We start from the raw sequence: 72089 nt of genomic DNA, 5'->3' as shown, positions 1-72089 counted from the left end.
TAATATTATATTGTATTATACGAGTTATTCATGAGACGGAATAATAAAATAATAATAATTATTATTATTATTATAAGATAATAATAATAATAATAATAATAATAATAATAAGTTAGTATTTGAATGATAATAATAATAAGTTGTAGCGATAATAATACGATACGCGTATACGTATACATATACTCCACCTCACCTTATATACTCCACCTTTATCCATCCATCACCTTATCCACCATCTTAACCTCTAAAAATGTCATAAAATCCACAACAAAGTAAAGGGAGAAGAGAGAAAGAAGAGATTTGAAGCGAGTTTCGTCCCTCCGCCTCGAGATCGTAAGGTAAGACCGTCTCACACTAGTTATATATTATTTTAATTGACCGCCTGACATTGAATCACCCTAGACCTGTTGTTGGCCACCCATTGACGGCCGTTGACCACCCATTATCGGGTCTGACCGAGTATATACAATTGGTTATAGATATTTTGTGCGACCGTCTTAAGACGGATTTTTTACCCATCTTTCGTGGTTGTTTTGGGCTGACCTTGGGTGGGATGTGTCAAGGTGAGTGAGGAGGTCATAGTGGTGGTATTGAGTTATGGTTAGGGTGGCTGTAGGTGGCGGAAATAGGTGGTAAACATGGGGTGTACAAGCTGTTTTGTTGCATGATGTGTCGTGTGTTTGATGTTGCTGTTTGTTGCGGTTGTCGTCCTTGATAATGGTTGCTGGTGGCGGCCAAGAGTGTGGGTCAAGCCATTACCACCGTGGTAATGGTGGCCCATGGTGGTGGCTGTTGTGGTGCCACTTTGGTGTTTTTTAAAAAGGGCGTGTAGGTGGTGCGTGTGTCTTGTGGTTGTTGTCGTTAGTCGTGGGTGTTACTGCTGGCCGTGGCCACCATAGCTGGTGGTGGTGGTCCACAATTGCAGCGGCAGGTGGTGGTCGGAGAATAGGGGTAGTCGGGGGTTGTGAGTTGAGTTTGAAATATGTTTGGTGGGATAATTGATTAGGGTTTTAAATAGCTTAAGACGAGTTTTATTTAATTATTTAATTACGTATTTAATTTAATTAGATTAATTAGTAATTAGATTAGTTAGTAATTATATTTAGTTATCGTAATTAAGTGCCGACTTTATGAAGGAGCATATTTGTATCCGGTTGCTTTATCGTTTGGCGGGATTTGCAAAAAGGTAGGTTTATCCTACTCAGCTTCAATATTATGTCTAATTATTAAATGAGTCATTTGTCATTTATTTCCATTGAATGAGTCGGTAATTGGCATATTGTGTGGTATCTTGCATTTATTGTATTTGTGTATCGTAGGATGTGACGGTTATGTTGGTTACTTGTTGTTATGGAGATGTAAGGCGGTTGGGAGACCGTCTTACGCTTGAGTCGCCTCTTGGAGCTTCCCACTAAAAGAGGGATGTGCACATTAATGGCTTGAGTTACGGAGGGACTCGTGTGGTTGAGACACGACGTCTAGCAGGGGATCCGGTTGGCTTTCGTACCCGGTACGTCTGAGCGTGTCCGGGTACCTGTTGGGTACTCTATCGAGTAAGGCTTAATCTGTCGAGTAAGTGAGTTTTGGTTTCGAAATAGTGTACTGTCTGATGGTACTTGATCGAGTAGGCGTCACTCGATCGAGTAGGGGGCACTCGATCGAGTAAGTGACTTACTCGATCGAGTAAGTCGGTTTTACGGGTTATTTCGCCGGGGTTTGATAGCAGCGTGAGGATGTTATATAAAGTTATTTTATCAATTCCTTTTTTATTTTTCACTGTTTTCTAAACTATTTACACAAGAGAAAAACTACGTAACTTCCCTTCCTCCCATTGCTATCAAATCTTAAGGGCTAGAGTCGTCGTATTGTTGTGTTCTTTACGCCGTTCAGACCGTCGCATCGTGGGTAAGATTCTAGTATGATTTTTATGTCATTTTATTGTTTTTGGTTGAAACCCTAATTGGGTGTTTTGGGGGATTTTGGGAGTATGGTGATTGTTAGATAGTAATTATATGATTGTGTGATTATAGGAGGTGGTTTCGTAGAGGAGCAGTTTTGAATAGCTGATTGTGACGATCTTTGTGATTTGCCTTTCCAGGTAGGGTGATGGTTGTGATATTGTTGATATTTATCATGTTGGTATTGTAATTAGTAATAGTTGTTGTACAGTTGGTAGGATGTGTTTATCTGTGGTTCGCGAGGCGCGTCCTCGGCTGAGTGGAGTCACTTGCGGGATTGGCTTCACGCCGTTGATTCGCCCCTTGTGGTACCCGTCACAAGGGGCATGTGCACATTAAGGAACTTGGGTTTTCGCTCGGAGTTGATGAGCGGGGATTGTTGTTAACGGCTGCGGTCCCCCCACTGGCGGTGTGGAATATCTGTTGCGATGGATATTCTGGCAGGGCTACACATTTTAGTGTGTAGTTAGGTGTGTGGAGATGTGATGGATTTGGATTATCGTATGTATTGTTATCTTGCTTATCTTGTGTTGTGTAATCAGTAACTGACCCGTTAATTGTTTTAAAAACTGTGCTGATCCATTCGGGGATGGTGAGCAGTTATTAAGCAGGTATGAGATGGTTTGAGCGAGGGATAGCTGGGACGGAGTCACCACGTATCATTAGAGTCTTCCGCTGTGTCTTGAACTTATATTTCTTTTTAGTTGGTTTGATATATTGGAACAGATGTATTTCACTTTACAGTTTTGGGATTTTGGTTATGTAATCACTTAAACTCATTTATTTAAGTATGTTCTTTTATGAACAATTTGATATACATTGCCTCGGGTAATCGAGATGGTAGCGCTTCCATGCATTAGGTGGTCTGGGTAAGGCACCTTTGTCTATGGGGGTGTTACACACACACACACTTTGAGTTTCGTCACACTTTATTTATTGAAACTGACGTTTGTGTGTCTGTGTAATTGTCACCTATTTCCGGGGTGGCATGTGTCGATCCATATGATATTTCCGATCATATGGGGAGCAGGTTGAGTACAAGTTTTCTTGTTGATGTGATCAGGATTTGGGCTGCGCCTTGGACTCGGAGTCGAGTAGTGTAGCATGGATGACATAGTCATAGACGAGTTGTATTTCATTTATTCATTAGTTTACATTTGTAATAACTAAACTTGTTATTTATTTAATAAAATTTCTAAATTGTAAATTCGATTTCACTACCTCGGGAAACCGAGATGGTAACAAAATGAATCCTGATTTTGGAACCTAAACTAATGTACCAAAATGAATCTATGAGTACCTAATAAAATGAGCCCGACATGAGTACAATATGAGGTCGGTTTTGGGTGAGAAGGATCCCTCATTTCAAAACTAGATCCTATTGTTTCGGTTGGTCACTACCTGGGTGGTTATGAGTCGGGAAACGTAAATTGAAATGTTATATGATATAGAGGTTGTGTGGTAAATGATAACATATGAAATGCATTTATTTGTAGGAGTGTTATGTGTTTGTATATGATGAGTTTTAAAGCCGTAATTTGCATAGTTGATAGGAATTGTGCATGATATAATTGTTCATTTGGTATATGTTAATATGTGAAAAATTGGACGAAAAAGAGTAATGTGTATGACATGTTTTGGGAATGATTGTTACGTGTTAGTGTATGAGGGGCACTAGCCCCGTCCTTTGGCATGTTAATACCGCATATATGTTTGAATTTCGCTAATACTGTAGTTAGAGTGTGATTAGTAATATTCGATAGTAAAGTAGTCGCTAGTATAAGAAGTTATTCTTAGTCGGAAATTACAAACCATAGAGAGGCACCCAATCGAGTATGAGCTAGCACTCGACCGAGTACCAGTTACTCGACCGAGTGAACCCTACCACTCGACCGAGTGGACCAATTTCCAGAAACTTAAAAAATTATGGAACTGACTCACTCGACCAAGTGGAGATGGCACATGACCGAGTGGATTGGCACTCAACCGAGTGGACTCAGCACTCGACCGAGTGCCATTTTCTGGGTTGTGAAATTCGCGAGATTTGCATTATTACCTTATTTCTTGCATTTGTTCATCATTTCTCATAACAAAAATACCAAAATATTTTTAATTTTTTTTCTAAAACTCCATTGTTAATGATTGTTGCTTGGACTTAAACTTTCTACTCCATTTTATTCACTTAATTCATGCTATTTAAACAATGTGAGTGGCTTTCTCATTGCTATTAATTTGTTCCAATTTGATTCCGTTTAAATCCACGCGATTCCTCCAAATTTTGTCAATTAATTGCATGCTTTGTTTTATTCATGATATTAATTACCTTTTTATACCATTTATGATGTTAAGTGTAAAATCTTATACTGAATTTTGTCCGAAAATTTTGTGAATTTGAAAATATGTATTCTCGAATCAATACTTTAATTTGTGTTTGTTGCTTGGTTAATCGTTTAGCAAGAACTAAAGTTGAACGTTATTGCTAATTCTTGTCATATGTTTGAAATGTTGTCTTAAAAATTTTGTTCCGAAAATTTTGAAACCTTAATGTTCATGCGTAAGTTTTGATTTTCATGTTTAAAGAGTTAGTTTAGTTGACTAATGAAGATTAAGAATCTTCTCGTGCTTAAGTTTTGATTTTTCCTTTGTTAGTAACGACATATATCATCTTGAATCAAAATTTCATTCTAAATGTTGCCCAAAACCTTTTTAAATTTCATCTCAAAATGACTTATTTTGATTTTGGCACTCAAACATGATCCAATTGTTTCTTAGTACTTAGTCCTTGTTGATGTAGTATTTTGTTGATCCAAATGTTGTTTAAACGATGTTAGGTATGGTGTTAAAATTTGAAAATTTCGTTTTAAAGCCTTCTTGATTTAATTGAGTAATAAGACTTCAATTTTGTTAATAATGCTATGCATTGCCTTAATCTGAGAATCTTACCTCAAAATTTTGCCATTTTTTTATATATATATACCATAGTGTATATGCTTAAATTTTTAAATTTTCGTACTTAAAACATGGTTTCCTTGTTTCGTAGTATTGCAATCTTTGTTAATAATGTGTTGTTTTGCTTATATATGGATCAATGCTTTATTTACCTTTTGGGTCGTATAGTTTCGATGAGTGAAGACGTATAGATAATTTGTTGAGTGGTAGTTTTGATTAGGGTAGTTGGGCAAATGCTAATAATGTGTGATGTGTGAGTGTTACACCTTGAGGGTTATGAATGGGAAACACGTGTTTTATTGGGATTGAGGTAAATTTGATTAATTGATGTAGATTAGAGCCGAGTAGAGAGGTACATGTATATCGTGAGTAGTAAGTCATGAGATGAATGGGGATACTATTGGTCGAAACCTTGAATAATGTGCTAGAGATTAAATTGGGTTTGGTTGGATAGTAGTGTAAATATTGTGAGTAAGGGAATAGTGAATGGAAATGAGTTGTTTATGAGTATATGTCAACAATGTAGAGTATAAAACTGAGATATGAGAACGTAACGTGGTTGTTGGCTTTTGAGGAAGGAACCTTTCATGCTAAGGAATGATATTATACAATTAAAGTAGTATTAGTTCGGTGATCTAAGGTTATTGGTGCGTTTAGTGGCTTGAAAAGAAAAGTTGGGGTGTGACTTGTGTATAATTCATGTTTGGAACTTGGGAGAACAAGAAAGTGACTTTGGCTTGCGTAAGGTGTCTTGAATTGAGTAAGAGGATTGTGTGAGGTAATTGTGGATAATGAGTGACGTGTGATCTAGGTCGAACGTTTGTTGAGTGATTGAACTTATGGATAATGAATGAGGTTTGGGTTACATATTGAGGGATATTGTTGTTGAACATGACTTGGAAATTTTGGTTGATAAATAAATGAGTTTTGAACTGTGGAATAATGAATCTAGGGGTAGAATGAGGTGATTAATGAGATTGGACGGTGAGAGATGTCTAGTAAAAGTCGTAGTAAGAAATGAATGGTAAATTACTAATAAGTTATTGTACATGTGTGATATGGTAATTGATGGTTATATTATTATACCGACGGTTTTTCGTGGAGTATTATTTTGTGAAATAAAAGACAAGGGTGTCTATTGAGAGTAGGTTATTAGGGGATGTTATCTTATGAGATAGAGTGATAGATGTAGCACTACCAAATTGGTCTACATGGTTATGAATTTTAGAGTGCGGATGCATGTGAGCCAATAGTATGACCGTTTAATTTGAGTAGGTGTGTATAAGTGTGAAAAGGGTTATGTGGGACTTTGGCCCTATAAGTGGTAGTATAGATGTTGTTGTAAAGTTTCCTCCCAATGGTCAGGTAAAGCGTCCGTGGTATACATCGTGATCTTGTTGTAGTGTCAATTTGGGTGGTGATGTTGTTAATATTCCTTGAGAATAACGAGTGGTTAGGCCATGTCAATGAAATAGAATGTCGAATCGGTAAATAGTCTCAAATATTTCATCTTAATTGTGTAATAATGATAGCTATAAAGCCGTGAATTTGTTTTAATTTGGTTATTTGATGGTGTATTAGTCACCATCGGAGTCTATTAGCATTTGTCTATTGAGATAGGGAAGTTTGGAACCGAGTTGAGAATGAAAACATTCTGCCCAGGTGACACTCGACCGAGTGGTCGCCTACTCGACTGAGTGGCCTCTTACACTCGACCGAGTGGCCAGCTTTGACCCTTTTTTTGTTGATATTTGACCGATTATTGAGCGTGTACCCTTATTTTGCGGTTATATTAGTTGACTTATGTTTGGACGAACATGTTGACCTTACATGGGTGATATTTTGTGAATTGTTTAAGTTTTATTATATGGTGTGGCAAATTGCAAGTGAATGGAAATTGTTGATTCGACATGAGTGTATCGATAACATAAATGATGTGATAATCTTGTCGATGTGTGTGAATCAACGCGAGTTTATTTTAGTGGGAACGGATATGGAAACACATGTGTGATCATGTGGTGGATATGACGCGGTATATGCGTGGCATGATTTCCAGAAATGGAAATGTTGATCATGGTTGAGTCACGTTACGAGTAATTTTGCATTGTTTAACTATTTCATGGAGTCCGTATATTCGCGATTGATGTGCATACATGTGAATGTATGAGTTTTGATGTGATATGGATATGTAATAATAATTGAGTTATACCCCGAGACAGACACGTATACATATAACCAACATGAATTGGGAGTTGTTGATAAGATTATAGATTGGAACCGTGGGTTTGACCTGACACTTGACCTTTGGGAGGCTTGTAGGTGGGGGATTATATCAATGGAATTAGAACTACATGAGGTTTGATTATGGATTTGCAATAGGTAAGAGAGAGTTTTGAACCTAGAACATAGCCATTTGTGGAATTTAGTAATGAACGTATGAGAGCAAATTATGAGGTTTGATAGTTGAACTTCGGGACGAAGTTCTCTATTAGGAGGAGTGAATGTACCAATTCGTAAATTAAGGAAAGAGAAAGTACGGAATGTGAGAAAGCGATGAGAGTGGAACAAAGAACTTTGATGTGAAAGTGATAATTAGAAAGAGCGTATACGGTTGATAAGCATGTGAGGCGAAAGAGAGTGCAAGAGAGAATGTGATGAGACTTGAGAAAAGAAGAGAGTGGGGCGAACTTCGGGGATGAAGTTCATTTTAGGGGGGGGGGGACTGTAATACCCCATATTTCTATAATTATATAAATAATATTATATTGTATTATACGAGTTATGCATGAGACGGAATAATAAAATAATAATAATTATTATTACAAGATGGTAATAATAATAATAATAATAATAATAATAGTAATAATAATAATAATAATAATAATAATAATAATAATAATAAGTTAGTATGTTAATGATAATAATAATAAGTTGTAGCGATAATAATACGATACGCGTATACGTATACATATACACCACCTCACCTTATATACTCCACCTTTATCCATCCATCACCTTATCCACCATCTTATCCTCTAAAAATCTCATAAAATCCACAACAAAGTAAAGGGAGAAGAGAGAAAGAAGAGATTTGAAGCGAGTTTCGTCCCTCCGCCTCGAGATCGTAAGGTAAGACCATCTCACACTAGTTATATATTATTTTAATTGACCGCCTTGACCTTGACTCACCCTAGACCAGCCGTTGACCACCCATTGACGGCCATTGACCACCCATAATCGGGTTTGACCAAGTTTATATAATAGGTTATAGCTGTTTTGTGCAACCGTCTTAAGACGGATTTTTGACCCACCTTTCGTGGTTGTTTTGGGCTGACCTTAGGTGGGTTGTGTTAAGGGGAGTGAGGAGGTCATAGTGGTGGTCTTGGATTGTGGTTAGGGTGGCTGTAGGTGGCGGAAATGGGTGGTAAACATGGGGTGTAAGGGCTATTTTGTTGCATGTTGTGTCGTGTGTTTATTGTTGCTGTTTGTTACGGTTGTCATCGTTGGTGATGGCTTCTGGTGGCGGCCAAGAGTGTGGGGTCAATCCATGATCAACGTGGTAATGGTGGCCCACGGTGGTGGCTGTTGTGGTGGCTACTTTGGTGTTGTTTAAAAAGGGTGTGTAGGTGGTGCGTGTGTGTTGTGGTTGTTGTCGTTAGTCATGGGTGTTGCTGCTGGCCGTTGCCACCATGGCTGGTGGTGGTGGTCCATGGTGGCAGCAGCAGGTGGTGGTCGAAGTATAACGGGTAGTCGGGAGTTGTGAGTCGGGTTTGAAATATGTTTGGCGGGATAAATGATTCGGGTTTTAAATAGCTTAAGACGAGTTTTATTTAATTAACTAATTACGTATTTAATTTATTTAGATTAATTAGTAATTAGATTAGTTAGTAATTATATTTAATTATCGTAATTAGGTGCCGACTTTATGAAGGAGCATATTTGTATCCGGTTGCTTTATCGTTTAGCGGGATTTGCAAAAAGGTAGGTTTATCCTACTCAGTTTCAATATAATGTCTAATGGTTAAATGAGTCATTTGTCATTCATTTACATTGAATGAGTCGGTAATTGGCATATTGTGTGGTATCTTGCATTTATTGTATTCGTCATGTATATCGGAGGATGTGACGGTTATGTTGGTTACTTGTTGTTATGGAGACGTAAGGCGGTTGGGAGACCGTCTTACGCTTGAGTCGCCTCTTGGAGCTTCCGACTCCAAGAGGGATGTGCACATTAATGGCTTGAGTTATGGAGGGACTCGTGTGGTTGAGACACAACGTCTGGCAGAGGATCCGGTTGGCTTCTGGACCCGGTACGTCTGGGCGTGTCTCGGTACCTATTCTTGGTAGTTCGTATGTCTGGGCGTGTCCCGGTACCAGTGTGGTTGTCAGTATGTCTAGGCGTGTCCCGGTACCGTGGTGGTGGTTGTTTGATAGCGTCTCATTAATATTATAGTCATATTGCATACTCACACACTTTGAGTTCTGTCACACTTTATTTATTGAAACTGACGTTTGTGTGTCTGTGTAATTGTCACATATTTCCGGGGTGGCCTGTGTCGATCCATATGATATTTCCGATCATATGGGGAGCGGATTGAGTACATTTTTGCTTGTTGACGTGATTGGGATTTGGGCTGCTTCTAGTAGTAGGTACATGGATTTCCGCTGGGTCAGTGCTTCACAGACATAGACCAGGGAGTATGGGGTCTGGCCTGTGGATATCTTAGGTGTAGTTCTGTCAGCCCAGAGGACTAAAGGGAGGTCTTCAGCCCATCTGCCTTTTCTTCTCTTTAGTTTTTTCTTCAGGCAGCTGATCACCACTTTGTTACTAGATTCAGCCTGGCCGTTGGCTTTTGGATAGCCTGGTGTGGAGGTTACCAGGTTAATATTCCATTGTGCACAGAAATCCATTGTTCTTTTTCCCACAAACTGAGTACCATTGTCACAAACTATTTCTGAGGGGATTCCATATCTACATATGATATTGCGTTTGATGAATGATATGACATCCTTCTCCTTGACTTGCCTGTATGGGTCAGCCTCTATCCATTTTGAGAAGTAATCAGTCATGGCTAACATGTAGACTTTTTGTCCAGGAGCTTGGGGTAATTTGCCTACAATGTCCATTCCCCACTTCATGAATGGCCAGGATTGGGGGGGGGGGGGGAAGTGAAATGGAATGTAGTAACTCTGATGGTTGATGCATGAATGGAGGATGAAGTTGGCAGGCTTCACATTTTGAGCTGTAAGCTAGGCAGTCCGCCCTTAGTGTTGGCCAAAAGTAGCCTGTCCTTAGAACCTTGCTTGTCAGGCTTCTGCCGCCTTTGTGATTTCCACAGTATCCATCATGTATGTCCTTAATTACTTGTTTGGCTTCATGAGGTTCCAGGCATCGCAGGTAAGGTCCAGCCCGAGACTTTTTAAACAAGGTCTTATTTATAATAATGTAGGTGGAAGCTTTAATTCTAAGGGCCCTTGCTTCATGCTTGTCTTTGGGTAAAATCCCCTCTAAGAACCAGTCATAGTATGATTTGGTCCAGGAGTTCGTGTCCTCATTGATGGGACAGATTTGGTCAGGCTTTGTAATGGTTGGTTCCAGCAGGCGAACAATAGGTATCTTATCAAATACAGCAGGGCTGAAATTTGATCCCAGGCTGGCTAGGGCATCAGCCTGTATGTTTAAGTCTCTTGGTATGTGATCAATGCCAAATGAACTAAACTTTTTGCAAAGGTTTTTGACATAGTCTAAATAAAGAACCATTTTGGAATCCTTTGCAGCGTTGGTTCCTTTGACTTGATTGGAAATTAGAAGTGAGTCAGTTTTTACCTTGAGATTTTGCACGCCAAGATCTATACATACCTTGAGTCCAGCTATCAGGGCTTCATATTCAGCTTCATTGTTTGTTGCTTTAAACTCACAGCTGATAGCCTGAGCTATTAAGTCTCCCTGTGGTGATTTTAGTACTAATCCTAGGTCAGTTCCTCTCATATTTGTTGCTTCATCTACATGTAAGGTCCATTCCTGGCCTAGTTTTTGGGTGTCTAGATGGTTGACCTCTTTTATGAGGTCAGGTTCTAGGCTGGGACTAAATTCAGCCACAAAGTCTGCTAAAGCCTGGGATTTAATTGTTGTCATGGGTTCAAAGGTTATGTCATAAGCACTTAGTTGTACTGACCATTTTGCCATTCTGCCTGAAAGTTCAGGTTTTCTTAGGACAGATCTGATAGGCAGAATGGTCCTGACAATTATTGGGTGACTCTCAAAGTAAGGTCTGAGTTTTGTGCAGGATACAATTAAAGCAAGTACATATTTTTCAAGTAGTCCATACCTTGTTTCTGCATCCAGGAGACCTTTACTTACATAATAGACAGGGTGCTGTTGGCCATCAACTTCCTTCGTCAGGACTCCACTTACTGCAGTCTCAGTGAATGATAAGTAAACTGTCAGGGGTTCCCCTTTGTTAGGTTTGGCCAGTAGTGGATGAGTAGCCAAGTAAGTTTTTAATTCTTGGAAGGCTGTTTCATGTTGAGGCATCCACTTGAATTATTTGTTCTTTCTGAGGAGGTTATAGAAGGATCTGCATCTTTCAGATGATCTGGATATGAATCTGTTCAGGGCTGCCACTCTTCCTGTTAGTCTCTAGATATCTTTGACTGATTTGGGAGATTCCAATTACAGGATGGCTTTTATCTGTTCTGGCCTGGCTTCAATCCCTCTTTTTGTCACCATGTATCCTAGGAATTTGCCTGAAGACACTCCAAAGTGGCATTTGGAGGGGTTGAGTTTCATGTTGAATTCTTCCAGGATTTTGAAGGCTACTTCCAGGTCCTTTACATGATCTTCTGCCTTCTTTGATTTGACTCCCATGTCATCAATATAGACCTCCATTATGTCACCAATTCGGTGAAGGAAAAGTAGATATATATACTAACATATTCATATATGTTTTTGTTAATTTACTCATAAAATTAAATGGTGATCTTATTCATGCAAACAAGGAACAAAATAAAGAAGAAATATTCATCCTTACATTTGTTTTTTTTTCGGATCAAAAGGGCACAAGAGAGTTCTCCTACTATCTTGTTCTTGAGCTTTCCTTAATGGATGAATAAGGACTCAAGAAGAGAATACCTCCCAAGGATTTATACCCAAGACAAACTTTTAATAAAACTAATATTATTAATACTAGAATAATACTAATTTTGTATAAAAATTGACCCAAAAATATTTGGTTTCTCTATCAAAACCGGTTGGGAGAGAGAGGAAGAATAGAGGAAGTTTTTATCTTTCTAAAAACTTGTTTTTGGATGAATGAAAATGAATAATTATCACAAGTGAGAATATTAGTGAACATTAGGCAAAAATAAGAAGAAAAACCACAAGGGTTTTCATCCCAAAACCGGGTGGGAGAGGAGGAACAAAAGGAGCCAATGCATGCTCATGGTTGCCTTCACAAAAATATGTAGGCACATGCAAGTCTAGTATTAGGTAAACATGATTATGTTTTCCACTAATACAATTAACCTAATATTTTCCTAATCCTCTCCAATATTTCGGACAAGAGGATAAAATGGACTCCATTTTATCTTTGTCAAAATGTCAATTTGTCATATGTCACATATCACATGTCACATAAATTTGTTATGTATTTTTAACATATTAAAAATCAACGTATTAATAAAAATACGTCATATACAAAAATCGACCTAGTAATTCATAATTACTTGTACCAAAATATTTTACCAATCATAGATCACAATAACTTGTATTTATAATAATTCATTCAATTTCAATTGTTTTTTTTAAACAATATTTTCATCCAAGTAATAAAACAATTCGATCACTTAGACCGTATCTTATTTAATCAGATTATAATGAGATACGTAAATTTTACTTCCAAAATCGTCCGTTAATTTTCAAGTAATTTAATTAACTCGTAACGTTATACGATTAATTAAATGATCAATTAAGAGTAATATCCTTTAGGTATGACCTAGGGGATCAACTGATCACCACCGTCGCACGACAGTAATGTCAAACTCTAGTCAGCCAATCATTACCGATATGTGTGGACCAGTTGACAGTACAAATACTTCCCAAATGTATTCTATAAAATGAGACTTAAACATGTGATCATCATGATCAACAGTTGTGATCGCATTATTGTCGGAGGACACATATTCCAACAATGAGCAGATGAATATTTCTTCTTTATTTTGTTCCTTGTTTGCATGCATAAGATCACCATTTAATTTTATGAGTAAATTAACAAAAACATATATGAACATGTTAGTATATAGATCTACTTTTCCTTCAATCGGTATCAAGAGCCTTGGTTGTTTGCATGCAAATCGGTTAAAAGTTTTTCCGAGTTATATGATTAACATACAAAACTTGTTAAATTTGTGTTATTATGATATATCACGAAAATCATTATGCATGTTAAAATTTCTGGTCCTAAAATGTTTTTAGGATATTTTGGTTAATTTATGGATTTTTATTGTTCATATTATATAATAATGGCATTAAAAATATGATTTTATGAATAAAATGTCATTTTCGGACTAAAATTATCTTAACTTCGAATATTCCAGTGATTTTTGGATATGTTATCACATATATTATTTTTAGATGACCTGTAAAATATCATAATTTTTGGACTTCTTATGCTCGAAAAATGGATTTTTCATTATTAAAATCGATTTTAGGTGAAAAATAGGTTAATATGAGATAAATTTCGAATCTGGTCATAGAAATTTAGTATGTTGTCACATGCAATTTTACAAGATGTGTGTAAAATAATAGGCTATATTGAAGTCTTTTGCATGATTTATGGATTTTTGAAGAAAAATAGCATAAATAGTGACTTAATTAGTGAAATATTAATAAAACATACTCCATGACTAAGGAAAAACGTCACATGTTGCATTTTATTATCTTTTTCAGATCTAAAATTGAAAAGTTGATGAATATAATTTTTCTGATGTTTTTATGATTATTTTGTTAAAACCGATAAACCGCAACATTGTTTTTCCGGATAAATTTCGAAATTTTTAACCTAAGTTTTTGAACATTATGAGTGTCATGGTATTTTTTCTAGAATTTTCATGAGTTTAAATTTCAAATTTCAAATTTATTTAAAATTTTGTGATTTATTTGAAGTTTATAACTTTTTATTGTAATTTTAAGTCCATTAATGAACAAATTTAAGAAATATGAGTTAATTATGGTCAAATAATTAGTGAAAACTAAATTTTGAGTCCTAAGAGGTTAGGGTAATTAACTTATGCATAAATATGAATTTATGTAATTTTTGTGATTATAAAATGTTGAAATCACGCAAATCCGTAAAAACCGAGTAATATACGATATTGGCTATTTAAAGGCGATTTAGCATAAAATTGGGCATGTTCATACATATTATAATGCTGCATTTTCTTTATGATTGTCATAAATTTTATTTTATGTAATTTTATTTTATGTAATTTTACTTAGTATGGCCTTAGTTTTTAATTGGTATTACCCGAAATGTATGGGAATATCGATTCGGTTGTAATTTATTGTGATCTCGTATCACCGTTTTGTAATTTAAGAGATTTATTTTATTTTAGTTACAAATGTATAATAGGAAATTATGTAATTTTAATTATTTCGGAGTTCCCAAAGACGGATTTCTTCAAGATGGCGATACATAAAGACCGTGTTACCTCGAGATGCGTGCTACAACCGAAGTTCAAGGGACCAATGGAGTTGGTTTCCGAATATGTAATAGTTAAATAGTTTTTCTTAGGAAGGCCATACTAGGATTTATTTTTAAGCTTTGCATTTTATTTATATGTCACATGCATCGCTAAATCGCCATAACTAAAACATGCATCATCTTTCATCGAGTTTATCGACCGTGTCAATTACAATTATCGTAGTTCACCGCCTTAGTTCACTTAAAACGTGATAGATAATAAATTGACATGACCTCTTGCTAAAACAATCAATTGAGACATAGCCTTACCAAAGAGTAGAAACCATGAAAACCTATTTCATGAGGGAGTGCACTCGGCCACACCGGGGTACAAACCTTGTTACGTAGGGGAAGTGGGTGATAAATGTCTATCCACCGAATTCATGTTGATAAGGAATGAATCGGCCACACCGTGCCCAAGTTAATGTGGGTTTGGATCATGGACACATTTTTTCGAAATTTGGATTGAACTCAACAAAAGTTTTTCGATAAGGGTTTTATCGGCCACACCGTCCCCTTGTTGAATGTGTTTTGGGCTAAAGATAAATGTTAATGTAATATTATCAACCAAGAGTTCTAAAAGTAGAATCGATTAAACGTTAATCCACCGAGTTATATTGATAAAGGATGAATCGGCCCCACCATGCCTAAGTCGATATGAATTTGGGTCTTGGAATCATTTATAATAGTTGGGTAGAGGTCACTATATAAATGCTCATATCTTGTTAATTATTTACAAGTATGATATTAAAAGACAAATGTTAATATTTGCTTTTCCTCCATATTTGTAGTTCATTACAATGAATCCATCAAATGCTACCGCACCAATAACTAAGGAGTCTTACCACAATGTTTTTGACGACGTTGGCTCCAACATTGATTTCGACACTACTAGAGAACTTCATTTTGGGATAGGTTCGGATGGAAACCTTAACTTCATCACTTATTATAAACCACCTACTACTACTAGATCTCGTGTGAGCCCGTCTCAGGAAGACTACCTCATACAATCTATAAGGTCTTTGTCTTTGGAAGATAAAGATGCCAAAACTAGTGGGAGCTCAAGCAATCAAGTTCTTGCTTCAAAGGGCAAAAAGTTCAAGAAGAAGGGAAAGAAAATCAAAAACTTCAAGCAAGTTAATGATGAGTGCCATTATTGCTATGGCATGGGACATTGGCTTAGGAATTGTCCCGTATATTTGCGAAATATAAGGGAAGGAATCATCGTTCCAAAAGGTAAAATTCCTAAAGAAATTTATGTTATTGATATAAATTATACTTCCACTACGACATGGGTACTAGATACCGGTTGTGGTTCTCACCTTTGTAATCATTTACAGGGTTTAAGAGATGTGGAGAGGCTTAGCAAGGGAGATGTGGATCTACGCCTTGGAAATGGAGCTCGAGTAGCGGCCGAATCCAAAGGAACTTATGTTCTAGCTTTGCCTAATGGATTTGAGTTGTATTTACATAATTGTTTTTATGTGCCTACACTCTCTAAAAACATTATTTCAATCGCCATGCTAGACATGGACGATTTTTGTTTTGTCATTAAGAACGATCGTTGTACTATTTCAAGGAATGATTTGGTTATAGGCCAAGCTTCTTCCATCAATGGCATTTAGATTTTAGAGACCTCGAATCCGACTAATGATATTTATAACATTCAATCAAAGAAACTCAAATCAAGTGACCCAAGTGAAGCGTTCATTTGGCATTGTCGATTAGGTCACATAAACGAGAATCGCATCAAAAGATTAATTTCGACTAATGTGATTACATCATTTGATTATCAATCATATGGTACATGCGAATATTGCCTACTTGGCAAAATGACTCATAATCCTTTTAGTGGTAAAGGGACACGAGCTAGTGAACTATTGGGACTCATACACCAATGAGTATCACCGCTCGTGGTAATTATGACTACTTTATAACCTTCACCGATGACTTGAGTAGATATGGGTATATCTATTTAATGAAGCATAAGAGTGAAGCGTTTGAGAAATTCAAGGAATTTCAAAACGAAGTAGAGAACCAATTGAACAAAAGGATTAAGGCACTACGATCCGATCGTGGTGGAGAATACCTTAGGCTTGAATTTGATTCACACTTGAAAGGTCATGGTATTATATCACAACTTACTCCACCCGGAACACCACAACTTAATGGTGTTGCCGAATGGAGAAATCGAACCCTACTTGATATGGTTTGATCCATGATGAGTCAAACCGAGTTACCAAACTCGTTTTGGGGATTTGCGATTCAAACCGCAATTAGATCTTTAAACAATAGTCCCACAAAGTCCACTGAAAAGACTCCATGTGAGATGTGGACGGGAAGGGTTCCCAATATATCCTATATGAAGATTTGGGGATGTGATGCTTACGTCAAGTCTAAGAGCGATAACAAGCTTGCACTAAGATCCGAAAAGTGCATCTTTGTAGGTTACCCCTTAACCTCACGAGGTTACTACTTCTACAAACCTCAAGAAAACAAAGTGTTTGTGTCTTGCGAGGCTTCTTCTTAGAAAGAGAATTTATTTCTAAGAGACAGAGTAGGAGAAATTTTGAACTTGATGAAGTTCAAGAGCCACAAATCGAGGTAGAGACGCAAGAAGATGTTCCTTCGTCGTCTAATGCGGTTGTCCCTCCTACACTTAGAAGAACGGGCCGAGTTATATGCCATTCTGATCGATATGTGGGACTTATCGAAGAAGATGGAACACTCGATGTATTGCTTATAGAAAGTGACGAGCCCGCCACCTACAAGACTGCAATCTCTAGCCCAAATTCCTCCTTATGGCTTGAAGCCATGAAGTCCGAAATGGATTCTATGCATGAAAACCAAGTTTGGGACTTGGTAGATTTGCCTAAAGGGGCAAGACCCCTTCAATGCAAATGGATATTCAAAGTCAAGAATGGCATAGAAGGACATGATGATGTCTACAAAGTTAGGCTAGTGGCAAAAGGATTTACCCAAGTCCAAGGTCTCCATTAAGATGAGACCTTCGCACCCGTAGCCATGCTAAGATCCATACGGATTTTGTTAGCGATTGCCGCATTTCATGATTATGAAATATGGCAAATGGATGTCAAGACCGCTTTTCTAAATGGGCATTTAGAAGAAGAGGTGTACATGATACAACCCGAAGGTTTTGTTGATTCTAAGAATCCTAACAAAGTGTGCAAGCTTAAGAGATCCATTTATGGTCTTAAGCAAGCATCTACAAGTTGGAATCATCGATTCAATCATGTGATAAAAGAGAATGGTTTCACTCGAAGTGTTGAGGAACCATGTTTATACATGAAATTTAGTGGGAGCAATGTTGTGTTCCTAATCTTGTATGTCGATGACATACTACTCATTGGAAATGATATTCCGATTTTGTCTTCTGTTGAGAAGTGGTTAGGTAACTACTTCCAAATGAAGGATTTAGGAGAAGCATAATGCATATTAGGTATCCGGATCCATAGAGATAGATCCACGAGGATATTGGCACTAAGTCAAGAGTCTTATGTTGATAAGGTTCTTCGACGGTTCAGCATGGACAAATCCAAACGGGGATTGGTACCTATGGTAACCGGGACGATATTGAGCAAAACTCAATCTCCCTCCGAACCTCATGATGTTGAACGCATGAAGACGATCCTTTATGCTTCCGCTATTGGATCAATCATGTACGCCATGATATGCACACGTCCTGATGTTTCGTATGCTTTAAGCATGACGAGTAGATATCAAGGAAATCCAGGTGAGAGCCACTGGATTGCCGTCAAGAATATCCTCAAGTACTTGAGAAGAACTAAGGACTCTATCTTAGTGTTTGGAGGAGACACCGAACTTCGTGTTAATGGTTACACGGACTGAAGCTTCCAAACAGATAGAGATGACATGAAATCACAAGCTGGTTTTGTTTTCATGCTCAATGGTGGAGCCGTTAGCTGGAGAAGCTTCAAGGAAGCTGTAACCGCGGATTCAACAACGGATGCTGAGTACATTGCAGCATCAGAAGCTGCCAAGAAAGCTGTGTGGATCAGGCATTTCACGGAAGGTCTAAAATTAGTACCTACCGCCAATGATCCCATCACTCTCTATTGTGATAATAGTGGGACGCTCTTCCAAGCTAAGGAGCCGAAGTCTAGTAATAGATCTAGACATGTACTTAGAAAATATCATGTAATAAGAGATTTCATTGAAAGAAAGGAAATTGCGATTTGTAAGGTTGGGACGGATGACAACATAGCCGATCCGCTCACCAAGCCTTTATCGCGGCCTAAACATGATGGACATATGGCATCCATGGGACTTAAACGTGTACCAAGTCTATGTTAGATTTTGAAATGAAATAAAAGTGTTGTTTTTGTTCATGTTCATAATCACATTTGTCTTTTATTTTTAATTTATACATTGTTACATCCAAAAGGGTTGTAATGACAATTGAACCCCGTTAAAGTGAACACGGATTAACATAGTATTTTCCCATAGTCACTTGTATGAGGTGACGTCTTGAAGTGACTAGAGTGTGATGCGATTGATGGCAAGTTCAAGTGCCATAGAGTCATGTGAGATGACTATTCGATCACATAGGCGGACTGCTAGGAACATTTTGTCGGGCCTTTTGACCGCTTATAGAGTTATAGCAAATTTATATAGCCTGGTCGTGGCGAGAGCTGCTATAGTATTCAAATGTGTCGATTCTTTTGACTAAAGACTATTCGCCTAATATGGCACAGTTTCAGATTAACTTTGATTTGTGTTACTACAACCTTCGTAAATGGGGTCAAATGGGCATATTTTGGGTTATGATGGTTGTGGCTAGTTGAAGGGAATGAGTGCGATAGGAATTGTCCACCCCTAGTCAGGGTTATAACAATATCTCATGGCCACTCGAGGAGTAATGAACTGGAAATGCGTGGCCACGCTCGGAATGTATCCATGGTGGATAAATCCGGTCAATCAGTTATTCTCCAGATCGAGGAAACCACTCTCCATATGATCACTTGCAAGTACGACCTGAAATACACCTTGCATTGAGTGGGAGATAGTAATAGGACAAGAGAATTGGTGACGCACACTTGTCGAGGACAAGTGGGAGATTGTTGGAATATGTGTCCTCCGACAATAATGCGATCACAACTGTTGATCATGATGATCACATGTTTAAGTCTCATTTTAAAGAATACAATTGGGAAGTATTTGTAATGTCAACTGGTCCACACATATCGGTAATGATTGGCTGACTAGAGTTTGGCATTACTGTCGTGCGACGGTGGTGATCAGTTGATCCCCTAGATCATACCTAAAGGATATTACTCTTAATTGATCATTTAATTAATCGTATAACGTTACGAGTTAATTCAATTACTTGAAAATTGACGGACGATTTTGGAAGTAAAATTTACGTATCTCATTATAATCTGATTAAATAAGATACGGTCTAAGTGATCGAATTGTTTTATTACTTGGATGAAATTATTGTTTAAAAAAAATAATTGAAATTGAATGAATTATTATAAATACAAGTTATTGTGATCTATGATTGGTAAAATATTTTGGTACAAGTAATTATAAATTACTAGGTTGATTTTTGTATATGACGTATTTTTATTAATACATTGATTTTTAATATGTTAAAAATACATAACAAATTTATGTGACATGTGATATGTGACATATGACAAATTGGCATTTTGACAAAGATAAAATGAAGTCCATTTTATCCTCTTGACCGAAATATTGGAGAGGGTTAGGAAAATATTAGGTTAATTGTATTAGTGGAACACATAATCATGTTTACCTAATACTAGACTTGCATGCCTACATATTCTTGTGAAGGCAACCATGAGCATGCATTGGCTCCTTTTGTTCCTCCTCTCCCACCCGGTTTTGGGATGAAAACCCTTGTGGGTTTTCTTCTTATTTTTGCCTACTGTTCACTAATATTCTCACTTGTGATAATTATTCATTTTCATTCATCCAAAAACAAGTTTTTAGAAAGATAAAAACTTCCTCTATTCTTCCTCTCTCTCAACCGGTTTTGATAGAGAAACCAAATATTTTTGGGTCAATTTTTATACAAAATTAGTATTATTCTAGTATTAATAATATTAGTTTTATTAAGAGTTTGTCTTGGGTATACATCCTTGGGAGGGATTCTCTTCTTGAGTTCTTGTTCATCCATTAAGGAAAGCTCAAGAATAAGAGAGTAGGAGAACTCTCTTGTGCCCTTTTGATCCGAAAAAAAAAACAAATGTAAGGATGAATATTTCTTCTTTATTTTGTTCCTTGTTTGCATGCATAAGATCACCATTTAATTTTATGAGTAAATTAACAAAACATATATGAATATGTTAGTATATAGATCTACTTTTCCTTCATTCGGTCTTTGAACATCATGTTGACCAAGCATTGGTAGGTTGCCCCTGCATTTTTCAGGCCAAAGGGCATGGCTGTGTAGCAATATATGCCCCTTTCCGTGATGAATGTAGTGTTTTTCTGGTCAGCTGGGTGCATCTTGATCTGGTTGAATCCACTTGAGGCATCCATAAATGTTAGTAGTTCATGCCCAGCTGTAGCATCTACCATTGCATCAATGTGAGGGAGTGGAAATGGATCTTTTGGGCAGGCTTTGTTAAGATATGTGTAGTCTACACAAACTCTCCACTTGCCATTCTTCTTTTGTACCACGATCACGTTGGCCGGCCATTCAGGGTAAATCACTTCCTTGATCATCCCCATGTCTAGGAGCTTGTCCACTTCTTCGTTAATAATAGTGTTGCGCTCAGGGGCAAATTTTATCCTTTTCTGCTGTACAGGCTTAAAACAAGTGTCAATATTGAGTTTATGGGTAATAATATTAGCATCTATGCAGTCATATCAAAATGGGACCAGGCAAAACATGAAGATTTATTCTTAAGAAAACTTACTAGTTCTGGTCTGATATTGTCAGGGACATCAGATCCTACCAGTACGTGCCTGTCAGGATACTCAAGGTCTAATATTACCTGATCTGTTTCCAATTGGGTTTCTACCACATAAGTGCTCCTGACAGGGTACTATAATTGTTAGGCGAGAGACTTACCTGCCTTGGAAGGTTTTAAGGATTCAGTATAACATTCCTGGTCAGACTTTTGTTCACCTTTGAAGATTGCTATTCCCCATTCTGTTGGTATTTTGACGCATTGGTGATAGGTTGAAGGAATAGCTCTAACATTATGGATCCAAGGCCTGCCTAGGACTGCATTGTAGGATAAAAGGCAATCCAGGACTCCAAATTTTTCAGATGATGAGACTCCTTCAACGTAGGTTGACAGGTAGATTTCTCCCAGAGTGTTCATGGTTTCACCACTGAATCCTACCAGGACATTTGATTTCTTTATGATCTGGTTCTCATCAATCTTCATGGCTTTCAAGACGTCAAGCATAATTAGGTTGACTTAGCTGCCACTATCTACTAGGATTCTCAGGACATGTGCAGTCCCAATTTGCATAGTAATGACCAGGCCATCATGATGGACGTCCGGAATTCCCTGCATATCAGTGTCATCAAAAGTAATTTGAGGTAAATTTCTAGGTTTGGAAGGAGATTTTATTTTTGACTCCCTGGCTATTTTCTTTGCAGCTGAGCTAGTGAGGCCGCAAATCTCATATCCTCCATTAATGAACTTGACTTCATAGATGGGTGGTGCTGGGGGTAAGTCACGTGGTCTTTCTTGATCATTTTCTGATCTGCTATCTTCCCTGTTCTTTGATGGCATCAAGTCTTTCAGGTAGCCTTTCTTTAGTAGGTAGGCCACCTGTCTATGTAGACGCAGGCATTCTTCTATGGTATGTCCTATGTCCATGTGAAATTCACACCATCTTGTTGTGTCGTTCCTTGAGTTAGGATTATCCGTCTTTTTTGGCAACTTGACAATGTCTCCCATGTTGTCAAGCCTTTTGATCAATCCTGCAGTATCAACAGAGAAGTTATATTCTTGAATAGCTGGGTTAGTATAAGAGTTACCTCTTTGCTCATGAGCGTAGTTGACTTCTGATCTGTCAGGCCTAGTGTAAGGGGATGGCCTGGAATTATTTCCTTTGTGATTAGAACTTTTTCTGTTGGATCTTTCGTATCCTGAAACACTGTCAGTGGTTTCAGCCTTGAAGCTTTTGTCTTCTTCTAGTCTGATGTAGGCAATAGCTTTTGCCTGAACGTCTTCAAAAGTCAGGCAAGGTTTCATGGTGAGCTCGTCATAGAAATTGCTATCTAATGGTAGTCCATGCCTAAAGGCTTCCACGGCTGTTCCAACATCACATCTGGGGATTGATACTTTCTCTTTGTTGAATCTGGCCAGGAATGCTCTGATTGTCTCGCTTAGCTTTTACTTGATCCTGTATAGGTCACTGGACCTCTTTTCGAGTTCCCTGCTGGTGGCGACTTGATGGTTGAACGAGTTTATCAGATCTGCAAAGGACTTGATGCTTCCATTTGGCAGGTTTATGTACCATTAAAGGGCAGGTCCCGTTAGGGTTGTTCCAAAACCCTTGCACATACATACTTGTCGCAGCTCACTGGGTATGGAGGCTGCTAACATTCTTTGTTTGTAGTAGGCTACATGGTTCTGAGGATCTGTAGTTCCATCATAGATTCTTATTGATGGTACCAGAAACTTTTTAGGCAAATTTATCTTGGCTATCTCATCCACGAAGGGAGAGTCAGCATAACTTTCAGGGTTGGCTTCCTCAATAGTTGAAGGCACCCCAGGAATCTTCTCAAATTTCTCATGGAGTTTCTGGATCTCCTGGAGCATGGCCATCATTATGGCTGTGTTAGTTTGAACTGGGATAGGCTCTTCATTTGGAATAACTTTGGCCATCATTATGTCTGCGTCAGAGTCCCCTGCTTTGGATTTTGCTGAAGTTGGAGTACCAAAGTTAGAGAAATCAATGTTTCTGATAATTGAAGAGAATGGTGTTCTAGGCTGAATCTTCAATTTTGAGCTTGAAGCTTTATCTCTTAGCTTTTGCTTCAGAATGGACTCTGATTCTTTTAGTTTCTGGACTTCAGCCTCAGCCTGGGCCATTTTCTGCTTTAGTTGCTCCATTTCTAGTAGTTGTTGCTTGGCGGCAGCCACTTTTTGTTCTATGCTTTCTTCAGTCATTTTTTGGAAAGATTTTTGTGTTGTTTGAGATTAGGTTTTGATTATTTTTGAGCTAGATGCCCCACTGGAGGCGCCAATTGTTTTACCAGGGTTTCTCACGAAAATAAAGTCCTGCCAGGGATGTAACTGCAGGGCAATCTAACTCAAAATAACTAAGCCTGACTAGTACGATTGATTAAGTAAAGAACGAATAATAAAGCGAGACACAAAGATTTATACGTGGAAAAACCCTGGGAATAAGGGAAAAAACCACGCGCACCAAGCCAGGAGGGATTGTTACTATGATTTTGAGTATCCTGACAGGGGATGTATAAGTCAGGCTAGGAATATAGTATGATTGTTTAATGATAATGCTATGGCAGTTTATGATTACAAAGATGAGAGTAAATGCAAGAGATTAAGTGATTCTTTCTTCTTTCTTCTCCTAGCTATTTATAGTGGCCTCCTTCTCCTTGCAACGGTCCTCCCAAAGTTGTTTTAGACCTCCCTAGTAAATAGGCCTCGTGCCCTATTTACCCGGGAGTGGTTGGTTGACTCCTAAGACTAGCCGCCTTTATTTCTGCTAGGTTGTCTGCTTCATACTTGTTGTAGGTTTTGTTGAATAAGTCTCCCGTGTAAATAGGAACTATATTTATGAACATTAGTTGTTTCCTAACGCGTTCTGGTAGTGCTTAACATGTGACTTGGTGAGATATCTTTTCAGGCCTGACCTAATAAATGTATGACCTGTCTTTTTCTCCTGGCCGGCGCCTGTCTGGATGCCTTGTATTAGATTGCTTTTGCTTAGGCTTGGCTTGGTCGTTGCCTGATTGTTTGTCTGGTCAAAGTTTTTTATGAGTCCCTCATATATTCTGAGTCCCTTATATAGCAAAGTTTTTATGAGTCCCTCATATATTTTGAGTCCCTAAGTCCTTACCACATCTATTAGATCAAGCATTGTGGATGGTTGAGATTAAAAACAAGAAACACACTTAACACTAATTTGTTTCCTATACACTAATTAATTCCACTTTCTCTCTCTAGCCTTAATTATACATTCACTAATTCATTATCATACATACTTAACACTACCTTTTGTCTTCTTATGCTTCCAAGTTTATACAAATTTTATGACACTGTTACTGTTTTACAAGTGTAACTTAGGACTTTTACGAGTGTAACTTTAAACTAAAAAACTGTTTTGACGTATATTATTTTGTTTTTTGTAATTTTGAGACAAGTTTACGATATTTTAGGATTTTTAAAGTGTAACTTCAGTCTTTTACGAGTGTAACTTTAATCATTAATAGTATAATTTTATACTACAAAGTCGTTTTGACGGATATTATTTTGAAATTTGAAATTTTAAAGCAAGTTTACGACAATTTTGCGTTTTACGAGTGTAACTTTAGTCTTTTTCGAGTGATTTTGACGAAACATATTTTGAATTTTTTTAATTTTAACACAACTTATTGTAAATTGAATGACTTAAGTGTAATTTTAGTCTTTTAGAAGTGTAACGTTGATCATTAATAGTGTAACTTTAGTCCATTGAGAGTGTAACCTATTCCATTGAGAGTGTGTCTTTAGTCCATATTAAAAGTGTAACTTTAGTCCATTGAGAGTGTAATTTTAGTCCATTGAGAGTGTACCTTTAGTCCATATTAAAAAAGTAACTTTAGTATATTGAGAGTATAACTTTAGTGATCCAGAGGGTAACTTTTATCCATTAAAGTATATATGTAACTTTAATAAAAATAAGTGTAACTTTAATAGGAAAAAAAATAAAAAAATAAATGTAACTTTAATAGGGATAAGTGTAACTTTAATAGAAAAATAAATATAACTTTAATAGAGATAAGTGTAACTTTAACAGAAATAAGTGTAATTTTAACTTTACTAGAAGTTTAAAATCAACAAAATACAAAATTTTAAATATAAAAATTGAAAAAATAAAATAATTGTTATATATTTTAGTAAGGCGAGATTTGTAAAAATACAAATTTGAAATCTGAAAGAATATATAACTCAAATAAAGTAATTGGTTTTTTTTAAAAAAAAAAAATCACCTTCAACTCATTTTTTTTTTTAAAAAAAACCAGATTTGGTATTGTTTTTCTAAAAAAAAACTCATATCTCCACCATCACAACACCACCAACACAACTTTACTAAAAAAAGAAAATAAAAAAAAACTTAAATGTTAGATCTGATTGGCTAGAAAAAAAAAAGAAAAAACAAACTGCAAAAATAAAACGAGAAAGAGAAATGGAGAAAGAAGTAAATGTGTCAATTTTTTTGCCACCACCACCATACAACAACCACCACGGTAACACACAACTGCCGACCACACGTTGACAACCACCCCACAAAACTACCTCTAAATCTGAAAAAATAAATTAAATGAGAAGAAGAAGATGTGGCAGTCGCGGCCAGAGAGGAGGGAGGATGTGGAGTGATGGTTATGGTAGAAGGCGGCAGATCTGGTTGGCTGTGGTCATGCAGGTTTGGTAGTCTTGGGTCTGGTCGTGTTTGTTGTTGTTAGTTGGAGGAGGCGCTGTTTGTTGTGGTGGTTGAAGGATGGTGCGTTGTAGTGCAGAGGGAGGAGGGAGTGGTGTTGTCGGGTGGTGGGTATGCAGATATAGTGGTCATGGTCGTCGGGTGGAGGGTGGTGGTGTTAGGTGGGGTGGTGGTTGTGGGAGTGGGTGGTGGAGGATTTAGGTTTTTTTATATTTGGCTTTTGATTTTATTGGGTTTTTGAGAGATGAGATGAGTAAATTGTGTGACATGAGAGAGAAGTGAGTGGAAAGATTAATTATATATAGTGAAATAATGTTTAATTAGGTTGGATTAGTGAGGGTGGAGAGATAGAGTGTCAGATTAGCTAATTAATCCCTTTTTTGTTCTAATCTCAGCCATCCATTTTCCTCATCCAATGGCTTGGATGAGGACTTATGGACTCACACTTTAGGGAGGACTCACTTGATCCTAATATATATATATATATATATATATATATATATATATATATATATATATATATATATATATTTGAGTCCCTAAGTCCCTACTAGAGCCATTGGATTTACTAAATGGGTGGTGGAGATCATGGGAGAAAGTAGGGGTTTTAGCGCGCAAAAAAAAAAAGGAAATTGGTTAAGCATGAGAGAGAGAGAGAGTGTGTGATTATCTTCCCAAAACACTGTGTCAGCGTACAAACCTATTACCCACTGTATACACACCAACATGCATGTCCTTCCTCAACAACCTTCTTCAACACAATTTGCAGACACCTCAAAGTTGTCTACTAGCCTTACGGGTACCTGATGATAAGATCAAAATTTAATGATTTAATGAAAATTTACAATGTTATAATTAACGACTCTCTACGCTTATTTTTCCGAGAAACCGGTAAAACAACATAAAACCACTCATAAACCGTCTATGCCTATTCAACCCTCAAATTACTTAAAATGGCATAAAACCATTTATGCCCTATGTTTCATTTTTTTCCCAACTTTAACATCTCACTCTAGAACCCAGTCTTAAAATTAGTTACCAGTTTTTTATTAATTAGGCCAGGAAATAAGGCAACCCACCTTAAACATACACCTTAATCACGTATGAAATAGTCCAAGTTATGATTAGACGCCCAAATTACGCGCGGACAAAATAAATGTAATATGGTGTACCAGGTTGGACTTTGATCATATTAAAAGAGGAGTAGGATTTGATAGGAAGAGGACAAACATGATTAAACAATGCTTTGTTGCTGTTGCTCCTAATCAAGAGACGCTTAGACCATCCCCAAGGAAAAGATCGACTTAATCGGGTCAATTATAATTTTACTCTTAATCACCCCTTATTAACTTGACCTATTTTTACCCTCCCAAGCAGAAGGTCACGACCTGAGTCAATTAATCCAATCATTTTCCACTTTTCAACATTTCTAATCATTTCCAATCATTTCCTACATTCTCTACCCCACTAAAACCTCTCTCTTACTTTTTCAATTATTATTTACTAACTAATTATTTACAAGTTTTTATTGTAATTTTAAAAAAATAAAAGTGATGGGGCATATTCTGCACCCGCTGACCAAGTCAACATATTGAGCAAGGTCAAAGATATCCACAACAAGTCAACGACTTAGACAGCCTAACCGACGCAGCCTATCGGCCTGTCTCTTGTGCCTCGGCTAGGACAACTAGCCAGCCGGGGCACATATCCGCGTACTCATATCCAAGACCCCTCGGCGGCGAGTCAACTACGCCCGCCGGCCTGCCATGGGTCCCTCGGCCGAGGGTAGATCAGTCTTTCCACCTGCTAGCCACTTGGCCACTACGTGACAAAAGGTGAAAGTCTATAAATACTCCTCAACCCTTATTGAGGAAAGGATACACAATTTAACCTAAACACCTCATAATCTGGTAATATCTTCCTTATTTCTCTACAACATACACTTCGCCAAGTAACACATAACTTATCTCTTTAAGTTCACTGACTTGAGCGTCGGAGTGAGTACGCTCGGCCAAAGCCGAGCCCTCAGTTTGTTCATTATTTCAGGAGAGGCCGAAAGAAGGATTCAACCAAAAACGTCATTCTACAAGCCACGAGTGGTAACAAATAACTGCTTCGGAATTACACCCGGAACAATTGGCGCCGTCTGTGGGGAAACAGATACTAGAAGCTAGTCAAATCCCTTACAAAAAAAAAAACACAAAAACAAAACCCGCCGAACAAGCTAAGAAGATGTCAAAAAAAGGAAGCAATTGTGACGATTTAAACCGACTCGCCAAGATGGTACCGTCCACATTTCGGGGTTGTGCGACCCTCCACCGGCCGAGTAATTCAACCGGCGTACGGGATGCCAATAATACCAGATACACCGCTGCCCGCCGACCAAGTCACCATCATGGGACATGTGGTTGATGCAGCTAAACTGAGGCTACTCCTGGACCTAATGGGTGGCACGCCGACTCACACTGTCACAACGACAAGAGCGGCGGCACCCGCACAGGAGACCAGGACCCAAAATGTGACTCCGAGAAACTTGAACGAAGCATTGGAGGAAGCTGACCCTGTCAAGACGCCGGGGGAGCCCAGAATGCTAGTGGTAGACCTGAGTCCTTCCCGCACTCGCGGGAGGACAGCGTCGCCGCATCACCGACGAGGCCTGCCCCTGAGGAGTGAAAGAAGTCCGACTCGCCAGAGTCGGAGAAGAAGGCCGACTCACCAGAGTCGGAGAAGAAGCCCGACTCACCAGAGTCGGAGAAGAAGCCCTTCCCGCCACGGGGAGAGGAGCCGGACTAAGGATGCGAGGAGCCGATCGCCGCGTATCGTTCGACACGTGGTCAGACAGCCCCTCAGTGACTATGTCCTAGAAGTCCCGGTGCCGACTAAGCTAAAGTTGCCGCCCATATCATATAAGGGAGAGAGCGACCCAACCGACCATGCCGAGGCTTTCGAGTCTTACATGTCGGTGTGGGAGCAACCTGATGAGGTTTGGTGCAGAGTCTTCCCAACGACCCTGCATGGGATGGCACAAAGTTGGTACAAGGGGCTACCCGATGGGTCGATATACTGTTATTCCGACCTAAGGGACACATTTTTGGCGCAGTATTCCTGCAATAAGAGGAGGGCCGTCGAGACATCGGATCTCCTGACTATCAGACAGGAGGGGGGCGAGTCTCTCCGAAGTTATGTAAAGATGTTCGACACCAAGGTTCAGCAGATTCGTGAGTGAGCAATGAGTGGCGGCCTTCGATCGATGAAAGGCCTTCCAAGAGAAGACTTAAAAACGAGCTCATCAAGTGCGGAGGCTCGAACCTAGACTCCGCTTGGGAAGATGGCCGACCAAGCCATAAAGGTGGAGGACTACCACAAAACCTGGGTAGGCCCCAGCGAGGCCGGGCACTCGAGAGAGAAAGAGCGCCGGAGGACAACCCGGATGAAGGACGCCGTGACAATAATAGGTCACGGTCTGACAAATCTGCCAGGAAACAGAACTCGGCGGGCGCCGGGGGGAGTTCAGGACCGTACTACCAAAAGCGGTTCAATGGCCACACCCCCTTGGTCGTATCTGCTGCCGAGGTTTTCGCCCTGAGCAAGAACGAGGGTCAGAAGTGAGAAAGGCCTCCCAAGGCGAGGGGGACGGTGACACGAGGCAGTACTGTGAGTACCACGGCCACACCGGTCACTTAATCGACAAATCAGGCATCGAAGAATGCCATTCAAGAGCTGATCTCGGAAGGGGAGCCTCAAGAAGTATGTTGCCGGAGGCCAAAAGAAGGATATCTTGGCGGCTCAAATAAAAAGTCCGTCTTTGAACGGATAGGAGTAATCCATGTTGTCATCGGGGGCAACGAGAACGGTGGGTCTGCTCATGGGCACAAACGGCACCTGAACGAACTATATCAGGCCATCAATTTTGTGCCCAAAACAGCGATCCCCGCTTCCAACATCCCCGACATAACTATTGGGAAGAAGGACTACGAAGGAGTCATCGCTCCGCACAGCGACCCACTAGTAGTCCACTTGGACATATCTAACCACCTGGTCAAGAGGTGCACGATTGACACAGCGCCTACACGAACATTATGTTTGGAGTGCTCTCTCAACCTCGGTCGAAGGTTGAGGACTTGAGCCCCCGCACCAATCCGTTGTCGCTTTTTCCGGGGCCGGCCTGGTACCCTGGGTCGGCCAGCCGCCCGGTGATGTTCGGCGAGGGGAATGCGGCTAAGAACGCCCCCCTCGAGTTCGTGGTCATTGACGGCTCGTCCGCCTACAACGTTCTCATAGGCCGAGTCACTCTGAGCGAGGCCGATGCAATAATGTCCATCCGGGCCCCGACCGATGTATGTCTCGGACGGGGAAGTGCATAAACTCGTCTCAAAGGATGAGAAAGACGAAGTGGTCAACGCCCGGATATCCGCCGCAGGGTGCAACATGCAATCCCTCAAAGTGGCGAAGAAGTCAGAGAAGGGGAAGAGCCCATCCTTACAACAGAAGGGCGACCTCATGGATGCCACTATCGGCATGGTCGAAGGAGCGGAGACCGAAGAAGTGGAGATTGACCCACGGCGGACCGTAATTGTCGGTGTCAACCTGGAGCCAAAATTCAGGGCCGCTCTCCTAGACCTGCTGAGGAAGAACAAAGACGTCTTCGCTTACTCAGCAGCCGAGATGCCAGGGGTGAGCCGGGAGGTAATTGTTCACAAGTGAACGTGCTCTCCACCGCTCGCCCTGTCAAGCAGAAGATGAGGAACTCCTCAGCCGAGAAAGATGAGGCCATCAAAGCCGAGGTAGATAAATTACTAGCGGCGGGCTTTATCATGCCTTGTACTTATCCTGAGTGGTTAGCTAATGTTGTAATGGTAAAGAAATCATCGGGGGCGTGGAGGATGTGTGTAGATTTTACCAATCTTAATAAAGCGTGCCCCAAAGATTGCTATCCCTTGCCTCGAATAGATAGTTTAATCGACGCCACGGTAGGCTACACTATGCTAAGCCTGCTGGACGCCTTCTCAGGGTATCATCAGGTATTCATGGCCGAAGAAGACATGCCTAAATGTGCATTCATCACCGGTAACGGCACATACATGTATAAAATGATGCCGTTCGGTTTGAAGAACGCCGGCGCAACTTAGACAAGACTGGTGGACAAAGTGTTCCAAAATCAAAAAGGGCGAAACATTGAGGCTTACGTCGATGATGCTATTGTAAAAAGCAAGTCTGACAGCGAGCACCTAGCCGATTTACACGAGACATTTTGTTCACTGAGGAAATACAAGATGAAACTTAACCCAATGAAATGCAACTTCGGTGTCCGGTCAGGTAAGTTCCTCGGCGTGCTTGTCAGCGCCAGGGGAATTGATGCCAATCCAGAGAAAGTCCAAGCAATCCTGGACTGCCGGACCGAGGAATCGAAAAGAGGTTATGATGTTGGCCGGGAGGATGGCGGCTCTAGCCCGTTTTATCTCTCGGTCAGCCGACAAGAGCACCCCATTCTTCAAAGTGTTGAAGGGAAATAAGGACTTGGTGGGGGAAGAACAGAGCACGGCCTTTCAAGCAAATCGAAAGCTCATCTTCAAACTCACCCAACCCCTGTTCAGGCCGATCTTTGAGGGAGACGCTATATCTATACATAGCGATTACCTCGGCCACGGTCGATCGTGATCATCGAGAAGAAGACAAACAAAGAACACCCAATCTACTTTGTCGCCCATACATTGTTGCCCGCCGAAAGGAATTACCCACTGATTGAAAAAGCAGCCTTTGTTGTCGTCATAGCCGCAAGGAAACTGAAGCCTTACTTCGACGCACATCCCGTGACGGTCTTAACCGACCAACCGTTGGAGAAAGAATTGGAAAAATTTGAGCAATCCGGCAGGCTCATCAAATGGGCAAGAGAGCTATCCGCCGGCATTCAATACAAGCCGAGGCCCTCGATAAAGGGACATGCACTTGCAGATTTCCTGGCGAGTGCACATATCAAGAAGAGCAAAACCCCGGAGTATGGGAAGTATACACCGACGGGTCCTCCACGGCAAACAGCTCGGGAGCCGCAGATACTTATCATCGGTCCAAACGGGGACGAGTTTGAGTACGCCTTGAAATTTACCTTCCCGGCCTCAAACAACGAGTCCGAGTACGAGGCGGTGATAACTGGAGTCGAGTTAGCTAGAGCTGCCGGCGCAGAACACATCATTTTGAAAACAGATTCACTTTTAGTGGCTAATCAAATCAGAGGAGAGTACGAGACTCGAGACAACGGAATGGTAAGATACCGGGAAAGGGTAAAAGCTGACACGTCAAAATTGAAATCTTTTCAGATACAATGCATTCCCAGGTTTGGGAACAACCGAGCCGACGCTCTCTCAAAGCTTGCCAGTTTAACCATCAAGAATGTCAGTCGAACCGTGCTGGTGGACATCAGGAATACCAAAAGCATTATTGAGACCGTTGGCATGGTAGGCGACATAGAGGCTGAGACGACGTGGATGACTCCGATAAAGAAATACAAACTGATGAATGAGTTCTGGGAGGACCCAGTCTCTCACGGAAGATAAAGAGGATCGCAGCAAGGTACTTGGTGTTTGAAGGAGAATTGTACAGGAGGTCCGTGATAAGGCCACTCTTGAAATGCGTCGGCCCGACCAGACGCGAGCTAATCTCGTGAGAAATTCACGAGGGCATCTGTGGTCATCACATGGGGACAAGAACACTAGCCCACAAAGCTCTCTGAGCCGGCCACTTCTGGCCCACCATGCTTGAGGATTCCAGAGCCAAAACCAAAAAGTGCAATAACTGTCAAATGCATGCTCCGGTGATACATGCACCTTCCAGAGACCTGCAGCCGGTACTTAGTCCCCTTCCTTTTGCACAGTGGGGGATGGATCTACTAGGGCCGTTTCCAACGGCATCTGGAGGAAGAAAGTACTTGATTGTTGCCGTTGACTACTTCACCAAATGGGTGGAAGCTGTAGCGGTACCTGCCAAAACCACGGCGGCCGTAAGAAAGGTAATCTGGGAAAATGTCATAACTCGTTTTGGGTTACCCCAAGTCATGGTATTTGACCACGGCCGAGAGTTTTGGCGTGACACAATAATGAACTGGTTGGAGGAACTTGGTATCAAATTTGCATACTCCTCCGTCTGCCACCCACAGAGCAACGGACAGGCGGAGGCAGCCAATAAAACAATCCTCAACGGTCTAAAGAAGACAGTCGAAGACCTAAAGGGAAGATGGGCCGATGAACTACCCGGCGTCCTGTGGTCCCTCCGGACCACGGAAAAGAAGCAACGGGTCGATCCATTCCACTTAGTCTACGGGTCCGGCGATCCGCCAATTGAAGCAACGGTGCCCACATTCAGAACGGCCACCTTTAACCCGGTTGAAAGTGAGGAAAGTCTGAGAGCCTCCCTAGACCTGGTCGAAGAAAGCCGAGATACAGCACGCCTCAACTTGGCAGTGTACCAAAACCGCATGAGAAGAGCCTACAACCGAAGAGTCCACAAAAGGGACTTAAAAGTAGGGGATCTAGTCCTAAGAAAGTCGGCCGCCACCAACAAAGGAAATATTCATGGTAAATTGACGGCTAACTGGGAGGGTCCCTACAAAGTGGTTGAAGAAATGAGGCCGGGTACATACCGGCTGACACACATGGAGGGTGTGCCTTTGATGAGCCATTGGAACACTGACAATCTCAGGAAATACTTTGTATAGCGGCGGAGGTGTCCAAAACAATTGTTGGCACCCCGACGCGTGTTTATATCTAATGAAGAATCATCCAAGTTTTCCATCAAAGTGTTTATCCCCTCCGTAGTCATATCGAGGTAGAAGCCACGGCCCAAGCCGGGCAGTCACCCCAAGAAGTAGACGCCACGACAGTCACTACCAGTGCAGTTGATACTCGCGAAAGCGACCAACATGCCTTAGGAACGTATAAGTACAGTTGAGACGCAATTCTAGCCGCCTCGGCCAACCGAAGGCCTGGCAGAGGAAGCGATCAATATGTCTACAGATACGAATGCTGTCGCGCCGTAACCTCTAGCCGCCTCAGCCAACCGAAGGCCTGGCAGGGGCCACAACGGTCGATACGCTAACATGTTTACCACGACGGTTGGAAACGCAAATCGGACGCCTCGGCCAGACCTAGAGTGAAAGAGAAAGCGACCAACATGCTAACATGTTTAAAGAAAAAAGACGTTAAACACAGTTGAGATACGCATTCTAGCTGCCTCGGCCAGGCCGAAGGTAAAAACGAAAAAGCGCTCAATTAATAACGCAAGAAGACAAGTGAAGGATTGTGATCAAAACCCCGGCCAAGCCGGGGGCCAATAAACAAGCTTTATTAAAAAAAAATGATTACAAGTAAGGAGAATACAGACGACGGCCGTCCCCATAGGGATAAGCCAAAACACAACCTACCAAAGTTTTACAAAATACAAGGAAAAGAAAAGCAAAAGGCTACAGACATATCATTTGAAGCGCCAAAAGATGGCAGGGAGGAAAGGCTTAATAATTGGCCCCCGAACTGCTGAAGCTATCCGAGATGCCGGGTGAGCCTGGTGACGACCGCCCGTCTCCCTATGCATGTTGATGCTTGCCATCAGCAACGTTAGCAGCATCGTCTTTGGTGGGCGACCTAGAAGCTGTCTTAGCAGCCTCAGCTTTCTTGGCAGCCTCAGCCTCAGCAGCCTCAGCTGCCTTCATCCTCTCAGCTTCCTCCTTGGCCGCCTTAACCTTCTCAGCAAGGGCCGCCTTCTCCGCGGCCTCCTCTTCCTCCTTCTTCACCCTGGCCTCCTCTTTAGCCTTCGCCTCCGCGGCCTTCTCTTTAGCCTCGAGCTTGTCATCAAGCAGCTCGTCGAATTTTTGCCACGGAAAGGAGCCATCAGGATAGAGCTCCCCAATCACTTCCCTGGCGGCTTCTTCGGCCAGGTCCCGTATTGGGCGCACATGTTAGGAAGAATCTTGCTTTGGAGCGTCTCAATGTCCAACTCCTCCGGGCGATGATGGCCATCTTATCCCGAAGCGCCTCCCTCTGGGCCCTAAACATGTCCCTCCACTCGTCCCTCTTCTTAGCATTGAAGTCGGCGACGGCCTGAAGCTTGTTGCGCTCCTCCTGCAGCTTAGCGAAATCAGCCTTAGCAGCCTCAACCTTGGCTGTCTGTCTCGCAAGACGACCTTTTTCTGGCGTCCTCCTAAGCTTCCGCTCAAAGCATGGACCGTCTTTTTAGCCTCGAGTCTTGGCCCTCTCGGCTTCCTTCTTCGCAAAGATCGAGCTCGAGCCCGAGCGCTCAGGCGTGGGGCGCTTTGGCCAAGGCCTTTTCTGCTCCATAATATGAGCACCGTCCGCCTCGCCCACTTCATCGCATCCTCGGCCAAACTCGGACCCTCCGCCCTAAGCCGGGAGGGGTAGGCTTCGGCAGGGAGGAAACGACGGAGGCATCTTTACCACCTGTCTGCATAGGTCGCTTGTCAGGACGCTGTTCGACATTGTGTCCGGTGGACGGCAGCGGTTGATCCGCAAAAATTCAATCAAATCATCCATGTCAACATTCATGGACAAACCGTAGAGAGCTGTCATCATCGAACGCCCAATGAACAGAAGCTAAGTCTCGAGCCATAGGATAGATGTACCAGGCTTGGACTTCTTGGTCGGAGGACCCATTTCCTTGCCGCCCTCGGTAGCGAGAAGAGCGAAAAAGCCGCGGCAACAGCAGCCGAAGCAGAGAGGCTCCTTTCTCTTACGAAAGAGAGGAGGTTCCTCTTCAGCCGACTTCCTCCTCGGCGGTGATATCAACGACCTCCACCGTCTCTATCCGGATCGAAGGGATGGGAGGTGGAAGGCGATGTCGACGCCGTCGCCGCCGAAGGCTTTGTTTTCCGCGTTCGGCGCGGTATGTTACCAAAGAACCTTCGCTCGGGCCGCCTTCGTATCAGGGGCCTTCACTGCGATCCATGAGATCATTTGGCGGCGATGCTGCGATCACGGGTTAGGGCCTTAGGATGCGAGTCAACAATCGTCTTGTCCTTGGCAAGCCCCATTCTCCTAAGGATATCCTCGACAGTCAGGGCCAAAATGATCTGCAAAGAAAACAAAGCAAGGGTTAAGCAGAAAGAAAAAAATCAAAGTTCAAATAATGAAACATTAAAAGCGAGAGATGGGCCTCACACCGACCCCACTCACCCCGGCCCCGAGGGCCGGTATGAGGCCGACGTGGCAGAGAGCAGCTCATCCTCGAAGAATGATCGCGTGGGGCATCCATCCTTCGGCATCCGTTCTTCTCGGCCTCAAACACTTCATCGCCCGCTTCTCATCCGCATTAAGAGGGACCATCGCGCCCATCTTAAGCTTACTCCCGGAGACCCATTTGTCATGCTCCCCTTACTATCGCACCGCAAATTGACGCAGTTGATCTTTGGAAGGACCGGCAAAGGTAATCCTTCGGAACCTCGACGTACACCCACCGCTCCTTCCGGTCCTTGCGGGAAGAAAGCTTATCAACGGAGACATAACCCGGCTCTCCGTCGCACGCTGTACCATCCAACGCGACAGGGGCCGACGGCCGCAGTGATGTAGCCGGCGGAATAAGTTAACCGTTGGGGCTTCCCCTTGAAAAGACCGAGCCACACAAAGCCGAGTATAGTCCTAATGGCCAACGGGTGCGGTTGGGCCACGGCGACGTTCATAGCTTTAATTATGGCCACGACGTGTTCATTGAGAGGAAACCGGAGCCCATACTCCGTGTGTCTCATGTACACGCCAATGTAACCCGGAGGAGGGCAATGAACGGCTGACCCGCTCTAGGAATAACCATCTTATACTCCCCGCCAAAGGAGAAATGACGCCCAAAGAAGTCAGGACCAGAACAACTGGCAAATTTATGGGTCCAAGCACGGTCAGGGCCGATCTTACAGGCGTCGCCGTGATCTAGGACGTACGGCCTCTCGTCATCAAAATAACCCCTTTCCTCGTCATCACCGTCATCATCAAAGTCATCAGCATCATCGTCCCTCTCATCATCATCATCCTCCCAATCCTCTAAAGCTTTTGGATCAACTTCGGGAGAAGGAGACCTAGGGCCCCCAGACCTTATCGGGATGGCGTCTAGTATCTCCTCCTCATCAAGACGCGACGAGGAACCCCCCGGCGCACGGTTACTAGGACCGGCATCAGCAGAAACACATTCACAACAAAAACTTAACAATTAAAAGTTGGAAATTTGTTTGTTTACCTTGAAGAAAAAGTGCTACGCCGGAGTAACGCTTCGAAGACTAGAGAGAAGTTTCGTCAAAGAAAGTTAAGCAAGAAGAAAATTTTTTGAGAAAATGAATTTGGAAGGCCAAATTCAAGGGCTAACTCTCCTATTTATAGGGCAAAGCCCACTCAATCCGACCAATCAGGGCAAAGCCCATGAAGCGTCAACCAATCAACGCTGAGCCACGTGTCAAGCATGCAGCCGTGGAATGTCAATCGACAAACAGTTGCAAAGCTTCTTCAACACGCTCCTTGATAGAATACCAATCGACAAATCTTCTTCGACACGCTCCTTAAATAATCTACTTGCCAAACGGCCACCGATCATCCAAGCTTGGCAAAGACTTACCGGGGCAATCAAAGCATCCGCCACTCTCAACCTTGGACCCGCCAGCCAGCGACATCTTCTCTTCCACATTTGATGTCCATTACACATCCATGTGGAGGGGGGATATGGTACGGCCTGAACAGAACCATGCCGAGGTAGAAGAAGCCGGGGCAGAAAATTGTTACTTGCGCAGAATACACTCAACACTCATCGAAGGTCCATACCACGGCATAGACTACACTGGGGGCAAATTGATGGGGCATATTCTGCACCCGCTGACCAAGTCAACATATTGATCAAGGTCAAAGATATCCACAGCAAGTCAACGACTTAGACAGCCTAACCGACGCAGCCTGTCGGCCTGTCTCTTGTGCCTCGGCTAGGACACTTAGCCAGCCGGGGCACATATCCGCGTTCTCATATCCAAGACCCCTCGGCGGCGAGTCAACTACGCCCGCCGGCCTGCCATGGGTCCCTCGGCCGAGGGTAGATCTGTCTTTCCACCTGCTAGCCACTTGGCCACTACGTGACAAAAGGTGAAAGTCTATAAATACTCCTCAACCCTTATTGGGGAAAGGATCCACAATTTAACCTAAACACCTCATAATCTGGTAAGATCTTCCTTATCTCTCTACAACATACACTTCGCCAAGTAACACATAACTTATCTCTTTAAGTTCACTGACTTGAGCGTCGGAGTGAGTACGCTCGGCCAAAGCCGAGCCCTCAGTTTGTTCATTGTTTCAGGAGAGGCCGAAAGAAGGATTCAATCAAAGACGTCATTCTACAAGCCACGAGTGGTAACAAATAACTGCTTCGGAATTACACCCGGAACAAAAAGTACTCCAATATATTAAACATTAATTTAATGACGTATACTTCTGAAAAAAATTATTAAATAACAAAGTTAAAATTTAATAATCGAAAAGACGATTTCATTGACAATAAAAAAACCCGCATACATAATTAAAAAAGCTGCATACATAATTTTTTTTTTTTTTTAAAAAAAGCAAACATGATTCACTAAAACTTGGGAGAGACGGTCTCTCACTAAGTTATTGAGAGACCAAAATTTCGTACCCTTTTATTTGTATTTCGTACCATTTTTATTGTTGATCGTGACATAGTAATTTCGTACCTATATACATAATAAATGTACCCATTTTATCATTAATCATGATTTGTACCTATTTTATTATCTTTAATACCACTTTTTCTCAAAATTGTACAATGATCTCTCAATAAAACTTATTAAGAAACCGTCTCTCATGAGACCTACTCAAGATGATATTAAAAAACATGTAATACTACGAAATAATATAAAGCATCCGAAACTAATTTTAGTTACGAAAGTTTTGCCAAATATGCTCAATGAGATCATTTTTCAGAGCGATATGAGTGGCATAATCACGGATTTCACCATGAATTTCTACGAATCGTTCTTGACGCTTTTGGCACTTGGGCAGACTATTTTCTAGGCCTTTGTACTCTATGTACTTTTAATGTTAATATATTAGTTTTTTTAATTAGATTTTAAATATTTTAACCAATTACAATTTGACACATGTAAGGTCAATCCTTGGGTCAATTTGAGCAAGTGATGGTCATCAATTGACCTCTTCTCACCTTTTCAACCCTTGGGTCACCCTAATATTTTGCTTAAATGTGGATTAAGGTGACCTTTCACAAATTGACCCCCCCAATTGACCTTACTTGGAGGTGGTCTTAAAGATAGAATACTAGTGGAAGTGTGATGCGTCTAATACAACCGTGTAAGATAACAATTTTCGGCCTAAAAATCTACCTTCTCTAATTCCCAAATTTTGTCAAACTCAAACAAGAATTAATATATATACCTTTCATGCACATGCACATACAGACAGATATACGAGACTGTGACATTGTAACACCCCACGCTAATTGAAAAGGTTTAGTGATAGGTTTAAATGACTAATGCTTAAAGGGATTGGAAGTACTACTCATATCAACAAAGTGCACTTTCTTTTATGGTCATCCATGCGAAAGAAATCCAAAGTTAAGCGTGCTTGGCTGGGAGTAGTCTTAGGATGGGTGACCTCCTGGAAAGGTTCCCGCGATGTGAATTAGAGAGGACAAAATGCGCTATAAAAGACCTGTGTTGATCTGTGGGCTATGTACACAGCCTGGTGAGCTATCATAAGTAACCGCTCCCGGCCCGGTTTGGGCCGGGGTGTTACAAGTGGTATCAGAGCAACCCTGTGACCGTGTGGTGATGGGAGGCAGTTGTTATACGCTCTATTATGATCGTCCACCTAGGAGGATAGGATTTTGGGTTAGCGATTATGCTCACAGGCGCAACGAGGACGTTGCATTTTTCAAGTGGGGGTGATTGTAACACCCCACGTTAACTGAAGAGGTCCAGTGATAGGCTTAAATGACTAATGCTTAAAGGGATTGGAAGTATTACTCATATCAACAAAGTGCACTTTCTTTTATGGTCATCCATGCGAAAGAACTCCAAAGTTAAGCGTGCTTGGCTGGGAGTAGTCTTAGGATGGGTGACCTCCTGGAAAGGTTCCCGGGATGCGCATGAGTGACGATAAAATGCGCTATAAAGGACCCGTGTTGATCTGTGGGCCATGTACACAACCTGGTGAGCTATCATAAGTAACCGCTCCTGACCCAGTTTGGGCCGGGGTGCATTAAAAAAAGATCAGACTCAATAATTCAATACTGTCATAACTCTGTGTCAAATATTCTATTCCATTTTTCAAATCAAACTACTCACATAAAATCGTCCTAGTTTCCATTAATTTACGACAAATTCGAAATTCATTCATAGTCAACATCCAAATAGGCCTGAGGGTACCTGTTTTAGCAGGATTTTCCCTGAATGGATCCGGCTTGATTAAAGAGTAATTTGGGTATCTAGTTCTATAAGCTTGGAAAAATATTATAAATAAATAATAAGGAAAGACTAAGTATAAAGAATATCGCTTTGTATTGACTGAATAAGCTGAGTACAATTTTGTGAATATAATCGAGTATTCGAGAAATAATCAGAAGTAAATTGTGAAATAACTAAGGAGTAATTGATCCCCCATCATCTGTTTACAAATGCTATTTATAGTTGTACAAATGTTAACGTTGCATTAATCTTAACGTTCCCCTCCATTGTCGGAGTTGTTACCAGATTAATAGGGCACACTTCCTATTAATCCGGTTGACTCGTTCTTTTCTTTAACCAATCTTCAGCTCTTCCTCCTTATGCGTCTTGATTCATGGGAGTGATAAGGTCTTGTAGTTAGACTTGGTCTTCTTTATGAATAGGACGTGATTATTAGTTCATACAACTGCATTTCTTGTTTATCTTCTTAATCCAACCTGTTTGGAGGCTTTACCAGGCTAATTTGCACTTACCTTCAGGCTTTTCTTCCAGGATTTAGTAGCTTGCTTATCCTGTAATATTCTTTATCTGCCAAATAGTAGTTAGACTTGTCCGGTCTCTGGTTGCCTCAATCAGCCTAGTAAGGCCAGGCCAGGTTAGAGTCAGACCAGGCTAAACTGGGCCTAACAATTGCCCCTTGACATTTTGCCCGTCTTTGGATCGGGCTAGGGTGAGATGTCAATTTTACCGGGTTAAACAATAAAAAGAATTATATTTGCTCAATGACTCTTAGACTCCTAGTTACCGTTAAACACTATAACGGCTAATTGTATGATGTCATGCTGGCAGTTTTGCATTTTCTAGGGTTTTTGCACCGTTACTCCCCTTCTATAAATATGGTATTTGCGATGAGTTTGTTTTCCACCAAATTTCTTCCACTTTCTTTGCTAAATTTCCTCTAAAATTCTCCCCTATTTCCCAGGAGTTCCATTTTGCTAACTTATAAAATAAAATTCATCACAATAAACAAAATAATAAAGGATATGGGAGCCAAAAAGCATCCTGCACCTCAGAAAGCTGCTGCTGAGCCTGAACCCAAAGACGTCCAGGAGGAGGAGGTGGTTGAAGTTGATCCTCCTGCTCGTGCTATAGCTTTTAAATATCAAGATTCTATTTTTTCTGCTCTTCAATCTCTGGATCCCTATTTTCCTGAAGAAAACTTATTGAAAACAAACTATGATAGGGTTTTAAGGGAGAAAAAATTAATTCCTGATTCGACTGAGGTATGGATTCCTGAGTCTTGTCCAGTCAGAGCCAATTGGGTGTCTCCTGGTTGGTTCTGTATTTTTGAATGGGCGTTCAAGGTGGGTTGTAAGTTCCCTTTTACTCCTTTAATGATTGATACTATTCGTGCTATGGAAGTATCACCCTCTCAAATTATGCCAATGGTTTGGAAACATGTCCATTCTATTGAAAATTTATGTGCTAAGCACAAACTTGTAATTACTATTAATGATATCAAGGCAATATATCATATGAAAAATCCTTCTACTGGTCGTTTTAATTTGAGAATCAAGTCGAAAATGTCTCCATTAATTACTAACCTGGACTCTGGAGATGATAAAAGTTGGACAAAGACTTTCCTGTTCATCCGGACCGAGAGTCGGGATCAGCTTTGATTATACGAGATATCCTCCTTGGAGAGTGGTAGGTTTCCTGTACTCTTAGTTTGCAATATATATTATACGAAATTAGGATGTTTTGAGTTTCACCTGTATATTTTTGATGATTTTTGCAGCTCCTGATTGGAACTCTGATCCTCTTGACGAGGAAGCTATTTCCAGGATAGAGGCTTTCCTTGCTATTCCTGAGGAAGAGAGGGCCTGGCCTGCTAGTCTGGGCAGGGATTTATTGCCCCGGTATATGAAGACCAAGCTGAGTGTGGTCAAAGTACCCAAAGGCAAGCCTGGCTCCACTACTCTTTCTTGTATGTCTTTTATATGTCTTTGTGTCAATTGTTGTCTTCTTATTGCTTTTCTTCTGATATTTATGTATATTCTCTATACATTCAGTATTCAGGTCTTCTGCTAGGTTGGCCAGTTTTACTACGAATGATTTAAAGGCTGGGGTTACTAGAATTGTTGAACAGTCCAAGAGCCAGGAGGCTAGTGGGAGTGACAAGACGCTTAATATTTTGGTTTCTGATGTCCAGCCTCCCCAAGAACCGCCCAGGCTAGTATCACCAGAGGTCGTTCAGGCTTCTAAAAGGAGAAGGGAAGATGTTATTCCTGAAGAGGAAGAGGGAGAGAAAGAGCCTATTCAGGCTCAACCAATCAGGAGTATCAGGCAAGTGTCTGCTAGGATGGACGATATGGATGCTGCCCGGGCACGAATAAATGAATTTTTTGCTTGTATGAGCGATCAGCTTTTATCTGCTAATACCCTTGAGTCTTCTACTAAAGTGGTTTCTATCCTGTCTTCTCTTGTGACAAAGGCTGCTGAACTTGCTTCTCAAGCTAAGTTGGTTGGTTGTAAAGGGATTTTTATTTGTTATGTGTTCTTTGTGTTACTTTATGTTTGGCTGATTGACTTTCTTTTGTTTTTTGTAGGGATTGGATGCGGGCAAGCTCGCTTGTCGGCTCGGGGACGCCTGTGCTAGGGTTTCTAGCTTGGAAGAGAAAGTGGATAAAATTAACCGTGAGCTGCACACATCCAGGGGTAATGAGGTAGTACTTCAATCTCAGCTGGGGACAGCTAGAGAGGCATCCAAGGCTGCTATAGTTTGTGAGGTGGCTGTAAAAACCGTTGAGAAGGTTGTCAGGCAAGAGTTGGAGGCTGTAAGGGAAGAACTGAGGACTGTCAAGGAAGAGCTGGCTGCCGAGAAGCGAGCAATGCGGGATCGGTGAGAAAAAATGAAGAGCTTGGTCTTGAAAAGGAACTAGTGGAGGCGCGGCTTGCGATGCCGCTCAGCACTTCTTTGGGAAAGGCCAGGTTGATGCTATCGGGATCCAGGAATCTAACCGGGCTAATTGGGATCCGGACAGGGATGAGACGACTCTGGACACCCAAAGTATCCGATTTGGCCAATATGGGTCAAGAAGAAGAAGTGGATTCTCCTGCTTCCAAGGAGAAATCGGTGATCGAGGAAATAGTGGATGGTTGTGAGTCGGTTCATCGGGTCGAAGCCCCGCTTAGATTTTTGTTTTTCCTTTTTGTTTTGGCCCATCCAGGGGGGATGTCCCTGGAATGAATATTTATTAGGTATGTGGTAAGGCTAGCTTTTTTGGATGGATATTTTCTTTTGGTTTTGAATAAATATTTGGTCTTTGTTTCTTTTTGTGTTTTGATAAGGTATATTTGTAGTGTTGGTTGTGTACTGGATCTGGCCAGTTATTCGACTGGATCGGACCAGTTATTCGACTGGATCGGGCCAGTTATTTGTGCTGGATCTGGCCAGTTCATTGTGTTATGGGTGGGGTTATTGCCTGTATGGAGGGCTTATGTCCCCTGCCTGTCTGGAGGGATTATGACTCATCTATGTTATACAAGCCAGGAAAAGGTTTTCCAGGTTTGTATATTAAGTTGAGCTCGATTTTTTAAGGCCTGTTTTTGCAACTGAAAGTTGGGTATCAGTGGGGTGGCCCCCAATCTTTAAGATTTGTTTTAAGTAAAGTGCAGTATGTAAAATAGATATTGAAGATTCTATTCGGTAAATGTAAATATGAGAATATTGACAAGTACTTGGGCACATAATAGAAGAAATTATATAAGGCATTTATTCATATAATGGCAAGTATCATACATTTAGTTTCACATCAGGTCAGGCAAGAAATGTGAAGATGAAAATTATACCTGGACCGAGAGATATATTTTATATGTGAACTAGTTTTAAGTGTGCAATATTCCAAGCTCTTGGGATCATTTCACCGTCCAAGGTTTGTAATCTATAAGCTCCTTGGCCGACTATTGAGTCAATCATGTAGGGTCCTTCCCAGGTTGGGGCCAATTTGCCAGCATTCTTCTCTTTTGTGTTTTGAAAGACTTTCCTGAGGACAAGATCTTCTACCCTGAATACTCTAGCTTTGACGGTCTTGTTATAGCTTTTTGCAACTCTTTGCTGATATGCTGCCAATCTAATGCTAGCTGCATCTCTTAGCTCTTCCGTTAAGTCCAGGTTGTCCTCCATTAGAGGTATATTGCTCCTTATTGTGTTCAGGCTGCACCTGGCTGATGGAATGTCGACCTCAACTGGGATTACTGCTTCACATCCATAGACCAAGGAGTAGGGTGTTTGGCCTATGGATGTTTTAGGCGTGGTTCTGTCAGCCCAGAGGACCAAGGGGAGCTCTTCAGCCCATCTACCTTTCCTTCTTTCTAACTTCTTCTTTATGCAGCTGATTATTACTTTGTTACTGGATTCTGCCTGGCCGTTAGCTTTTGGATATCCTGGCGTGGAGGTTACCAGGTTGATGTTCCATTGAGCACATGAAAATTCTGCTTGTTCTTTTCCCACGAATTGTGTGCCATTGTCGCATACTATTTCGGAGGGGATGCCATATCTACATATGATGTTGTGTTTGATGAATGCTATGACATCCTTTCTTTGACTTGCTGTATGAATCGCTTCTATCCACTTGGAGAAGTAGTCAGTCATTGCTAGCAAGAAAACTTTTGTCGGGTGCTTGAGGTAGTTTCCCTACTATATCCATGCCCCACTTCATAAAAATGGAGTGCGGATATGGAATGTAGTTCCTCAGATGGCTGATGGATATATGGTCCATGAATCTGGCAAGCTTCACATTTAGAGCTGAAATCCAGGCAATCAGCCCTCAAGGTGGGCCAATAATAGCCTGTTCTGAGTACCTTGCTTGCCAGGCTCCTTCCGCCTTTATGATTCCCACAGTATCCTTCATGTATTTCTGATAATATCTGTTCAGCTTCTTGTGGTTCCAGGCATCTGAGGTATGGCCCTGCCTGCGATTTCTTAAAAAGCACGTTGTTAATGATAGTATATGAAGCAGCTTTTATTTTTAGTGCCCTGACATCTTCCTTATTTAGGGGAAGGATTCCCTATTGTAGCCAATCGTAGTAAGGTTTTGTCCAAGAGTTGGCAACATATATTGGGAAACTTTCATCTTGCTTATTTATTGCAGGTTCTAATAAATGTACGATGGGTATTTTGTCAAAATCGAGGGGACTGAAGTTGGATCCTAGGCCGGCTAAGGCATCGGCCTGGGTATTCAAGTCCCTGGGAATTTGGTCAATATTAAAATTGCGGAATTTTTCTTTTAACACGGGATGACTTCTAAATAAAGCATCATTTTTGAGTCTTTTGCAGTGTATATTCCATTTACTTGGTTTGAAATAAGAAGGGAATCAGTACGTACCTTTAGGTTTTTCACACAAAGGTCAATACAAACCTTTAATCCAGCTATTAAGGCTTCATATTCCGCCTCATTGTTGGTAGCTTCAAATGCACAGCTTATAGCTTGTACTATCTTATCCCCCTGTGGCGATTTTAGTACTACCCCCAGGCCTGTGCCCCTCATGTTGGCTTCACCATCGACAAATAGGGTCCATTCTAGGTCCTGTTTGGTCATTTGGTCGGTTTATTTACTTCTTTTATTAGGTCGGGTTCTAGGGTCGGACTAAAATCAGCCACAAAGTCTGCTAGTGCTTGTGACTTAATTGCTCTCCTTGGTTCAAATGTTATGTTGTACGTGCTTATTTGGGTGACCATTTGCACATTCGTCAGGACAATTCGGCTTCCTAAGTACGGACTTGATAGGAAGATTGGTTTCGACTATTATAGGGTGGCTTTCAAAGTATGATCTTAATTTTGTGCAACTCATAATTAAAGCTAAAACATATTTTTCAAGTAGGCCATACCGATCTCTGCATCAATAGACTTTTACTTACGTAATAGACGGGGTGTTGTTGTCCGTCCTCTTCTTTGACCAGGATCGCACGATAGCGATTTCGTGGACCGAGCGGGTATACTGTCGGGGTTAATCTTTGACTGGTTTCGCCAATAAGGGAGGAGAGGATAGATATGTTTTCAGATCTTCAAAGGCAGCCTGATGATCAGGGGTCCATTGAAAGTCCTTGTTTTTCCTTAGCAGGTTATAGAATGATTTGCACATTTCTGACGATCTTGAAATGAACCTGTTTAGGGCTGCTATTCTTCCCGTCAGCTTTTGTATGTCTTTGACTGACTTTGGTGGTTCTAGCTCCAGGATGGCTTTGATCTGTTCAGGGCTGGCTTCTATTCCTCTTTTTGTCACCATATAGCCCAAGAATTTTCCTGCTGAGACTCCAAAATGGCATTTTTGTGGATTGAGCTTCATATTGAATTTCTCCAGTATCTTGAAGGCTGTCTCCAGGTCTTTAATGTGATCCTCTACTTTTTTTGACTTGACTACCATGTCGTCTATGTAGACTTCCCTGGTGTCTCCTATTTGATCTTTGAACATCATGTTGACTAACCTTTGATAGGTTGCACCTGCATTTTTTAATCCAAAAGGCATAGCAGTATATAGAGCTGATCATCTCCAGGCCAGCCCGTCCAGCTCGGCCCGTCTGGCCTGCTACTTAAGCGGGCTTGGTCACATAATTTTTTTTTGAAAAAGGTTAATGGACAAGGAAAACTTGGCTCGCTAAGTTAATGGGCGGGTATGGACTAAATAAAAATGTTCGTGGACACTCCGCTAGGCCCGCTAAGCTTATAATGTAATTTTTACTTCATTAAAACCATTTACCAAACTAATTAATTAACTAAGTCCATGTAATAATCCAATACCCAATTAAATTAATGAAGAAAAATAACCTTGAAATCTCAAATTACCCAAACCCACGTACTGAATGACGTGAATGTTGACCCGATGTACACTTAATTTGGGCATTTGTTATGCCTCTTGGTGTTAATATGAGGACGTATTTGCGTTCGCACAAAGATTCACTTTAGTACTATATACAGAGTAATTGTGACACCCTCATTTTTAGTGTAAAATAAACACGTAAAATTTTACGGAAAAACTGACAGGATATGTTTGTAATTTGTTCAACCAGATAAAACCTGTAATCTTAAAAACTTTTCTAAACCAACCACAAACACTTCCAAATGAAGAGTGCCAAAACCTGCAAATACTAACACCCTAATTTACATAACATGCTAAAGTCGCGAGAATAAATTGATACAAACCAAAATAAGAGAGGGAGACATATGTCCCTTCAAAATATAAACACAACCAAATGTTTAAAGGTTTACTATAAAATAGCCAAACTAAGTCCAAGGTTCTTTTGCTCACTAGCTCGTCTGTGACCCCATCTAATCATCATCAACCTGTCAATCGCATTTTATACAAACACGAAAGCCACAATTCAATGGGGAGTAACTTCGAGTCCTCCCAGCCACGAAATGTCATATTTAATGTAACATGTAACGTAACATGTAAACCACATCACAAATAATCTAGATATCAAATATTCTAACAAGTGAACTCTAAACTGACCAAACTAAACTATCATGTGAAACATATAACAAGCAGTAATCCAAACTTTATCAATTGTAACCGGCTTGCATCTCACCTATTACAATTCATAAAATCACCATACAAGAAAGGACAATATATCAAAGACAGGCATAAGTTCTTAGTACGGTCAATAGTCACTCTGTAACTCGAGTCTATACCACGAGGTAGGGAAGGTAATCGAACCGGTATCATAGCTCAGAGGTTCTATCAAAACATGGCCAAGACACAACACAACCCTAGCCTAAAATCTTGGAGACCTAGACATGCGGATACACACCACCGCACCCAAGACCCACAATTTTTCTAAAACAAAGTGAGTACCCTAAGGAGTCCACCAAAGGGTTGGCTAGTACTTAAGCGGACCACTTACTCTCAAAATAAGTAACGAGGTCATGCCCCAACTTGGATATAAACCCACCAAGTCGGGAACACAGAGGCTATCAGCGGTGAACATACACTCGTCAAAGACTATAATGGCCTATCTATGATGAAGGCCGAAATACTCACCTAGGACCTAAATAAAACCAATCTAGGTCCCAGCTTGAATACTTTAGCCCACACCACACAAGACAAGTAGGACACCCAATTAACCAAAAGAGAGGCAAAGAGTCCAAACTTGACAATATTAAAGGTTTCAGGGAATCTAGGGCCGTTTCTACAACATAAGAAACCATTCAAATCAACCAACAACATATGTGAAATAAAAACATAATAAATGGCCTAAAACAAGAGTAAGGCCAATTATCCAATTTACGCAATAATTTCATCCAACCGAATTTTTACCCGCAACCCCAGCCCTGCGATAGGTACGGGTTCAATCGCGGCTGACCAATCACACAATTGTCGACATCGATTGATCAAAGGGACTAAGGCTCGAGTTTTTCGGCATAATCATCCAAACATTACAATTATCGCTATAAAATTCATTTTAAGCCTATTCATTACAATTTCATATTATAATCTATCCTAACATGTGCACACTACTAATATAAGCATAATTTTATCAACATCATTATATCCACTACTAACATTATTCATTTCATATGATTACCCATTTACTACTTATACTAAATATAACATTAATTAACCCGAAACGACGAACAACGCATGAAAAACCGCGAATCAAGCAACGGGCCGACCCGGGCCAACCCCAAGGCAGCCGTGGGCCTGCTGGGCCTCTTTGGGCCTAGTAGGCCGCCACCCCAAACCCTCCATTTCTCCATTTTTGTTCAGTTTAACATCGTCGAAGCATCAATTAGTATTCCCAATTCATTCCCATACTAATATGTGAACTTAAACATACAAAAGACATGAATTAGACATGAATTTAACCCATATTATCATGTGAAATAAACCACTCAATTAACAAACACAAAATCATACAAAAAGCAAAGAATGTGACATTTAATCGTCGAGTAACTCGAAATATGTTACCTTAAGCAAGAAAAAGGCAAATAACCCTTGAGAAAACCCTAAAAACAGTAGCTACCCATCATCCTCTACTATATAGGAGTCCCCTATATCATCCTCATAATCTTCACCTATTAAAAACAACAAAAACACAACAATAATCACTAAAACCGAAATTATGCCCCAAAATCATCTTAAATCAATATAATGAAAACTGAAATTAAAACATACTAGGATGTATATCTTGAAGAGAGGATTCCGAAAATATAAATTTTGCGAAAATCGGACTAGAAACGAAGAAATTATGATGAAATTACGATTGTAAGATTATCTTATTTTTTTTTTTGTGTGGATTTCGGTCAAGAGGCACAAAAGAAGAACAAAGGAAGTTCTAGGAAGGAATGGGAAGGAGGAAGAGGAGGTGTGCCGAGAAAGGAGAAAGAGGAGCGGGATTTGGCGGAATTTCATTAGTCGATTTTGGCTCGTTTTGACGATAATTAGAACCGTTTGTCAACTACAAATTCCGACAAGGCCAAAGTTCTTAGACACGAGATTACAAGAAGATTGAGTACTCATATGACCCATTTCCAAAACCGTTTACCCAATTTTCACAGAGTTGCCATTTTTCCCGATATGCCCTTATTTCGAAATAAAAAGGTTTTTACACGGTTTAAACTATTTTTAAACATTTCGAAACTATCAAAATAAATACTTTACTTCAAAATATAATAGAATTATATTTCTTTGAATTATTTTTACTTCAAATACATTAATATTAAATTCAACTTGACTAATAAATTACTTCCGCAATATAATAACGGTCCGAAATTACGGGGTGTTACAGTAATTCGGTTCTGGTACGAATATATGTCATTATGAAGCTAGTGTCTTTTTTATTTCAAAGCCCGGTGGCCCATGGGCCGGCCCGCCAACTTATGATGGACGGGTATGGGCAACTTTAATAAGCTCGTTATAACGGGTACAGACATAAAAAATAGGCCCGCCGGACACTTTTTATACATGGTGGCCCGGCCCTTGTCCGGCCCAAGCCCGCAAACGATCAACTCTAGCAGTATAACAATATATTCCTCTTTCAGTGATGAAAGCTGTACGTTCCTGATCTGCAGGGTGCATCTTTATTTGGTTGAATCCACTGGAGGCATCCATGAATGTTAACATCTCGTGGCCTGCAGTAGCATCCACCATTGCATCGATGTGTGGCAAGGGAAATGGATCTTTGAGGCAGGCCTTGTTTAGGTCGGTGTAGTCTACACCGACTCTCCATTTTCCGTTTTTCTTTTGGACGACTACTACATTTGCAAGCCAGTCAGGGTACATTACTTCCCTGATCATTCCCATGTCCAATAGCTTGTCAACTTCTTGGTTGATGATTTCATGCCTTTCTGCAGCAAATTTTCTTCTCTTTTTTTTGACAGGCTTAAATGATTTGTCAATATTTAACTTATGGGTTATAATATCAGCATCTATACCAGTCATATCAAAATGTGACCAAGCAAAACAGGACATTTTAGTTTTGAGAAAGCTGACCAGATTGGGTCTGACCGAGTCTGGTGATACCGTCGTTTTGTATCAAAATTAAATTTATAATTCCAAACTAAAACTATAGCTAGTGATAGTAAGGGTCGAACCACAGAGAGACAAGGTTGATTTTGTTTGCTATTTTTCAGTCTATAGAAGTAACAATTAAAAGGGGGGTTTTGAAATTGGTTGATTCTAATGACTAATTGCTTAAATAAGAATTTCAAGATAAAAGGAAGATCGGGAAATTCGGTTCACCATGGCAATGGTCAGGGCAATAAGGTAGCAGAAATCCTATAATACGGTCTCAGGGGGTATAAGCAAGCCTTTCGATCTATGCTCAAATTAACCTTGCGGTCTTCTAATTCCCCGAAATTTCTCAAAGCTTTCGCTCAAAGGAAATTCCAATCTAATGATAATTCTAATTACTAATCTTTCAATCTAGTAAAAAGGCTTATCAAAAGACAACAAGATCGATACGGAAGAATTCATGCTAACAAACAATCCTAATTTATGCCATGGCTCACCTCGTTCCCAATCAAAACAATTAGCTACGCATGACTAAAACTAAAACAATTGCTAAATTGATAACAAAGAACAAGATTGACATGATTGAATTTAAATAAAAGACAAAAGACAAGAGATGAATTGCTGCAATTAAATTGGTAAAACAAGAATTGAAATAAAAAGAATTAAAAGAAGAGGAAATTTCCATAAAACTTACTAATTGAAAAGATGAACAACGTAATCGAATTCGAGGTTTTCCGTCTCCAAAACTAGATCTAAAAACTGAGTTCTTCAATAATGAAAAGCATCACCTAATAATTGCTGCGTTCTACTGATTAAAGATGCCAAAAGTTAATTACAAATTGGGCTTTTAAAAGTCTTAAACGAAAAATCAATATCATTTCATGTAGATCGGTCGATCGACTGTCAAAGATGGTCGATCATTGGTGATAGCGATCCGATGAGCGTTTGATGTACTTCATTGGTCGACCGATCGTGAAGCATGGTCGATCGGCGGATTGAGCTGTGCAAGGGCTTCTTTCTCTCTTCAAATCAGCTCTTCACTCCAATGCACGCGTCCCAAGGTGGATGAATCCGAACTCCCTTCTTCAAAGCTTCCCTGAAGTTGCCTCCGGAGGACGGTTTAGGCTCGAATTAGCTCACTTCCATTCATTCCTACAATAAATCATAGAAAATGCAAAGTAAACCGTTTCGGGATAAATAGTGGCCTTCAGCCAACAATTATACATGGAAATACGTGCCAAAACTGCAAATAAAGTGTATAGAATATGCACGTATCAAATCTCCCCAAACCAAACCTTGATTGTCCCCAAGCAAGCACTATGACCCATATAAAAACCTAATGGAAAGGAGTATACCTCAGAGCTATCTACAAGTCAATGCCAAACCGTTTAATGCACATAGTCAACTACCGCAAAGCTAAAATCAAGTGAACAAATTTATGCATATCATGGAATTAAACCGGGCGTTCGACCTTGCAAGACTCATACATTCGGACTCTCCCAGGTCACTCTTCCCTCAACAAAGCAAATGGTAAGAATAATTGTAAAAGAGAGGGAAGAAAATACAGACTCTCACCTAGACTGCGACCGACAAAACATGTATGCTTGACTAGCATGAATAATGATTCTAGCTACCGTACATACGCATAACCACCGTCAAGGACTACTACATGCCGAGCTATTGCAAGATTTGGATATGTGAGGCTAATTGGGAAAGAAGGGGCAAAAAATTTATGGAAAAAGTGAAGGTAAGAGCCAAGCTAGTACCTATCAAACCATCAGAAACCATATCCCGTTCCTCCAACTTGAAAAATAAACCATGCCTTTAAAAGACTAGGCAACACAAAAATCCTAAAACAAACACCTCCAAATCATGAAAAAAGCACATGAGGTGATTCTCAATTCAACCGAATTATTTTCTTTTCAAATTTCCTATTATTCTTTCCTTTTTTTTCTTTTCATTCCCCTTTTTTTTCAACTTCTGAACTGGTGGTCGATCGACCAGTGATGGCAGTCGATCGACCACCCTGTCACAACCAGAGCTCTCTGCCCAGGTAAACGTCCTTTTCTTTTTCATTTTTTCTGAATTTTTTTTCTTTCTTCCTTGAGGCTGAACATTAGCAACCCCTCAACTTCTTATAAGTACTTTCTCCATCATTACAAAAGCGAACCAAAACAGCTTATAATTCGACAAAATCCTCTACTACTTCCTAGCTTGGCACAATGGTAGGCTAAGTATGGGATGTAGTTGAGGGCAACTGGCAGTTATGGCTTATAGTGGAGTTAATGGGGTAAAATGAGAAAGAGGAAGATGCAATAGTTCTCAAAACATGCAATATCGACCACAAACCAATGCGTATAGGCAATAAGCAAACAAAACTCATACACGTGCAAAACATGAAATGAAGGGAGTACTACTCTCTATCCGAAATTAACCGGTCATGAATGTCACCAGTTATAGGCTCTATATCTCAGAAAGTATAAGTAGTTTGCCAAAAGTAATGAGTCAAGTCTAATTACCCGAAATGAATTCCATAACAAAATTTGAGAAATCACTTATAATTCATGCTAAGCAGCTATGAAAAGGCAAGGAATGACATATTTAACTAATAGTGCAAATTCGTCATTAATAACTCCAATCCGACTCAACTATATGCAAAAGTAAACGTGATATTTTTGATTTTTATGAATTTTTTCAAATTTTTTCTTTTCTTTTTTTTTTGAACTGAAAAACAAATGCAAACAGAAATGCACTAAACATGTGACTGAAATGCAATAAAAAAAAAACAAATGCAGATGCAAAATAAAAGGCATATGCAAATACCCTCCCCAAACCAAAATGCACAATGCCCTCATTGTGCTCAGCAGCAAATCACCAGCAGAAATAGGGAAGGATAAAAGCATAATAAAATAAAAACGAAGCTAATAAAGAAGGTTCGGAACTCACAAAAAACGACCTCCCCAAACCAGCCAAAAACGGGGAGGTCACCAGCATCTGATCACCACCGTCGTACTCCTCACCACTAGACTCACCGGACCCCGAGTCACTCTCCTCGTCCGCCTCAGCAGCAGCGGCAATGGCTCTCCTGGAAGTGGAGGCACCAGCAGTAGTAGTAGGAGGGGGTCTCCTGCCAGGCTGAGGGTAACCGCCCACAGGGGGAACAAAGTAGGAAGGGTGAGTCCAAGCACCCTGTGGGAGCATCCCCCCCCCAGGGCTAACTCCTCGTAGGCGGGCGGGGCTAGAGCCGTGTCTAGCTCGTGTCTTGGTCAAAGCTCCTGCACAAATCACCCAGTACACGTGACATTGCCCTATGGTCCATAACCGGAGGGACGACCAAAGGTGTGGGTGGTCGAAAAGTGGTCGGGTAGCCAGTGGGAGCAGAAGTGGAGGAAGAGGGTGTCTGCGAAGAGGAGGCACGAGCTCTCCTCGAGGTGGTAGCAGTAGTAGTGGCCGCCACAATAAGAAGCCTGTAACTAGGCAAAGGCGGCCGAGCTGCCCCCTGAATAGTGGTAAGGGGCAGGATAGGAGGGTAGCCAAGGACAGGGATGGGGTCACAGATGAAAGAATCGATCTTCCACCGTCTCTGTCTATCGACCCAATAGACGGCCCTCACGTATGCAAGGTCCATGAAACGTAGGTCAGGGTCAATAGGGGCCTCCTCTCGAGGGAAAAGTAAAACAAGACGGTTGGCGATACGCGTCACCAATCCGCCACAAGCAATAGTGGTCAATGTGCCCTCACTAACAGTCTGAAAGTGAGCGGCAGTCAAAAAAGCGATGTTATAGATACGGGCTACCCGACTGGTAATGTTCAGATAGCCCGTCAAAATAGACAGTTCAATAGAATTCACATTATTTGACTCTTTACGGCCGAAAATGGTATTACCCATTAGCCGTAGAAAATAACGAAGAGGGGGCAAATGGACGGAAGTGCCCGTCCTCTTAGGCCCGTAAAAGTCACTGATGCAAGACCACATGACTCGGTGAATATCAGAAGCTTCCGAGGTTCTGCCCTCGAAATAAAGACCCAAAAATCCAGCAAAATCGGCTAATGTCAAGGAGTAATTGACATTGAATAGCCGAAAAGAGATGCAAGCACTAGTCTTATTTTCCGCAAAAGAAGCTGAGTTAAAAGCATAAGACTAAAAGAACTCGAGGGTCAAAATGTAATACGTGAACTCAGCCATGTCCACTATACCCATCATACCTGTCCCATTTAGCAGGGACACAACCGACTCATAACAGCCTAATTTCTCCAAAGTAGGTTTATGAAGAAATCGGGTAGCAGTAACTTTCATTCTCGAAACAAAAAGAGAAAACTTAGCACGCTGAGTAGAATTAGCAAAGATAACCTGCGGATAGTCAGGTAGACTATCCGTGGTAGCCTCAATCATCAGTGGCGGTCCTCGTGGCCGCTTGGCAGCTCCTTAACTCGACTGCCCTTCAAACATGTGTTCCTTGCCTTTTGACATTGTTGTTGCCTGCAAAAGAATCCTCATTAGCAACAAAAATCCCCTAACATTGTCGAATTACGAAAACCCGAACAAAATCAGAATTTGAAAATCCAAATTAGGGTTCGAAATTTGGGGAAAACGGCTTTAAACACATCCTAGTTTCTAATTTGCTTCGAAAATCAAGGGGGAAAGTGTATAATAAGAAATTAAAGTATTAAAATGACAAGAAATCAATCCCTAAAATCGATTTCCCCAAATCGATTTTTCCGTCTCAATGGCCATATGCTCGAAAATTTCGCATGAAACCGCAGTAAAAGTCGAAAATAGAGCATGGAAGAAGGATTAGAGACATACCTTGAAGAAACTTGAAGATGAAAGCAAGAAAAATCAAGTCTAAGATGGGATTGCAGGTTAAAATCGCAAAAAGGGGGATGGAGTTAGGGTTTGTTCTTGATTTTCTGATTTAGAGGGAGTGTAAGGGTGAATGAATGAAAAAGAATAGAAGACTCCCCTATCAGTTTGCATTCTGAACCCACGCTATGGTCGATCGACCAATTGACACGGTCGATCGACCAATCTCTCCTTTAACCAGCTTCTGGACTTTTCTCTTTAGTCGATCGACCATATTGCCCAGTCGATCGACCAAGATCCGTTCACAGTAGCCCCCGACCTGTTCCTTTTCAGTCGATCGACCACCTTGACCAGTCGATCGACTGAAAACATTGGCAATTTAGCTCAAATTCGTCAAAATTGTTGGTCAACTTAAATTGCTTTGCCCTTTTCCTCTAATTTTACGCAATTTTCATAAAATATAATCCTGCAAAAATTATCAAAGGCGCACACTCTCCGAACCAAGAAATGCTAATTAAAAGGAATTAAAAAAAAACAGAAAACTCAAAATGCAAATTGAAAGAAATAACGAAATAAAATTCCTAATTACAATTAATTACAACCCGGGTTGCCTCCCGGTTAGCGCTGGTTTAAGAGGTCCCGCCCGACCTTTTTACCTCACTTCGCATTATCCGATGACGGGTCGAAGTACAACACCTCGACTTTCCCAACATATGCATCTGATCCGTGATAATGCTTCACATATTGGCCATTAACCTTGAACCTTTCTCCAGCAGAGGTCTCCAATTCAACTGATCCGAACTTTGTGACTGCTGTGACCGTGTAAGGGCCAGTCCACCTGGATTTCAGCTTACCAGGAAATAAACGGATACGAGCGTTAAAAAGGAGTACCTTATCGCCAATATGGAACTCGTGCTTGATGATTCTCTTATCGTGCCAGCGCTTCGTTTTCTCCTTGTAGATCCTAGCATTGTCATAGGCCAGCAGCCTAAATTCCTCTAGCTCATTCAGCTATGTCATGCGTTTCTCACGAGAGAGGTTAGGATCCAAATTCAAATCACATATAGCCCACCAAGACTTACGCTCTAACTCAACAGGCAGATGACATGTCTTACCATAAATCAATCGGTATGGTGACATCCCGATTGGCGTCTTAAACGCAGTTTTATAAGCCCATAAGACATCATCTAACTTAAGACTCCAATCTTTCCGTGATTTAGAAACAACTTTAGCTAAGACTTCTTTCAATTCTCTGTTAGAAACCTCAACCTGACCACTAGTTTGGGGATGATACCCCAAACCTCTACGATGTTGGACACCGAATTTAGTCAATAAAGCACTAAGTTGTTTTTCTTTAAAATGCATTCCCCCATCGCTAATGATAACCCGAGGGACACCAAAACGAGGGAAAATAATCTTTTTAAACAGTTTAATCACGGCTATTGCATCGCAATGGGGAGTAGCAATAGCTTCCACCCATTTGGATACATAATCTACAGCTACGAGGATATATTTATTACCTTGACTTCTCGGAAAAGGTCCTTGATAATCAATGCCCCAGACATCGAAAATCTCAACCTCAAGAATGCCTACCTGTGGCATCTCATGTCTCTTGGAAATATTCCCCGATCTTTGACAAGCATCGCACTCAGCAACAAAATTGCGACAATCTGCATGCAAAGTTGGCCAATAGAAACCAGATTGGAGTACCTTAGCCACAGTCCTGGACGGACCGTGATGACCACCATAAGCAGAAGAGTGGGAAGCCTCTAGGATATCCTTCACCTCCCATTGAGGCACGCATCCCCGGATGAGACCGTCTGCGCATTCCTTGAAAACATAAGGATCATCCCAAAAATATTATCTAGCATCATAAGCAAACCGCTTCTTCTGCTGCCATGAAAGCTCGGGTGGTATCTTACCTGTCACAGCAAAATTAGCAAAATCAGCAAACCACGGAGGTGGATAAGCACCTGAAGTAGTAATAGCTAATAGACTCTCATCAGGAAAAGAATCATTAATAGGCAACGAATCCTCGCTTTCTGTCAGCTGCAGACGAGATAGGTGGTCAGCTACCACATTCTCTGCTCCTTTTTTATCTTTGATCTCCAAATCAAACTCCTGCAAAAGGAGTATCCACCTCAGAAGCCTCGGCTTCACATCTTTCTTAACAAAGAGAGTCTTCAACGCTGCATGGTCAGTATAAACAATAACCTTAGAACCTAACAAATAAGACCGAAATTTGTCTAAGGCAAAAACTACAGCTAGAAACTCCTTCTCAGTGGTAAAATAATTAATTTGAGCCTCATCCATAGTTCGGCTCGCATAATATATGGCATTCAAAGCTTTATTCTTACGCTGTCCCAAAACTGCACCGACGGCATAATCGATGGCATCACACATGATCTCAAATGGGACGTCCCAATCAGGCGGCTGAATGATTGGCGCAGAAACTAGGGCCTCCTTTAACCTGTTAAAAGCGGTAAGGCACTCATCAGTAAATTCAAAGACATCATCCTTAAGGAGCAAATGTGTAAGTGGTTTAGCAATTTTTGAAAAATCCTTAATGAAACGCCGGTAAAAACCAGCGTGACCAAGGAAACTCCTCACTCCTTTAACATTCACGGGAGGAGGTAATTGCTCAATCACCTGCACCTTTGCCTTATCAACATATATACCTTTATCAGAAATCAGATGCCCTAACACAACTCCCTCATTGACCATAAACTGACACTTTTCCCAGTTTAAAACAAGATTAACATCTATACAACGCTGCATGACTTTATCAAGGTTAGGTAAACAACGATCAAAGTCACTACCATAAACTGAGAAATCATCCATGAATACTGTTTAGGTCTTTTTTACCTAAGTCGATTTAGGGTCAATGTAGTCTATATTCGTTGGTTGATTGTATGATGATTTATATGTCAATAAGTAAACGGGAAATAAAGTGCGCAATGTAAATTGACACGTAAGATTTTGGTGACGCGGAAAACCCAATGTGGGAACAACCGCGGGAGGGACGGTACCCTGCCAAGTATTGCACTATATGAATAGGAGGATGATTACAATGGTAACGTTTATGCTAATCTTGCCGGCGTTAGGTATCAGGCCTGCAAGATCTCGTATAGAGTATATTTGTGAATGGTATGCCGTGATGTGGTTGTCTTGAATATAATCTTGAATGAATATATGGATGAGTGAATGAATGTCCTTGTTGATTTCCTTCCTTTGCTATTTATAGGGTGAGAACCCTAGATATGTCCTACCTTGAATATGGAAAGGGAATATTACTTCCATAAGGACTTCTTTCCAAATCCGAATTCCCTTACCAATTCTCCCCGATCTCCCTAACTTCTCCCTGACTTCTCCCTGACACCCTTTTCCTTAACGCGGGCACCTTCCACGGTGGGTTCTTGATCCTTCTCAAGCCCATCTCCCCTTTTCCTGACCGCGGGCTCCCTTCCTCCTTCCCTCTTCTTTATAATCTTTATTTTACTAAGTGGGCTTTCTTTATTACGCTATTTTTAGCCCAAACAGTTTGCCCCAAATTTCTTGTGAAGTACGCTTTCTAGTATCGAACAAGGAATTTACGTAACTAAATGTTTAAAACCCTACGCCGCCTTTTTACTCCTTCCCATGCAAGCCGCCTTTCTCCTCTTTCTCCGCACCCAACTCCCTCTCTCCTCTTTATAACCCCAACGTCTCTCTTCCACTCTCATTAATCACTCCAAATCATTTCAAAAAACTCTCTTCTCTCAAACCCTTAATCTTCTTCCCTTTAATCTTCATCGGCTTCACTGTTCCCTTTCCCGTCTTCATCACCAGGTAATCTATCTCCTTCCCTCCTTTTAATCTTCATTTTCTCTCTCCATTATTGGCAAAACTCGACAGTCTTCGTCAACCTCGACGCCCTCCGACTGTAATCTCGACCCTACTTTCCCTTCTCGGGGACTTTTCAAACACTCACACGATTGTGACTCCGCCCTAACTCCGACCGACATTCCGACGATCAAGAACTTGCTTGGTCTTGGTGATGGGGTTGAGATCGTCGTCCCTGAACCGGGACAGAAAGCTGACGCCCTCCGTCCGGGGTGGGTTTGCTTCTACTTGTACCCGTTTAGATATGGCCTTCGTTTTCCTTTCCCTAAACTCGTCCAAGATTTCATTTTTACCAACAATTTCGCCATGGCACAAATCTCTGCCGCCATTTGGAGAGTTCTTCTTTACTCTCTGGCCGCTGGTTAGAATACTGGCAAAGCTGTCACTCTGGGCGATCTGGCCTATATGTAAAACATCAGGTCCATGGGCAGGGGTCAATTCTCCTTCCGGGGCCGTGGAGAGGCTCCCTTCAAACATGTGTCAAAATCTCGCGATGAGAAATGGTTCGAGGACTTCTTCTATGTGAGGAAGGACTCCATCCACCTCCCCGCCGATTATATTTTCGAGAAATGGGTTCGACTTGAGTAAGTAGCTTTCTGCTACCCGATTTGTTTTATCTCGTTGCTTACTAGCTTACTTCATCGTCTTCGTGCAGGGCCCCAGCCGACCTCACCCGTATTGGCGCTAAGATCCCGCTGCAGCAAGCTATTCAAGTATTTCCGAGTCCGAGAGAAAATTCCCTGCACGCTTCCTTGTTTTTCACCTGCTTCTTCCTCCAATCCTCCTCAATCAGCCCACAGCATGTCTTCTGGTAAGGATTCTGTAACCACTTATGTTTGCAGGCCGTTGCTGCTGATGTTTTAAGCATTCCGTCCGAGACGTGTATGCTTACGAGGTTCAAAAGTCGATCAACCGGAACTCATCCTCCAAAGTGCTAAAAGAAAGAGACCTTCGCCGGCCCCGATGTGGCCTCGCCTCCAAGAGGAGTGCTCCTGCCGCCTCTTTCGACTCCTCTGCAGTATCTAGTTCTGCGCTCGCGTGCCCCTAGAGGTCGATCCGTTATCTCGCCATCCGCCAACTCCTCCTGCCAGTCCCCGTGCTTCTACTAGTGGGGGCATCATTACTCATTTCCCAGAAGGCTTTGGGAATGTGGACAAGGTGCCGTACTGGCCGGAGATCGATCAGCTGCTCTTCTCTCCTGTTGAGGAAATGTTTTCGGAGTTCTCCCCAGAGGAGATGGCTGAAAATGACATGCACAACGCCTTCATGGTAAATATTTTTCATTTTCTACCTGTCTGTCCGCCTGTTTCTTGCTTAAATTCTGCCTCCCAACTCTTTTGCTGACTTCTGATTACCTATGCCCCGGACTCTTCAGTCTGCACTCTACAACAGGAAGATGATCAACATAGTGCAGACCACCAGTCATGCTACCAGCGCCAAGAACCAAGAGCTGAAGGAAACGGTTGCAGATCTGGAACAGCAGCGGGTTGATCTGAAGGACCGTGTGGTGGAGCTGAAGACTGAGCTTGCTGTCACCAAGAAGAAGTTGAAGGAGGGAGCTAATCAGCTGGCTCGAACCCAGGCGGTGTGCAGCACTTTTTCTGACTCTCTGAAGCAGTCTGAGGAGATGATCACTTAGCTGATCTCTCTGGCCACCAACATTGTTACATATGCCACCTGGCGGGGAAAGATCAGCGGAATGCGTGCTGCACTCGAGGAGGCTCCTACCCAGCATGCCATAGAGGAAGAGGAGAAGCAGCTGGAGATGCTTTACCCCACCCAACCTAATTTGAGCGTGCTGATGCCTGAGGTTGGTGAGGTGAATTCTCTGCGTTGGCCGAGCAGTGTTGGGGGTGATCTTGGAATGTCCCAGGATGTCGACGGAGCTCGGGAGCTATGGCGGCCGAGGATATGCAAGCTGGTGCAGTACCTGAAATGAATGGTCAGCAGGCAGAGGAGGTACCAGAGGTGGAGGTCATTAATGTGACCGACAATTAAGTTTTTATGTTTTGATAAACTTTTTGGCAGTCTGGCCCAGAGGTGGCAGACCTTGTAAGTTTTTAAACTTGTTTTTGTGCTTGCTCCGCCAGGGTGGCGGTTTAAACTTGGGGCCGTATTTTGGCCATATTTTGAAATGCCCCTTGTAATAGTTTGGCAAGGTTTTAGTTTACATATCGTGTGTTTGTTGTTTATTCTCCCTGTTTTTAGGAAGTTCAGCCGTGTCACCGCTTGATCGATTTAGGCGAGTCTTATCACCCCGAGAAGGCTAACATTCTAACTCAGCTAGCTGCCGTGTCGTCACTGATGGTCGATTTAGGCGTATGCCGCAATGTAAGGAGGAGTGGTCGTGTCAACCCAGGGGGTGATTTAGACCACCGCCACTGAAAAGATCGATCCGCACAAGCTATTCTTTGTGTCACCGGCTGGTGATTTAGGCGTATGCCGCGATTTGTGGACTACTTAACCTTGTTCATGACGCAAGGTGTGTTCGTCTCGTTTTATGCCGCGGTGGCGTCATTGAGGCAAGTTTATCGTCATTCTAGAACCAAATGGAGACGCTGCGGCAGATTCTCGGGTAGCGCAGAGATATCCCTACGTTCCATGTTCGTTTTTGCATGCATCTTTGGGGCCCCGATTAAGTGCGATTAGTGCGAGCTACGTCCCAGGAGGTGGTATCGGGGGTAGCTGGATAAGCGTATTATTTGTCGGCCAGGCTCCTTTCGTATGTTCCACATCCGCTTTGGTGAGGGTGCTCCTTGTGGAGAAAGTAGGTTAGGCATGTTGGAGTGCCATGTGCCTTGTCACCCGCGTTGGCGGTTGGCTGTCTGCTAGACATCCTTTCAAAGTACCATAGATACTAGAATTCAAAGTGATGTACTTAGAGAAGCTCGAAAATAGAAAAATCTATCGAATGGTGTGAAGTACTGCCGCCATCTTATGGGGTACCCAGAGCAATTGTGGTCCCGTGACGCTGCGGACCACACCATCCAATAGTAATTTAAAGTTAAAAAAACACTAAAGACACCGTAAATAAGAGTGGCGCGGTATGCCTACTACCGAATTTTATTTTTCTTATTTTATCTTTAAAAATGATTTGGCTTCTCATAGTACATTATTCTGAAAACTAGAGTCTACTTATTATTAAAAGTAATATCTCTTCAGGTGAAGTATGTTCCATGGGCGTTGAATGATTTGACCGTCCATACTCATCAGTATGTATGCACCTTGGCCAACAACTCCTTTTACCTGGTATGGTCCTTCCCATTTGTTGGCGAATTTGCCTGCTTTTCGATTCTTGGTGTTCTGGAACACCTCTCGGAGAACCAGGTCTCCTACCTCCAGGAGCCTGATTTTTACGTTCTTGTTATAACTCCTGGCCACTGACTGTTTTTAGGTAGCCAGACGGATTTTTGCGCTTGCTCGCAACTCGTCAATTGTGTCCAGGCTTCTGGTCATCTCTGCATTGTTCTGTTCTCTCGTCATATTTTCATACCTGTGAGTGGGAATTAGAACTTCTGATGGAATGACCGCTTCCGCGCCAAACACCAGGCTGAAGGGTGTTTGACCTGTTGCTATCTTTGGCGTTGTTCTGTCTGACCACAATACTAGTGACAATTCATCTGCCCACTTTTCTCCTAACTCCCGTAACCTCCTTCTCGATTGTCCATAATGATTTTATTCTTTGGATTCACTTGTCCATTGAACTTTGGAGTCCTGGGTGCTGACTTTTTTAAGGTGATGTTCCACTTGGCACAGTATCCTTCAGTATCGTTTGAGATGAGTTGTGAGCCATTGTCACATATGATTTCTGATGGGATACCAAATCTGCAGATGATGTTTCGTTTTATGAATGAGATGACCTGTTTGTCCTTTACTTCCGTGAATGCTTCTGCCTCTATCCACTTGGAGAAGTAATCTGTCATTGCTAGCATCCAGGTTCTGTTTCCTGTGGCCCGTGGTAGAGGGCCTACTATGTCCATGCCCCATGCCATGAATGGCCAGGGAGAAATAATAGGGTGCAAAGGCTCTGCTGGCTGGTGAATCATTGGTGCTGAGCGCTGGCAGGCGTCACATTTTCGTGCGTACTCCGCTGCATCTGCCTTCATTGTAGGCCAATAGTATCCCTGTCTGAGGGCTTTATTTGCCAGGACTCGCCCCTTGCATGGTTTCCACATTTGCCACTGTGGAGAGCATGCAACACAGTCTGTGCTTCTTCCTTGTCCAGGCACCGTAGGTAGGGACCTGCTAGCGATTTTCTATATAGTGTATCATCAATGTGTATGAACCTGGAAGCCTTTATTTTAAAAGCTCTCACTTCCTTCTTATCGTCTGGTAGCTTGTTATGGCGCAACCAGTCTAGGTAAGGTGTGCGCTAGTCGTCTGCTGGGTCGGCTACTTGGTCAGGCGCCTGCCTGTTTGGCCGAGAGCTCTCACCTTCCTCTGTAACTGCTTGGATTTCCTTTTTGCTTTGTGGATCCTCCAGTTCACCTCTTGTCTATTTCGTCGCCTTACGGATAGAAGGTTCCAAAGATATGTGCTATTGGAATCTTTGGATAGCTCGTTGGTTTGAATGTTGCCCCGTGGTTGCTAGGCGTCGCTTCCACGTTCTAGTCTGCGGAAACCGTTTAAGCTTGCAAGTTTCGAAATTTTGTTTTAATTCCTTTGCTACTTTCGGGTATGCAATCATCTTCGAATCTCTGGCTATAAACCCATCATTCACGTGGTTGACTATTAACAAAGAGTCACTGGATATGAGCAGTGTCGACCCCTAGCTCCAGCTAGCTTCATTCCCAATATCAAGGCTTCGTATTCCGTTTCATTGTTGGTTGCCTTGAATTCACACCTTACGGCTTGTGCTATCGGATCTCCTGTGGTGATCGCGAGAATTAATCCTACACTGCTCCCCTTTGGTTGGAGGCTCCGTCGATATGCATCGCGGACCTTTGTCCGCTTACTTCATTCTAAAGTGAGGATCTCGGATATCGCGGATTTACGGATGACTAGATCAAGTCGACACGAAGTCGGCCGGCGTGCCTCGTGATTTAACCGTTGTTCTAGGGTCGTATTGGATGTCGTATCCACTGAGGTGTACTGACCATTTAGACATTCTTCCTGACAGTTCAGGCTTCCTCATGATAGCTTTTAGCGGGTAGTTTGTCACAACATGTATGATGTGTGACTCAAAATAGGGACGCCTTGATTTGCGAGATGCTACTACCAATGCTAGTACTAACTTTTCAAGGGATGTGTACCTGGTCTCTCCCGGCAGCAGAGACTTGCTCACATAGTATATTGGCTTGTTCCTTTTCTTGCTCTCGACCAGACAGCGATCCATGCTACTTTCGTGACGGCTAGGTATAGGAATAATGGTTCTCCTGGCTTTGGTTTTGACAGCGGTGGCGGGGGCTGAGATAGTGCTTCGGTCTCGAGGGCTTGCTCGTGTTCGGCCGGTCCACTCAAACTTGGCTTTTCCTTAGCAGGTCGTAAAATAGCCTCGCATTTGTCAAGATCTTGAAATGAACTGTTCAGTGGTCGCTACCTTTCCAGCTAATCTCTCGAACATCTTTAGGCTTATCGGGTGATTCCACTTGTAAGACGACTTTGATCTCGCGCTCGATCTTTGGCTTCTATTCCTCTTTCAATCACAACATAGATGGGTTTAGTTTTATCTTGTATTCCCGAGGGTCTTTGAATGTTTTCGCTAGATGCCGCATATGATCTTTGGCTTTTTTCGACTTCACCACCATGTCATCAATGTACACCTCCATGGTTCTTCCTATTTGCTCTTTGAACATGCGGTTAACCGGCCTTTGATACGTGGAGCTGCGTTCTTTCTTTAGGCCGAATGACATGACGTTCTAGCAATATATTCCTCTCTCGGACATAAATCTTTTCTTCTCGATCTGCGGGATCCATCTTGACCGATTGTATCCACTCCATGCGTCCGTAAATGTTAGCATCTCGTGTCCGGTGTTGCGTCTACCATTGCATCAATATGAGGCGGCGGGAATGGATCTTTGGGACACGCTTTGTTGAGATCGGTGAAGTCCACACATACTCTCCACTTCCCATTCTTTTTAGGCACCACCACTACATTAGACAACCATTCAGGGTATTTCACTTCTCTTATCTTCTTTTTTGCCCAGGCAGCTGTCTACTTCCGCTTGATTACCTTATTTCTCTTTCTTTGTGCAAACTTTCTCCTCTCATTTGGATGGGTTTACACTTTGGGTCCACGCTAAGCTTGTGTGTTATGATGGATGGATCTATGCCTACCATATCATCGTGTGACCATGCAAAGCAATCCATGTTATCTTGTAAGAATTTGACTAGTCGTCGTCGTAAGCTCCTGTACATCCTGCTCCAATGAGCACGGTTCTCTCTAGGTGCAACTTATCCAGGTTAATAACGGTCCAGCTCTTCTGCTGGGGCTCGATGTATTCGTCCCGGATAGGCCGCTTCAGTATTTGCTATGCGGGAGGGCCGGGCGGTGCCCTTGAGTGCCTTCATGTAGCAGACCTCTAGCTTCCTCCTGATCCCCTCTTATCGTTTCTACTCCCCATGGGGTGGGGAACTTTATGCACTGGTGATATGTTGAAGGGACTGCTTTCATCTGGTGCAGCCATGGTCTTCCTAGGATGACGTTGTAAGTAGAGGGGCCATCTATAACCAGGTACCTGACTTGCTTGTTGACTCCTCCCACATAAGTTGGGATGACTATCTCACCTAGCGAGCCGGTGTTTTCCCTGAAGCCTACTAGCGGAATAGTCTTCTTCTGTCCCAATCCTTCTTCTTTGAATCCCATGTTTTCTATGGTTTTCAGCATGATTAAGTTGACCGAGCTTCCTGTATCTACCAAGACCTTTATTACTGTGCAGTTGGCCATTGACAAGGTGATAATAAGTGCATCATGGTGTTCTCGTTTATCGTATGTATCTCCCTCATCGGCCGACATCGGCGGATCACCGTGAGATATTCTCGCAAGAATTGGCCGATCTGTCTCCTTTGGTCTCGGTGGCATGCCTTTTAGTCTTTGAGTATGTCGGGCCGCTTAAGTTTGAGCCTTTGTTATCACGTTTATAATTTGTGCATGTGGGTGGGTCTCGGCGGCCATGAGCCTACCTTATCCGCCGCTTGCCCCCACGTGGTAACAGGTGGCTCAGCTTTCCTTGTTCGTACAGGCGCTTGATCTCTCTTCTCAATGTATAGCAGTCCTCAGTATTGTGCCCAATATCATGGTGAAATTCGCACTTCTTCTTGTTATCCTTTCTCCAGGCTTGCTCTCCTACTGGTGGGTTAGGCCACCTGACTCCGTCTCCCATCTCTTTAAGTGCCTTCAAGATTCCTCCGATACCTGTAGTGAACCCATATTCTGCCAAGGTCGGGAGTAGTTGGTTTTCCTCGATTCTGTTGACTCCCCTCCCATATGGCATGTATCTCTCGTCCTTCTTGTTGGTGGTTTGCTTTCTTCCTGATTTCTCCACGGTGAAGTACTAGAAATACTTGGCGTGCTCGTGGCGGCTCGGCTAGGATATCTTCCTCCGGTCCGATCGTGGCACTGCCTTCTCCGCATCGCTTCGAACCTATGGCAAGGATGCATAGTCACCGCTTGTATAGATCGTAGTCATGGTGGAGGCCTCTTCTAAAGGCTTTCTCGCTGTTGAGATATCACACTCTCGCATCGCTACCTTCTCATTGTTAAACTGGTATTGTATTCTCCAATGCTCTCTCTCCCCGCCCCGGACGATCTCAGATCTTTGGTCCCCTGCGTGCTTCGTGGCTTCTCGCGCTTGCGAATCGTTGAGTAAATGCGTTTACCAATTCAAAGCAAATGTAGATATCGACTGTTTTGCGACTTACAAACCATCGAAGTCTTTGGTCTGTTAGCGTGGACCGAATCCTTTGCACATGCAGGCTTCCTTAACTTGTCCTATGGTTGTTACCGTCATCATTTTTCGTTTATATCTTGGTGATATGATTAAAGGGATCTGTTTTGTGGCGTCGAAGAGAGGCATATTTGGGTTTGTGAACCCCTTTGGCATGGTTGTGACGGATATGGTGTCCACGAATGGCGAGTCGGCATAACTGTCTGAGTGCTTTCTCGAGTGGGGGTGGTAGCCCGGAACCCTACTTAGCATCTCCTTTAGTTCCAAATCTGCGATTAGTTATATTGGTGAACGGGGTCCTCCGTCATTTGTCCGCATATTTCCTCCCGATCCGGTTTCTTGAAGGTTCGATAAGCTCCGGCGTGACCGGGGGTTGCGGTAACGATTGTCCCATTTGCCAGTTCACTTGCTTGGTTTGACTCGGATCCTGCTACAGGTGTCTGATCGATTGCTGCAGGACTGCTAACGAGGAGGCCACATGTTTGTATCCCTACGCAGCTGGTTGGCTGCCAGCTATCTGGCGTGAGGTATCCTAACCCTCGTGGGGTTATCCTTTCATCTGATGGTGTCGTAGCCAAATCCAATCTTGTAATTATTTCAGCTAGTATCCGCCGCTTTGCCACTCTGCGTCGGATCTACCAAAGGAAATCTTCCTTCACCGTCTTGTTTCTTGGAGTCCGGATCGCCGCTTCAGGAGATCAATTTGTGCCCAGAGCTCTCTGTCTCTCCTTCTTACCTCAGCATCTGCTCTCCTTTGATCTTCTCTCATGTTTTCCATAACTTTCTGAAGATTTTCCACGGCGGCGAGCAGAATCTGCGTGGGACTGGGAGGCGGAGTGACGCCTGAACTTGATGTTCCTTTGTCTGATCTGGTCTGGGCTGAAACAACAGGGGTCCTGGGAGGTAGAGAGGCTTTTGTTGTCGGTATGATTCTTGGGGTATGTCCGGGAGCCTGCGTGGCCACTGTTGATGTTGGACTTTGGGTAGACGATGGTGGTGGCGATGGTCGCCGCTCCCGACATGGCTTCAGATACTTGCTTTTCCATTGTATAGTCAGAATATCAACGATTGACGACCACAATGCCCCACGGTGGGCGCCAATTGTTTAGGTCTTTTTTACCTAAGTCGATTTAGGGTAATGTAGTCTATATTCGTTGGTTGATTGTATGATGATTTATATGTCAATAAGTAAACGGGAAATAAAGTGCGCAATGTAAATTGACACGTAAGATTTTGGTGACGCGGAAAACCCAATGTGGGAACAACCGCGGGAGGGACGGTACCCTGCCAAGTATTGCACTATATGAATAGGAGGATAATTACAATGATAACGTTTATGCTAATCTTGCTGGCGTTAGGTATCAGGCCTGCAAGATCTCGTATAGAGTATATTTGTGAATGGTGTGCCGTGATGTGGTTCTCTTGAATATAATCTTGAATGAATATATGGATGAGTGAATGAATGCCCTTCTTGATTTCCTTCCTTTGCTATTTATAGGGTGAGAACCCTAGATATGTCCTACCTTGAATATGGAAAGGGAATATTACTTCCATAAGGACTTCTTTCCAAATCCGAATTCCCTTACCAATTCTCCCCGATCTCCCTAACTTCTCCCTGACACCCTTTTCCTTAATGCAGACACCTTCCACGGTGGGCTCTTGATCCTTCTCAAGCCCATCTCCCCTTTTCCTGACCGCGGGCTCCCTTCCTCCTTCCCTCTTCTTTATAATCTTTATTTTACTAAGTGGGCTTTCTTTATTACGCTATTTTTATCCCAAACAAATACCTCCATAATATTCTCTATATAATCAGAAAAAATCCCCATTATGCACCACTGAAAGGTAGCAGGGGTGTTACACAATCCGAAAGGCATTATACGATATGCAAAAACACCCTGTGGACAGGTAAAAGTGGTCTTACTTTGATCGTCCGGATGAATAGGGATCTGAAAGAACCCTGAATATCCGTCTAGAAAACAGAAAAATTTGTTAGAAGCAAGTCTTTCAGTCATTTGGTCAACAAAATGGAGGGGGAAGTGGTCTTTCTTGGTGGCGGCATTTAACTGTCTATAATCAATGCACATCCGCCACCCTGTCACTACTCGAGTTGGTATTAATTCATTTTTCTCATTTTTAACCACGGTAGTCCCTCCTTTATTCGGGACTACTCCGAATCGGGCTAACCCACTTGGAGTTGCCAACTGTATAAATAATACCTGCATCGAGTAGTTTCATCACCTCAGCCATAACAACTTCCTACATCTTCGGGTTCAACTTGCGTTGACCCTGTCTGTAAGGCTTGTGGCCTTCCTCCAGCTCTATCATGTGCATACAAACATCAGGGCTGATGCCCTTAATGTCATCCAAAGAGTAACCTAGAGCTTTCCTGTTTTTCTTAAGCACACACATCAAAGCAGACAGCTGGTCATCATTAAGCATAGCACTAACAATAGCTGGGTACTGCTCCGTATCATCTATAAAGACATACTTAAGATTAGGAGGAAGTGGCTTACGCTCTGGCACCTTTACCTCTACAGCATAGACAGAATCAGCTTCAATGGTTTAGCAAGTGTTGATCAAGTTCTCGTTGGCCAAGCTTAAAAGCATCTCATCTTCTTCCTCATTGAGCTCGTAGCTCTCCATTGAGGCAACCAAAGCATCTGGCTCCTCAGCATTCTCCACTGTATTACCTGTACACTCATCTAAATGGGTTAGATCAGCTAAGGGATCCTTGGCTAAGGATTCCCTCCAATTACAAGTAACAGCCCTGTCAACAATATCAATGGAATAACACGTATCCTCATCAGCAGGTTCAGTCGCCTTGTGAGCAAGACTGAACTCAATGGTGTCATCCCCTACCTCTAAGGTTATGGTTCCACGTTTGACATCTATTACAACCCCAGCTGTATGAAAAAATAGTCTACCTAAAATAATAGGTATCTGACTGTCCTCAGCAATGTCCAAAACAACGAAATCGACAGGGATAAAAAACTTACCCACTCGAACGGGTACATCCTCTAGAACTCCTATAGGTCTCTGAGTCGATCTATTTGCCATTTGAACGGTAATATCGGTCACCTTAAGTCTACCAATATTTAACCTTTCGCAAATAGAATACGGCATGACACTGACACTGGCCCCTAAGTCACAAAGGGCCTTTCCAATTTCGTGGTTACCTATAGTGCAAGGAATTGAAAAACTACCCGGGTCCTTTAATTTAGGTGGTACATTAATTTGCGAAAGAGCATTACATTCTTCCACAAAAGCAACATTACCATCATCACGAAAATTTCTCTTACGATTTAAAATATCTTTCATAAATTTAGTGTAAGAGGGTACCTGGGTAATTAAATCAGTGAACGGAACCGTTACCTCGAGATTCTGGACCATCTCCAGAAACTTACCAAACTTACGCTCCAGCTTAGTAGTCTTCAAACGCTCCGGATACGGGATTGCAACACTGGCCGTAGGATCAGTAACCTTCGGCTTCCGTAGGCTTAAAACCTCCGTCAAATCATCGATATGTGTAGAATCATGCAAATTAGTTGACGGAATTGCGTCTTGCACTGAAGACCTAGTCGATCGACCGGTCATCATGGTCGATCGACCAACTTGGCTGGGCGTGAACAGTTCCTGTTCAGAATTAATCTCGTCAGGTGACTCAGTCGATTGACTGACAATGTTGGTCGATCGACCAGAAGTACTGGCAGTTGAGCTCGTTTTTGTACCAGAAATTAAACTAGCCTCTTCATCATTTTCCGAGTCTCCTCTTGGCTTGTCGGGACCCTCATAAGAGAGGCCACTTCTGAGATTAATGGCGTTAATCGTTTCAATTGGCCCTTCACATTTGTTTGAAGAATTTTCGACTTGCTTAGCCTCTATATTCTCCAACTGCTTCACAAAATTCTTTGAGGACTCAATCACGGCTGCTTCCATATTCGCCACTTGAATCAAAAGAGTTTGGACCATTTCTCTCAACTTCGCGGTCTCATCTGAATTATGGATAGGAATTTCAACTCTTTCCTTGGAAGCTTCAGAGGCCTCGAGCCTCTCAAGACGGGCAGTAATAGAAGTAATGAGTGTCACGACGGTACTCATTTCATCACTTTGCTTCCGTGAATTCCCACGTGAACTCCCAAACTCAGCTCTATGGACCGCCATTTCCTCAATAGTGTTCCAACCTCTATTCTGACCGGTATTGTTTTGAAACCTACCATTCGCAGCTGCGTCCAGGATGACCTTGTAATCATCATATAAAGCATTGTAGAATAAGTTG

This window comes from Silene latifolia, chromosome Y (assembly GCF_048544455.1).
Source record: "Silene latifolia isolate original U9 population chromosome Y, ASM4854445v1, whole genome shotgun sequence".
In the NCBI taxonomy this organism is placed as follows: Eukaryota; Viridiplantae; Streptophyta; class Magnoliopsida; order Caryophyllales; family Caryophyllaceae; genus Silene; species Silene latifolia.
Note: the sequence above shows the minus strand (reverse complement) of the source record.